The sequence below is a fragment of the Durio zibethinus genome, chromosome 16, assembly GCF_047325235.1.
Source record: "Durio zibethinus cultivar Kanyao isolate XHJ-2024 chromosome 16, ASM4732523v1, whole genome shotgun sequence".
Lineage (NCBI taxonomy): Eukaryota > Viridiplantae > Streptophyta > Magnoliopsida > Malvales > Malvaceae > Durio > Durio zibethinus.
This window is the reverse complement of record NC_143177.1, coordinates 5,694,405-5,766,493: the sequence shown is the minus strand read 5'-3', so window position 1 is coordinate 5,766,493 and position 72,089 is coordinate 5,694,405. Positions and strand designations below refer to the sequence as shown.

General features: G+C 30.2%; 4 protein-coding genes across 7 annotated transcripts; 3 read left to right on the top strand and 1 right to left on the bottom strand.

Annotated features, from left to right (window-relative positions):
• The first annotated feature begins 15,989 nt into the window (after positions 1–15,989).
• On the top strand, positions 15,990–24,268 carry LOC111298482 (mitotic checkpoint serine/threonine-protein kinase BUB1). The gene is made up of 14 exons (XM_022893196.2): positions 15,990–16,098; positions 16,186–16,333; positions 16,815–16,972; positions 17,057–17,147; positions 17,536–17,646; positions 17,741–17,828; positions 18,337–18,440; positions 18,530–18,601; positions 18,693–18,782; positions 18,870–19,027; positions 23,043–23,097; positions 23,183–23,317; positions 23,406–23,524; positions 23,739–24,268. Exons 1-14 carry the CDS (start codon positions 16,031–16,033, stop codon positions 23,926–23,928), a joined length of 1,587 nt encoding a protein of 528 aa, XP_022748931.2. The 5' UTR covers positions 15,990–16,030; the 3' UTR covers positions 23,929–24,268.
• Positions 24,269–26,550: 2,282 nt separating this feature from the next.
• On the top strand, positions 26,551–29,237 carry LOC111291030 (ADP/ATP translocase 3, mitochondrial-like). Of its 3 annotated transcripts, XM_022882593.2 has the most exons (5): positions 26,551–26,621; positions 27,191–27,233; positions 27,335–27,827; positions 28,132–28,503; positions 28,631–29,237. In XM_022882593.2, exons 3-5 carry the CDS (start codon positions 27,357–27,359, stop codon positions 28,928–28,930), a joined length of 1,143 nt encoding a protein of 380 aa, XP_022738328.2. In that variant the 5' UTR covers positions 26,551–26,621; positions 27,191–27,233; positions 27,335–27,356; the 3' UTR covers positions 28,931–29,237. The 3 variants fall into 3 exon arrangements, with proteins under 3 accessions (XP_022738328.2, XP_022738313.2, XP_022738320.2); XM_022882578.2 differs by lacking the exon at positions 27,191–27,233; XM_022882585.2 differs by lacking the exon at positions 27,191–27,233 and having other exon boundaries at positions 26,551–26,663.
• An 826-nt stretch (positions 29,238–30,063) lies between these two features.
• On the top strand, positions 30,064–32,260 carry LOC111298483 (Leucine-rich repeat (LRR) family protein). The gene has a single exon (XM_022893197.2). It carries the CDS (start codon positions 30,831–30,833, stop codon positions 32,076–32,078), a length of 1,248 nt encoding a protein of 415 aa, XP_022748932.1. The 5' UTR covers positions 30,064–30,830; the 3' UTR covers positions 32,079–32,260.
• Positions 32,261–34,117: 1,857 nt separating this feature from the next.
• On the bottom strand, positions 34,118–42,950 carry LOC111291053 (transmembrane E3 ubiquitin-protein ligase FLY1-like). 2 transcript variants are annotated; one of them, XM_089745235.1, is made up of 16 exons: positions 42,681–42,950; positions 42,406–42,556; positions 41,525–41,597; positions 40,753–40,880; positions 40,174–40,289; positions 39,762–39,822; positions 39,097–39,163; positions 38,941–39,018; positions 37,886–38,043; positions 37,741–37,800; positions 37,517–37,610; positions 36,917–37,084; positions 35,862–36,190; positions 35,246–35,362; positions 34,984–35,149; positions 34,118–34,319 (listed from the first exon to the last, which is right to left on the bottom strand). In XM_089745235.1, the coding sequence occupies exons 1-15, from the start codon at positions 42,689–42,691 to the stop codon at positions 35,048–35,050; spliced, it is 1,713 nt and encodes a 570-aa protein (XP_089601361.1). In that variant the 5' UTR covers positions 42,692–42,950; the 3' UTR covers positions 34,118–34,319; positions 34,984–35,047. The 2 variants fall into 2 exon arrangements, with proteins under 2 accessions (XP_089601361.1, XP_089601360.1); XM_089745234.1 differs by having other exon boundaries at positions 42,406–42,723.
• Positions 42,951–72,089: the final 29,139 nt, after the last annotated feature.

The window sequence follows — 72,089 nt, the reverse complement described above, 5'->3', positions numbered from 1 at the left end:
TAAGTAAAACTTGTTAGGAAAGAATTGGAAGTTGAAAAAGAGACAATAAAAAGAAAAAAATTTAAAACTTTGCTAGAATGTGGGATAGTTGAAATATGAATCAGAGATATAAGGAAGCAAATTAGAGAAAGTCATAAAAGAATGGCATTTGGCCAACAATGATTTGAAAGATCTGTACCAAAAAAATAAAAAATTATAAGTCCAATTCAAAATAAAAAAAGTAACCAAGTCTTACCTTAGTTGGTAACGTGAAATGGATGAGCTCCAATAGAAAATGAACCAATTGAAGGGTAAAGCTCAAGAAAAGTAAGAGGAAGCCACCAAAATTTCTCAAGAATGCTAGAATTGGAAAGGGTTATATACTACAGCTTTAGCAAGATTGGCATAATGCCAAAAAAAAAAAAGGAAAGGTTGAAGGCTATGCTTGCAAAAGAGAGAAAAAAAATACCTTGAAGTACTGAACAAAAAAAAATCACTTCACCATGTGATCCAAAGGTTAAACCTACAACTACAAGACCAAAAGAACCATATTTTAGCAATAATAGATGAGTGACAAAAAAGGGAAAAAATTGGATCTTCATATGTGATTTGGAAAGAGATGCTCATATGAGATAGAGAGCAAAAAGCTTAGGAAGATAATAGTATATAGAGCACCTAATTAGTCAAATTTGTAAGGCAGTGAAAAAGCATGGGGATGGTTAAAAAGGTAGATGCGATAAGACAAGAAGTTAATCCTATAGGAGAATATAGACAACGCCTATTGAACTTTCTAGACTAAGTAAAAGACCATTATGAGCAATTCAAATATTTCTATGGATATAATTCTAGGATGATAAATCTCATGTAATAAAAGTTATATGAAATTAATGAAAATTTCTAGTGTTGAAATTTGTCCAAAAACAAATACTTCCTACTTGCATTCATGCATTATATGCATCATTTTCATTTGCATTCAAAAAAATCACAAACAAAAAAAATGAAAGAATAAAATTTCTAATACTATAATTTTTTAAAGTTTATGGTAATAAAGGTTCAAAAATAACTCGCTTATAAAAAATTTTGACTTAATCTACTCATCATTTATACAAAACTAGAACTTAAACAAGAATCATAGAACAAGAATAGACCAATCAATTTGAAAGGATTGAAAAGGCTTAAAAAGAATTAAAAGAAGATTTTAATAAGATAATGGACATGCTTAAGAATCTTGACAAAGAAAATGTGGTGGAAAGAAATCTTAACCTTCAAGAGCACTCGTTAGATATGGTGGATCCTATATACCCTTCAGGGTTTAAGCTACGACCAATCAAACCATCTGAATGAGTCAAAATTTAAATTCTTACTCCCAAAGGATATGCCTATCCTTATCCAGGAATGACATCCACACCTACTCAGAACAATTTCAAAATTTTACTAATCCTATCATGGTAAAAAAACCATATAGGCTAATCTTGATTCTAGATTTGGATGATCCCAAAAGAGAGAAAAGCTAGGGATGAAGACATCTGAGAAAGTAAAAGATACTAGTGCTCAACAAAAAATGAAATTACTAAAATAAAGACTTAAGATCATAGAGGGAATGGATTTTGATGGCTCTATAGATGTAGCCGAGCTTTGTTTAGTCCTAAACATGATCATTTCACCTAAATACAAGGTCTTTAGATTTAAAAAATATGATGGCACAAAGTGGCTAATCTCACCATGTATTGTCAAAAAATGACAGCACATGTTCGTGATAAAAAGCTACTAAAATATATATTTCAGGATAGTCTTATAGGTTTTATAGCTAGATGGTATGTTTAACTAGATAAAACTCATATTCATTCAGAGAAAGATCTCATAAAAGCATTCTTTACATAATACCGACATGTCATAGTCTAGCTCCAGATCACCTATCTTTGCAGAGCATGAAAAAAAAGGTAAAAAAAACTTTTAAAAAATATGCATAGAGATGGAGAGATGTGATCGTATAAGTATAACCTCCTCTTACTGAGAAAAAGATAACTGTCTTGTTTGTAAACACTATAAAAACACCGTACTATGAGAGATTGATAAGCAATGCAACCAAAAACTTTACAGATATGGTGATATCAAGTGAAATTATTAAAAATATCACAAAGAATGGCAATATCGATGCAAAAAAGACAAGCAAAGAAAAAAAGGTGAAGCTCCTAAAATGAAAAAAAAAATGAAGCCTAAGCAGTGAATTATGTGAGGCAACAGTTCAAAAGTTTTACGTCATACCCTGCACCAGTCTACCAAACCTATTACGTTTTCATAAACAATATTACATCCATCCCTTGTCCTTATAAGCCATACTAGCCACTACAACAACTAGTTTATCCACCTTAATTCTAGCCATCTTTTAAGACACTCACCTATTCTCACAACCATCCTACTACACCTATCAGACTAGAATGGAGACTCAATCCAAGTAGTGGTCTGAGAGCTCTAAAAAATACATTAAAAAACTTATTTTTGATCCTATTCCCATGATATACACATATTTACACCCTCGAATTGTTGAGAAACACTTACTAGCCCCTATTATTATTGAACCTTTGAAACCTCTATTTCCCAAATGGTATGACCCTAATGCGCATTGTGATTATCATTATAGAAACTCATGCCATTCTATTAAGAATTATACTGCTCTGAAGCGTAAAGTGTAAAAGTTAATCAATGAAAGGGTGTTAAATATTGATAGTAGCTAACGAGGAACTCTAAATGTTAATGGAAACCTTTTACTGAACCATACTAACCATCAATAAATGCTTTGATTGATAGGTAAGCTAGTTATGTGAAGAGAAAGATAGAATAAGTCAAAACTTCGATGGCTAAGGTGTCTGAAGCTTTAGTCAAAACTGTCAATTGTGTCTTAGAATTACTCTAGAGTGGTTAATTCAATTAAGAAATGCAACTATCACAAAGGTGCTTTAAGGCACTCTATTAAAGGTTACGACTAATTCCATCAAGAGGTACAAAAATTGATGGATATGAGTTAGATAGAGTTTTATGAAGAAAGAAAAGATTTGATGAAAACTGAAGTGTCTACCATTGATTCAAAGAATAAGTTTATACATAGACCGATAACTATTTACTATGATGAAGAGCTGACCTCGAGGCCAAAAAAGCCCATCTTCCAACCAATAGTGGCAATTAAACTTTTTAGCCCTTTTTCACACCAGAATGACAAAGCAATACCATAAAAGTATGATTATGATGTTGTAGTCAATCCAGATATTGTAAACATAATGGGCATGGGGGTATGACCCAAAATAAGAGGTGTTATACTCCAAAAGCTCTAGAGAAAGCTAAAAAAGAGAAAGCAAATGTGAAAAAAAAAAGATGAAAGTCAGAGTAATCCTATTATAGTCCTAGATAAAGAATGTTAGAAGTCAATCTCTAAAAATGAGGCTTGTAAATTTTTAAAGCTAATAAAACATAGCGATTACAGTGTGATAGAACAGTTGAACAAGATACCAGTTAAAATTTTGCTATTATCATTATTGCTTAGCTCAAAATCGCATGGTAATGCTTTGCTGAAAGTGCTAATTCAAGCATATGTGTCCCATAATATCTTTGTCAAATATGTGAAACAGCTTGTTGGTAATTTGACAATTTTAAACTACATCTCTTTCAATTATAAAGAGATTCTTTTTGAGGGTCAAGAAAGTACCAAGGCTCTTCACATTACAGTAAAATACAAAAGTAATATAATGTCTAAAGTTTTAATTGATAATGGTTCACCCATCAACGTTATGCCTATTACTATTTTAGCAAAACTATCTATTAATGGATCTTATATAAAGCCTAGTCATATGGTAGTTCAAGCCTTCGATGGAACCCGAAGAGAGGTGCTTGGAGATATAGAAATACCATTGCAAATTGGCCCGTGCACTTTCAATATGAAATTCCAAGTTATGGATATCTCTTCCTCATACAATTGTTTGTTAGGTAGGTCATACATTCATATGGCAATGCTATTCCATCCTCATTGCATCAGAAAGTCAAATTCAGTGTTGAAAAAAAATGGACATGTGTGACAGGAGAATAAGATTTACTGTTAACTTAATTGATAAATACTCCTTATGTAGAATCAGTAGATAAAGCACTAGAGTGCTTTTATAGATCTTTCAAGATTGCCAATGTAACATATGTGTTAATGGGTCTAAATTATATTCATTGTACCTATCTATAACTATTAAAATGGTCATTAAATAACTTATCAGGATGGGATGGTGACTTGAAGCTGAACTTGAAAAGAATCTGTAAGGAATCATGAAGCCACCGATCATTTATGAAAAGAAAGATAGATTTAACTTAGGTTATTAACCAATAAAAAATGATAGAATAAAAATGGTGAATGAAAAGAAAGAAAAGAGAATGGCTAATCTCGGGGGATTTGAGCTAGAGTCAGAGCTTATGGTCATTTTGTACCTCTATGATTCTTTTTATTTTGGAGGATGTATTTATTCAGATTCACTTGAAGCCCCGAATGCAGAATTTGTTAAATAGTTTTTAGCTAGCCACTCAAGTGGTGAATGATAGAGATAAGAAGAGTCAGGATAAAAAGCTATTCATGCACCTTTGTCCTTCAAATTTTGAGCTAGATAATTGGATAGTCATAGAGTTGCCTATTGTCTTTAAAACTTCTAAAAAGTAATGTATTATAAAACTTTAAATCCCTAATTACTTTCTATGAGCATTAGGAGATCTTTTATGATGTGTTTGTGTTTGTTATTTTAATAAAAGACTTAAAAGATGCATCCGTATTTCTTTTCGTCGCTTTCACATTCATTTCTCTTTCCATTCTATCTTAATCATTTTCTTGCCATTCTATTTTTGTGTGGCAATAGTCTCTTCATCTTACCCTTTATAGGGTTTCAAATAATGAACACAAAGATAATCATGATAATAATCTCAAATTTGATTTTGAAAATACAATTTATGTTGACAAACTTGATAATGAAAAAGATTCAGATAATTACACACTGCCCCCTTATTTGTTAAAATTAATAGAATATGAAGATAAGCCAATTAAATCCCACTAAAAAATTATCGAATTAGTGAATTTGAAAGATGATGAAAACAAAAGAGAGGTTATGTAGATGTGTTCGCGTTGTCTTACCAGGATATGCTAGGACTTAGCACTGATATTGTAGAGCACAAGTTACCCTTAAAACTAGAATGCAAACTAGTATAGCAAAAGCTAAGGCACATAAAGTTGAGATGCTGCTAAAAATTAAAGAGAAAATGAAAAAGTAATTTGACGTTAGATTTTTTAAGGTGGTAAAATATCCTGAATGGGTTGCCAACATAGTACTATTTCTCAAAAAAGATGAAAAAGTGAGAATGTGTGTTAATTATCAAGATCTAAATAAGGCGAGTCCCAATGATAACTTTTTTTTACCTTATATTGATACTCTAATGGATAATACTGCTAGACATTTCATATTTTCCTTTATGGATACTTGTCAGGCTATAATTAGATTAAAATGGCTCATGATGATATGAAAAAGATTGTATTTATGACCATGTAGGGGATATTCTGCTATAAAATTATGCCTTTTGGGTTAAAAAATACTGGTGCTATTTATCAAAGAGCAATAGTAACTCTCTTTCATGACATGATGCATAAAAAAATAAAAGTATATGTAGATGATATGATAGTAAAATCTCATGAAGGAGAGGATCATATAGTCAATTTTAAAAAGCTATTTGATAGGTTAAAAAGATTTCAGCTGAAGTTGAATCCTATCAAATGTATATTTAGTGCCAAATCAAGAAAACTATTACGTTTCATGGTCAATGAAAGAGGAATCGAGGTAGATCTAGATAATATACAAACCATCTAGAACTTATCTTTTCCTCGTACCTTAAAAAAATGTGAGGCTTTTTGGAAAGATTGAACTACATTGCTCATTTCATCTTTCAACTCACCTATAAGTGCGATCCTATTTTCAAGCTTCTTAAAAAATATGATCCAGGAGAATATAATGATGAATGTTAAGAACCTTTTGATAAGGTCAAAGAATACTTATCAAATTCACCTATTTTGGTGCTACTAGTTCCTAAAAAGCCTTTGATTTTGTACTTAACAGTAAATGAAAAATTAATAAGATATGTGTTGGGGCAAAGAGATGAAACTAACAAAAAAGAACAAGCAATTTACTACTTGAGCAAGAAGTTCACTAATTATGAGTCCAAATATTCACCATTAGAAAAGATATGTTATACATTGGCCTAAACAGCTCACAAGCTCAAACAATACATGCTTTATCACACTACTTGGCTCATAGCAAAGTTGGATCCTATTAAGTATATCTTCAAAAAGTCCTCATTGATAGGAAAAATAGTACGGTAACAAGTTATTCTATTAGAATATAATATTGTTTATGTGACTCAAAAGGCTATAAAGGGAAGTGCAGTAGCCGAGTTCCTTGCGAATCGCACTACCAAAAATTATGAACCAATGAACTTGGATTTTCCTGATGAAGATGTGATGGCCATTAAAAAAATAAACCTGTTGAACAATCTTGGAGAATGTATTTTGATGGAACCGTTAATGCTTTAGGTTATGGTATTTGGGCAAGTTTAATATCTCTCAACGGGCATTATTATTCTATCATGACCAGGTTGAATTCTAATTGTACAAATAATATGGTTGAATATAAAGCTTGTGTTATAGGTCTGTAAGTAGTAATTGAAATGAAGATTAAAGTGCTTGATGTATTTAGAGATTCAGCTTTAGTTATCTATCAATTACAAACTAAATGGGAAATAAAAGATTTCAAGTCGATTCAGTACCATAAATACATTTTTGAGTTGGTCAAACATTTTGAAGAAGTTTAGTTTGAGATCTGCCTAAAAAGAAGAACTAAATTACTGATGCACTGGCTACTCTAGCTACAATGATCAAAATAGATGCAAATACCAAGATTCAACCCATCAAGTTGAATGTGAAAGATGTACCAACACATTGCTCAATTGTCAAAGAAGAAATTGATGGAAAACCATGGTATCATAACCTTATGTAATACATCAAAAATTAATAATACTTGAAACATGCAATAGAAAAATGATAAAAAGATTATTAGAAAGTTAGTTATATATTTCTTCCTAGATAGAGATGTCTTCTATAAAAAAGGTCAAGATCAAGTACTCTTAAGATGTGTGAATGCAGTTGAAGCAAAGAAGATTATTGAAGAAATGCGTGAAGGGTTTTGTAAGGAAAATATGAATGGTCATATGATGGTTAGATAAATTATGAGGACCAGTTATTATTGGTTGACAATGGAAAGTGATTGTATTGATTATGGTAGAAGTGCCATAAGTGTTAGACTATGCTGACAAGATCCACACTCTTTTATTAACATTACACGTTTTGGCTCTTCCATGACCATTTTCTATGTGGGGCATAGATACCATTGGTCTCATCACTCCAAAAGCTTCGAATGGGCATAGATCTATCTTTGTGATGATTAATTATTTCATGAAATGGATAGAAGCTGCATTATATGCTAGTGTGACTTGATCTATGGTATACAAGTTCATGAAAAAAGAGATAATATATAGATATTGGCTTTCAAATATGATTATTTCTAATAATATGAAAAAGTTAAATAACAAAATGATGAATGAAGTGTGCACTCAGTTCAAGATCCATCATCATAATTCAACACCATATCGTTTGAAGATGAATGGGGCAATGGAGGCTGCAAACAAGAATATCAAAAAAATCTTGGAAAAAATTATCGATACTTACAAAGATTGGCATGAAAAATTACTTTTTGCCTTGTATGCTTATAAAATATCAATCCAAACATCTATTAAGGCTACCTCATTCTTTTTAGTTTATGGAATAGAAGCTATGCTACCAATCAAAATAAAAATTTTCTTATTGAGCGTTTTGATAGAGGTAGGTTAGATGAAGCAGAATAGGTTCAAAATCACTATGAGCAATTGAACTTTATTGAAGAGAAAAGACTTATAGTGTTTTGTTATGGTCAATTATATAAAAAGAGGATGATAAGAGCATATGATAAGAAAATCCGCCCTCGTCGCTTTAGGAAAAGAGACTTAGTGCTGAAAAAGAACCTTCCAATTCAACATGACAATCAAGAAAAATTGACACCAAATTGGAAGGGCTTGTATGTGGTGAAAAAGGTCTTTTTTTTCAGTGGGCCATTGATTTTAACAAAAATGGACAAAGGTGATTTACCTATTCTGATAAATTCAGATGTTTTAAAGAAACATTTTGCTTGAAAAAAATAAAAAAAGAACAAAAAAAGAAAAAAGGAAAAGTGAGAAAAAGAATGACCTATTTAAGCTGAAAACTTGAAAAAAAATGGCTTGAATGTGAAAGAGAAGCATCATCCAGGGAAAACCTTACAACATAAAAGCAAGTGTAGTTTGACAAACTCTAAAGAATCGAGGAAGTCATCTGATTCAATTTTAGAAAAAGAATCCAGGAATATTTTGTTCATGACTATCTTGTGATCATTATTTGGGTAACTTTGTTTCGACCCAAGTACTTTTATGGTCATGCACATATTATTAGTATAATGAAATATGCTTTCTTTTTTTTTGGAAATAATGTCTATCCATTCTTTTACTTCATTTGATATCTTTGTTCATCTTACAAATGATTGAGAGAAATATGTGATTACATTTTGTTTGTCTTGACCTTAAAATGAAAAAAAAGGGGGGGAAAATCTCAGTATTACTTTTTAAAAATTGACAAAGACAGATGGAATGAGACGAGAAAAACATGTTATATACTTTTGAAAAAGAAAAAAATATTATTGATAAAGAATACAATAGTCAGACGTTAAAAACATATTGGTCATATAGCGATTGCTAAGAATTTTGATAAAAAAAGCAAAAAAGCAAGAAATTTCGAGAATGTTTTTACCATAATTAGAAATAAACAATTTTGATTGCATCACATACATTGCATCTAGAGCATTCACAATATACATCTATGAACGGTTATAACAAGGACAAAGATTTTTCACTCTCTGTTGAAAAAATAAAATTTTGGTCTTCAGATAAGGATAATGATAAAAGAAAAAAAAAAAGAGAGAAATTTGCTTTCTAAAGATGACATCTTGATTTTGAGGAAAGAAAATTTTTAAAGTTGTTGAGCATATACTTAGAGGAGTCTTCTTTTTTTAAAAGAAAAATTTTTTAAGTTATTAAGCCTCTACCTACAAGAGCCTTTTTCCAACCTTCAAATTAGTCTAAATAAAAAAAAAATCTCTATTTGGATTTCGGATAAAATTGTTATTTTTGTCTTTACCATATTCTTGATCTTTAGCAATGCGCAAAAAAAGATAGCTATAGACATTAAATTTGTCCAGGTTTTTAATCGAGTCCCAGTTTAATATTTGCCAAATATCATATTCTCAGGTTGAGATTAGATTTCAATTCAATCAGGCCAAAGCCCGATTTTGATCAAGCTCTAAGCCCAATTTCCTTCTTTAAGCCCAAAACCTATTTATCTTTTATTTTATTTATTTATTTATTTCTTTTACATTAATATTATTTAGTAATTAAAAAAAGAGACAAACAAAAAGACACAAACAGAAGAAGAAATAAGAAACAGGGGTTTGTGCCATTGTGCACGGCATTACTAGCCACCCATGCCCTATGCCTTAGCCATCATGCCCTAAAACTCCTATTCAAAGACCATGCCTTGCAAAGCCCTGTGCAACCCTCCTATTCAACAGCCAAACTCATGCTCTGGAGACCACTCACCCCTACTAGGCCCTGTACCATCTACCCAACAAAAGGCCAAAGTCAGACAAAGTAGAAAAAACAAAAGGGCAGAGGAAGGCTGGCACCTTAAGTGCCGTACACAGCATCCCCCCTCTGGCAGGCCCTGTGCCACCTACCTAAGCACAGGGCCATAGCTAGAGCTCTATAAATAAAGCTCTATGGTTGACCCCAAAGGAGATGAGAAGGAAACCCTGTAAAAAAATCATAAAATCTAAATTAAAAAAAGAGTATTTTGTAAAAAAAATCAGAAACATAGTCTTCCCCAAAGGGAAGGAACCTAGTGCTAAAGCCCCCTACAAAAAAAAGAAAAAAAATCAATTTAACTTTTATAAAAAAAAATTAAAAGAAAGGTTTGACCAAACCTTTAAGGTTCAATCTAAGGCATTTTTGTGGGATTTGGGTGAAATTAAGCCCAGATACGTGTTTAAGGAGTCAAAGAAAATTTTTTCCTGAGTTTTGAGATTTTTTGTCGATCAACACGGGGGTCAGAGCTCGTTGATGACAAAAAACACAGCGGTTGTCATGACGAATAGACACTAACCCCTGATTTGTCTTAAAAAAAAGAGAGGAAGAGAGGTTTTTTGTTTAGAGGAGATGGAAGAAATTAGCTGAAAAAGATTTTGGGCTTTTATATAAGCTGCCAAAAGCCAAAATGATGCCGTTTCAATAAGGACCAAAACGATGTCATTTTGAGACCCAAGGATCTGTGTATTAGCCTACAACCTAACTCAAGGTTTGGGCACTCAACCCGACGACTCGGCATCCCTCTAACCTCTAACTGGTCCAATTGAACTAGCTCAAACTAGACCAGATTGATGTCAAATCGTCGAACCAAACAGACCAACCCAGGCCAATATTGATCAAACCGTTGACTAGTCCGATTCAAGTAAAAAAATCTTTTTTTAAATTTTTTAATAGTTTTTATATTATTTTATTAATATTTATGCATATTAGAATGTTTATATTTATTAGAATAAATTTTTGTTGAAATCATAAAAATAAATGATGAAATATATAATTAAAATTTTTGATAATTTTGTTAATTTTAAAATAAATCTTAATAAATAAAAATAATAATAAAAAATGTAAAAAAAATTTTTATCCGACAATGGGATTTAAAGATACTCCAAGTGGTGATATCGACGAAATCCCTAAGTGAGAATTTTTTTTTTTAAATACTACCAATTATTTGAGTATTTATGAAAAATTTTCAATACAATAAAAAAAATTTTTGTTATAAAATAGTAAATAAAAATAAACTATTAGTAAAAAATAAAGTGATAACAAATAAGGAAAAAATTTTTTATCGGAGGATAGGATTATAAAAGTATTCCCAGTAGTAATGCTTTATAAAATCTCTAGGTGAGAAGATTTTTTTTAAATATTACAAGAATATTAGAATATTTATAAAAATCTTCAATACGATAAAATTTTCTCTTTTCTTCAATAAAACAATAATATTAATAATTCAATAAAAAATATCAATAGAATTTATAAAAAATATATAAAAAATGTACATCAACATATTATCATTCACATTGCATGCATAACATAATTTTTACAAAAAGTAAATTCAAGCCTCTGAGGATAAGATTCTAAGGTATTCTAAGAAGTGATGCCTAAGAAATTTCTAGGTGAAAAAGAGTTCTTCTAATGTTACTAATGTATTGGAACATTTTTAAAAATTATTTCAATAAAAGGGTTTTAATTTATTTTTCTTGAATTAAATTTGAACAATGAAAATGAAATAATAAAAATATTAAAAAAAGAAAAAAAACCAAAATTTCAATAACAAAGGAAGTCAAGGAAATTTTTTTTTCAAATATCGAAACTAAGACTGTTTTTGTCAAAATCCATGGATTACACATAATTAATTGATACCATTTCTAAACAGGTGCTGTAGGAGTGTTAATCCTTCATAACACGTATCCGACTCCTAGACCTAAACTGTTTCTCAGATTATCTTTTTAATAAACTTCAATTAATTTTAAGATTTTATTAAAAGGATAAATCTTAATAGGTGGTCAAAAGATTGGTGGTGACTCTATTTTGTATTTTCATTTTCAAATTCGTCGAACGGCTCTAAAACTGTTATGACAGTTAGTACGATTTAATTTCTTAATTTTAATGATTTTTTTTATAATAAAAGATGGTCTATTTAATTTGGTAATAAATATTGATGCTTTTTCTTCTCAATTAGGTTCATTATTTACAATATTGTAATTTATTAAATTTTGATTGTGTCTTTTATTTTGTTTGTTGCAAGTTTATGACTTTGTATATAATGAACCTAATGTTATGGCTATGAGGGAATTGGAAATGAATTTTGAAAAAGATTTTGGAAGGTTTGTGACTAACTTGCTCAATTTCATTTTTTCTTCCTCTTTTCCTTCTTGATGGTGAATAAGTTATACTTTTTTCCTTATTAACTTCATTATCAAGATCTTTATTGGTTTTTCAATTTTTTGGTTTTTTTCCCTTTTTTCTGAGGTTTGTTTATTTTTATTTTGGATGATGGGGGATTTTGTTTTATACCTTCCATATTGAAAACTATCACATGCTTTAAAACTTTATAATAAAAAGTCATTAACCCAATTCTTTCCCTTTTCCATCTCCATGATCATTTTTTTCATTTTTTTATTATTATTGATAATATATGAACAACTAAAAACAAAACAAGTTTATATTTGATACACTGTCAGTGTATAAATTTTATACACTGTCAATAAATTAGATGATATAACTCATTAATGGGATGAAATGCCTCATTAATGAGTAAGTTATTTTATTTTTTGTACATTTATTTTAAGAGTTGATATTTACTCATTAATGAGTTGCCATTATATAATTCACTGACAGTGTATAGAATTTATACATTGACGATGTATCAAATATAAACTTTTTTAGTTACATTTGTTAGGACAAATACATTTAGAGTATATTTATTCATGCTTGCAATTGATTAGCACTTTCTAATGTACCTACCAAAAATTTAAGTTAGTTGTCAATGCTATTGTAAGAAAATACATGATTTGACATATTGTTATTTATCCCGGGTAAAAAGTTATGGTTAAGTCATTTTTATGGATGTAGAGAGGTAAGAATTTTGTTTTGTCCATTTGATTTATTTTGTAATTTTATAAAAATTTGGAATGACTCGGATCATATTTTATCTATTATATTGTTCATTTGTATTGTTTTGACTTTTAATGTTCATTATATGTTTATTCTTAACTAGGTTTATGTTTGTGATTCAAGGCATCATCACGCTTACCAATACATCTAGCACAACAATAAATTGATGGTAAATGGTGCTCAATTTACATTTATTGACCAACATGTCTGATTTGGGATAGTACTAAACATTTACCTTTTAACTATGTTCAAGAAAAATGGTTAATTTTGTTTGCATGATAATGACTTTAGGTTCCTACAAAAATGGTAAAAAAATTATAATAGCTTATCTTCCTTTATCCAAGTTTCAGTATCTCAAAATTGTAATTAAATTCTATGCAATGTGAAATAATTTGTGTTATTTACTTAGATGAAATGCACTTTTGATTTCTTAACAAATTATATATAACAATCAAACTATTATTGGTACCTTTTCTTGAATTCATAATTTTGTATCTATTCAATTTGCGAAAAAAAATGGCATGAAAAATATTGTCTTAGATGTTCTACTCATAAATTTTCAAACGAGTTCAGGCACATATATATGCAAGCACCAAAATGGTCACCGCAAGTAGAACTATACTAATACCTTCAATTATGGTTGCAATGATTTTTGCTTTTTTTAGTTTTTTATAATTTTATTATTAAGGTATGAGTGTTGAAACAACATTTCCCCCATAAACTAAAGCAACAATTCTTTTTATTTTTATTTAGAAAGTTTTCCTCAAATTTAAATTGGAAATGTTAATAAAATTTAGACCAAAAGAGAAAAATGGAATTAATTTATTAAGAAAGAGATTTCAAGAATCTAGGGCAAGAATAAGATCCCAAGACATTATTACAAATATTTTTATATTAAATGGCAATATTGTAACATAAATTATGTGATTTACATATAATGTATGTAGTTATTTTTGAAATTGTTTGTGTTAGTGGTGAATTAGAAACTGTTTGAGTGGAAACTTCAAGGTTTGTTATTTTTGAAACTTTATTTATTCATATATCAAAAAAGATGAGGTTTTAGTTTGAGTCCATTACTTCAGCAAATTGTAAAAATTATGTTAGAACGTTAGGCATTGTTGCTATTGCATTTGATTTGTCTGTTAATGTTGTTAATGCAATGGCTTTTTCATCTAAGTTTGGCTGTGTGGGGTCCAACTATTTGATGATAATCATTTTTCACCTTTTTTATTGATAAATAAATAGTGATGAATTTTTTTTTTGTTTTATTAGTGACTTTTATTCTTCATTCATAAAGGTAACATATCAGCAAAATAATTAATCTCTAATGCAACAATATCAACCTAAATCAATTCTTAATAACAACCAAAAGCCACAAGAAACACCGTTATCTTAAACCACCAAACAAACTACAAATGAACTTTTTCTAGAAGAACCCTTTTCGAAAAAAAAAACTCAAGTGCCAAGTATTACTCTTATTAATACATGATTTATTTGCTATTGTTCTTATTAGTTATACTCTATAGAATATGCAATGTGTTAAATTATCTTGACTTGTAAATTGTGTGTGTGTGTGTGTGTGTTTTTTTTTTTTAATTTGAAAAAAAAATTTTCATCGCAAAAGTAAGTTTCCAAAAAGCACTTGTTTATTGTCTTCCAAAGAGAAAATCAATAAGCTGATTAAAAATTGAATATTGCTTTAATTGTTTGATTTACTACAATAGATATTATGTTTATTTTACTTTATTTTTGCAAGTTTTGAAACTTTGCTATGTGCTTTAGGATTAAATTGCATAATTGTACTAGCCTTTATTTTTTTTAATCTCATATTTAATTTGTTGGATGAAACCTTTATGATTTTTAGTACTTAACGTCACAAATTCAGATTACTAGAAATATATTTCCTTTCTATTGAATTTGTTGTGTTTCTTTGTTTAACCTTATACTTTAGTATTAGTTATGTCATATAGAATCTAAGTAGTCAAGTGTTTGTTGAATCCAAATTAATTAACTAATCTTAGGATATGCTTGATACACAAAATTATGATAAGATAATTTATTTATTGGTCAAAATTATTTTTGCTCAAAATTTATATAATTTAAATTATTGAAATAATTTTTAAGGTTATGATAAGATATGTAAGTTTAATCCTATGAATTAAAAATAATTCTCTCCACATTGGGAGGATTGAATCATCATATACCAAAATGATGATTAATCATCCTTGTAATTCTATTCCTTTAGATACAAATCAAATATAATATAAAATAATTAGTATCATATCTTATTCATCATTCAATGCACCAAACATAATTTTAATATCTTATATTGATATCTTTAATACTCAATACAATTGTATACTTCTTTTTTTTTTTCATTAATTGAAATGAATAATTATTAATTTGAAAACTCATTTCATGCAATGAAAAAGATATAATAAATCAGTAAAGTATATATTAGAAGCAACACTAACACTCTCCTTCTAACCAACTAGAATATTTTGACAATGACATTATGAAAGAGATCAGACATATTCCAACTAATAATGTTAGATGTTACCATTGTAAAGCTCTTGAACTTTTTTGTATGATCCATATGTAATAGCATGTGCAGAGTTATCACTTTTTTTATATTATATGTAGAGACTTGTATCTAATATATTAAATATTATTCGTTTTGATTCAAAAATTTTAATATTTTATTTCATAAAAAACGTATTATAAGTTTAGATTTATATTTCTACATATATAATAGTATGTGCAAAATTATTGCTATTCTTATATTATAAAAGTCTTAACTATTTTTGAAAATATTTTTCACTTTTTTTACAATAAAAACTTCGCAACATATACAAAATTTTTATTTAATTAAAAAAATAAAATAATCTCTAAAATTATACCAACTTAAATTAAAATACTCGACACAAAATGCGCGTTAACTCACTAACTTCATTTAATTTTAACGTGGATCAAATAATATTTTTTAAAAATAATTCTTCAAAAAAAAATGGGGCCCACTGGCGCTGAATTTGAAAAGCAAAGATTTCCCTCTCATTTTAATCCTCCGTCGTTTCCATACTGAGAAAGAAGTGGAGAAAAAAAAAAAAAATCTATGGATGTTACTCTGACAGAGTCGAACGATTCCTCCTCTGCTCACGACCCTCTCTTCCCATGGCTCCTGTATTCTTCTCTCCTTCGTTTTCTTAAAGTTCTATAAATTGTTTGCTATGAATTACTTTTTTCTTTCCTAACTTATTGCAAATCCAGGTCGATCAAGAAGGCATTAGACGAATGGTACTCAGGGAACCGCACTGATGCAGATCTCGATAAGCTTTTATCAGATTGTATCTCCACTTTCAAGCACATTGCCCAGTACCGAAACGACCTTAGATTTCTCAAGATTTGGTTCATTTATGTAATTATATATCTACTTGCTCTTGCGGTTTGCTTTTGCTTTTGGAAATTTTAAAATGTAGCTTGGATTGGGGTTTTTTGCGGGATGTTGCTATAATTGATTGAGGTTGGTGGTCAACTATATGAAGGGATTGATTTGATTTTTCACGTTTTGTATACTTTTAAATGATTGAGCTTATATGCCTTTATAGAGAGAGAGAGAGAGAGAGAGAGAGAGAGAGAGAGAGAGAGAGAGAGAGAGAAATGGAATTTTCCTCAATTTATGGAATAATGTTTGCAGTGGGTATTATTCAGCTAACTTAAGTGGGTTAACTGAGTTATTGCTCTTGCATTTGAACATTTCTTGAATTTTGCTCTTACATTTAAGAGTTTTTACGCACTTACAAGTAATGCTTCAAATTTTCAGTGGATTTGGTACCTTGGATGGAGAATTTCATCGGGGGTTTAAATGTTGCATTAACTCCATTTTGTGGTTTTTTCAGTTGGAAGGCAGTAAAGATTTCGAAAGCATTTTTAGAGAAATGGAGGAGAATGAGATATGTATTGGACATTCTCTACTTTATGAATGGTATGCATATTTCCTTGAAGCCAAGGGGAAGTGGAAGGAAGCACACATGGTTTACCAGATTGGCATTTCAAGGTTTTTTTTTTTTTTTTTTTTAAGTTTTTGCTTATTGGGATTCATCTTTTATGTTTTGATACTTTTATTATGTTTGGAGAATAGGAAAGCTGAGCCGCTTGAGAAGCTGAAGGGGGCACAATCCTTATTTGTTAAAAGAATGTCTGAAAGGCTTAACACTTCCTCATTTGGGAAGGTAATTGAAGCTTAACCAGCAAAAGAAAATCATGAGGTTTCTAAACATTTTCCCTGAATATATATTCCAAGCACATTGGATATGATTGTGAATGCATGCGTGCATATAAAGTGGGGTGCACAAGTTGAAATCTCTTTGTTAATTTCTAAACATCTTAAATATCATGATGAGATTTTATTATGCCTCACCTCGTGAACTTTTGTGTAAATATCAGGCTAATGCCAAAGAATGTTCCCCATATGTACGGGAATTTGAAGTTTCGTGGATTCAAATTTTGGTGTTCAGTCTTTTGACTCTTTTCTAAATGAATGCCTAAGGCCTCAGCATCAGCTATTTCTTTTTTACCATTTTTACAAATGCCTAACTTGTTAACATACATGCTCAGCAGATTGACAGAGGCGAACAAGATGAGTTTGGCAAAAAATTTATTAATCCATGGTCCACCTTCACCATGGAAGAGCTTTCAAAGAAGATACATCCTCAAATTACAAACTATGATGTGAGACATTTTGCTTATATTGTTATGCATGTTTCTCCACTTTTCAGTCTTATTCCTGGTTAGTCTTATTATAGTCTTTTGACATTTATTTCAGGGATACCACCTGAGTAAGAAAGTTTACTCTGGAAAAGTGGCCTTATCTTTGTTGAAGAAATCGTCAAGGAATAAAATTATTGAGATTGGTAATTTTTGTGATTCTGCAATATGATTCTAGCCCGATGCTTTGAAACCATTGTGTGATTATGTGAGAGTTTTCTAGCCAAATTTTAGAAATATACCAGATCTACTTTAATAATTCGAGAGATTTAAAGGCAAGGATGAGGTTCAGAAGTAAACTATGAGATCAAAATTTGCTGCCAGCAATAATATGTGGCTTTGCTTAACACCTTCATGAAGTAACTACATTTGCAGGCAACTTATTTCCCCTTTTCTTTGGTTCACCAATTTTATGGATTAGTCTTTAGCCTATTCATTCTACAGTGTGCTTGATTTTTGAGTTCAATGGAGATACTGATGCTTTCTCTTTTCTTAATTGACAACACTCTTTACAATATTTCATGAGTTGAGAGAGCCAAGAATTGTATTAAGAAGCTACCATTCTTTTTCCTATGAATCCCAAAGTTTTTAGAGACGTACAAATTCATTATAGGGAACTAAACTTGTTTCTTTTATTGCATTTATTTTCAAAAGGAGGAAAGAAGTATCAGATCAAGGGGTGTGCTGGTCAGGGTGGGTTTGCTCAAGTATTTAAAGCATGCATTGATAGCAATCCTCATGATGTTGTTGCATTAAAGGTTACTGTTATCCTTCATCTCCTCCTTTTGATAAAGATCACTGTATCACGTATTGGACTCTGTCCTAACATTACAAAATCCTTTTGCAGATACAAAAGCCTGCTTTCCCTTGGGAATTCTACATGTACCGTCAACTTGATGAACGCATCTCAGACAGACAGGTATTAATATTTCTAGGTTCTTATAATTTTACATCATTATCAGTGTATTCTGGTCCAATGAGCTTTTGTTATTTTTTTTTCTTTGTATCAGAGATCAAGCTTCGGTTTTGCTCATAAAATGCATATCTATTCCGACTGTAGCATACTCATATGTGACTATCTATCTCATGGGACACTTCAGGTAGGTTTATCCCCCTTCCACAGCTCCAACCAAATATAAGTGAAGGGAAAAAGTGCCTTCTGTAATATTTGCTCTTGCTTTGTGCAGGATGCCATTAATTCTTATGTGGTTACTGGCAAGGCCATGGAAGAGGTATTGTGTATTTTTTACACTACAGAGATGCTTTACATGTTGGAAACTTTGCATGGTGTTGGCATCATTCATGGTGATTTCAAGCCTGATAATCTTCTCATTCGCTATTCGAAGTAAGTGTCTTTTATTTCACCACTATAGATCATAGACTGTATGTTTCGTATGACTTTCATATAACTGTAGCATGGTACTTAATATGTTAATTACCAAACATGAAAAAGAAATATAATAATGAATTTCATAGAAGGAGCACTAATGACCCTAATATAGGAATGGCAACAGGTCTGATACTTGCTATTTTTGAGGCATCCTTATCTAATCCTATTAATTTTCATGACATCTAAATCCATTAATTATCCGATTAAATTTGACTATCACTATTCGAACCCTAATCGAATTAAATAAGCAATACACATTAAATATCTGAATCCATTAAAATACCCTATAATTATTATTATTTTTTAATAAAAAATTTATTATTGTATTTTATTTCACACAATAATTAAACTTTTAAGTAATGATATTAGGATATTTTTGAAGCACATTATTACTTATTATGAAAAAATTAAAAAATAAAATTGTGTGGAAAATTAAGAATAAAACTGAATGTATATTAAAAAATTGCTCATAAAGAATTATTCAAGCATCTTAGGTTTGTATATAACTAACTAGTGAGTAAACTAAGAAATTAAATCTTCCTAAAAAACTGATCCTATAATTAATGGATTATTTATCCTAATTTTTTTTCCTTAATTCTAGGGATACAAATATAAATATATAGATTACAAGATTACAATCAGCTGTAAATAAGTGTTTACCCACACTCTCCCTCAAGCTAGAAAATAAGTGCTTTTTATTCCCAGCTTGAAAATAATTTTTTGAAATGTTGCACTGCTGAGACCTTTAGTCAACACATCTGCAAGTTGACCCTTGGTTGATATATACGATGGACAAATCAACTTACTATCTAGTTTCTCTTTTATGAAATGCCGGTCTACTTCAATGTGTTTTGTTCTATCGTGTTGCACAGGATTGTGTGCAATGCTTATTGTAGACTTGTTATCATAGTAGAGTCTCATCGGTCCATCTCACTTGATCTTTAAGTCTTCTAGGATAATCTTTAACCATAGTAGTTTACAAATTCCTTGAGCCACTGCTCTGAATTTTGCTATAGCACTTAATCTTGCCATCACATTCTGGTTTTAACTCCTCTAAGTCACAAAATTACCACCTAGAAAAGTGTAGTTGCTTGAGATAGATATTTTATCAGTTATTGAACCTGCATAATCAATATCTGTATATGCCTCTAGAACCAACCTTGAATTTCTTTTAAATAAGATACATTTCCCAAGATTGGCCTTCAAATAGTACAATACATGATAGATAGCCTGTAGGTGCACTTTTTTAGGACTATGCATAAATTGACTTATCACACTCATAACATATGCTATATCAGGTCTAGTATGTGAGAGATAAATATGTCTTTCAATTAATCTTTGGTACATCTCTCTATCTACAACAACATCTTCATTAGCTTCTCCAAGTTTATGATTAGGATCTATAGGGGTATCTGTAGGTTTACATGTGAGCTTCCTAGTTTCTTTAAGAAGATCTATCACATATTTTTGTTGTGAGATGAAAATACCATGCCATGAGTGAGCTACTTCAATTCTTAGGAAGTACTTCAATCTGCCTAGTTTTTATCTCAAATTCTCTAACCAAATACTGTTTTAGAAATTCTCTCTTTTTTTCATCATCTCCAGTTACAATTATATCATCAACATACACTAATAGAACTGTGACTCTCCTTGAATCAGAATGCTTGATAAACAATGTGTGATCTTCTTGACTCTGCTTATATCTCATTGCTAGCATCACTTTGGCAAATCTCCTGAACCAAGCCTTAGGAGACTGTTTAAGGCCATATAAAGACTTTTTAAGCTTGCATACTTTTTTTGCTTCTAGATGACCTCCAAATCCCGGTGAAACTTTCATATATATTTTTTCATCCAAATCACCATGTAGAAAGCATTCTTTACATCAAATTGTTGAAGTTGCCATTTGTAATTTGCAGCCAATGATAACAAAATCCTAACTGTATTCATCTTGGCAATTGGAGCAAAAGTTTCCTGATAATCCACTTCATAAGTTTCCTAATAATTCACTCCAAATGGATTCTGGATCATGTTTTGGAAGCTTAAAAACACACTATTCACATCTGATTTTCATTTAAGTAAAAATATCCAAGAGACCCTGGTACAATCATCTATGAAAGAAACAAACCACCTTGCAGTTGAAATATTAGGAATTGTAGGGGTACCTCATATGTCACTATAAATAAAGTAAAAAGGAGTATAACTTCTTTTATTGCTAACTGGAAAAGATACACATCTATGCTTTGCAAGTTCACAAACATCACAATGAAAATTTTTGGCATTTAATCCTTTGAACAAAGAAGGAAACATGTTTTTCAAAGTTCCAAAAGAAGGATGTCTAAGACGAAAATGATAAAGCTAGATTTTATTTTTATTGGGAGATTTTTTAGAAAGAAATGATAAAGGTAAACTATTCTTGATATTACTTCTGTTGTTTGATGTCTCAAGATAGTATAGTCAATCCTTCTCCTTAGCAAGTCTAATCTTTTTCCCCGAACTCTAATCCTGAAATTCACAATAAGAGAGATAAAAAGTCACTTTGCAGTTCATAGCTCTAGTAAGTTTTTGTATAGATATCAAATTAGTAGACAATCTAGGAACATGAAGAATATTTTTAAAAACAAATGAGGGATTAATTTGAATATTTCCTAATCTTGCTGCTATAGTAAATGAATCATTTGCAACAATAATTTTTTTATTATTAGGACACAGGTATATGTACTAAACTTTTGGGAAGAATGTATCATATGGTTTGTGGCTTCTGAGTCAATGACCCACGAACTCGTAATAGATTTAACCGAGATATTTAATCAATGAGAACTAGAAGATTTACTTGAATTAGAGATCTTACCCAAGGAACATACCTTAGTAGGCTTTTCTTGGGTTTTCAATAGGCTTTTTAGCTTCTCAATCTTTTATTTGTCCAACTCTCCTTGTTTTTGAGACATTTGTAGTACTTTGGTGATTTTTCCTTTTGACACTTCCTTAAATTGGGTGGTAGTGATATCTTTCTTTGAACTGAAAGAAGTAAGGTTAAAAATTTTGCTTCCCAAGAAGAGTCTAAAGCTCTAATACCATGTGAAAAAACTAAAAAATAAAATTGTGAAAAACTAAGAATAAAACTGAATGTATATTAAAAAATTGCTCATAAAGAATTATACAAGCATTTTAGGTTTATATACAACTAACTAGTGGATAAATTATGAAACTAAATCTTCTTAAAAAACTGATTGTATAATTGAGGGATTGTTTATCCTAATTTTTTGTCCTTAATTCTAAGGATACAAATATAAATATATAGATTACAAGATTACAATTAGCTGTATATAAGTGTTTTTCAACACTTATTGTAAGATTGATCCCCTTGGTAATGCTCTTAAGAATAAGGATTGCTTAAAAACTTAAAACAGGTTTGGGTATTAGAAACCTAAGGCGTGCTACCTGATTCCAACATGGATAATAAACTTACTATTCGAATCCAATACTTGTCTGTTTGTAGGTATTCAAATCCGACATAATCGAATTGGATAGTGTTGGGTACCCAATTGTTTACTATCCATTGCCATCCTTACCCTAATGACAATGTAGGAACTGTTATGCTTCTACCTTTTTAGTTGTAATTCAACCACAATAAACACTACACTCCTGATAATTAAATTGGAATGACATTGCACTTGTATTTATTAAGAAGCATTAAGTAGGACTAGCATCACATGTAGGTGGACCAGCGCACAAATGTATAAGCCATCTGTAACTGTTCACAAAAGTCATGAAGATATTTATGCGATACTCCTGCACTCCTGCTTTTCACCTTTCAAATAATTCAAAAACTTGGCATAAAGTCTGAATGCTTACTTGAGAATCATTGTTAACATAGTTGTATTATAATATGAATTACATTTGATCAGTCTTTTTATGCAAGTGTGATTTTTGGAGTTTGGCACGTAATACATAGATTTCTGACATTTTGCAGGGATGACCTCTCGGAAGAAGGGTTTAAAGATCGAACTGGCCATTGGAGTGATCAGGTTAACAATAATTGCATAGAGAATTAGAATTTTTATGGTTGACAATTGACAATTAGAATTCGTACTTATGAGTTTTATTTAGCAGGGTCTTTGCCTTGTTGACTGGGGTAGGGGGATAGATATGCATCTATTTCCAGACAACACAGAATTTACAGGTGATTGTCGAACTTCCGGGTTTCGTTGTATTGAAATGCGAGAGAAAAAGCCATGGACTTTCCAGGCAAGTCTCTGTTTCTTGAACCATTGCAAATTGGTGTCTTTAATTTCATCGGATGATTCCTTTACCCTGATGTCTCATTTCTCACTAGGTGGACACATATGGCCTATGTGTTGTTGTCCATATGATGCTGCATAATGCTTACATGGAGATTGAAAAAAAAGCCTCAGACAATGGCTACATTTATCTGCCAAAATCATCTTTTAAACGGTATTATTCTTTTATTAATGCATATTCATAGATAATTTTTTAGTTCTTCAGTTCAGGTGTCAATTTCTTAATTAACTTCTTTTGATCCATCGGCAAGTGTAATTTAAAATATAAAAAATTCACACATAACTGGAGCCATATTTCCTTCTATCCCTTTTCTTGGTTGGCAGTGCCAGTGCCTTAACTCCCACAATGTCTGCACCATTGCTTTCAGATATTGGAATGTTGACCTATGGAAGAATCTCTTTACAAAGCTGCTTAATGTTAGCCCAGGCATCAATGATAGAGAGTTGTTGCATAGCTTGAGGAAGTCATTCCTGGACTACATGCATGATAACCCACTGCTTGTAAAGAAACTAAAGGAATTGCTTGTGAAACAACGGGCTACCTTGTGTTCTGCTTAATGAACCTTTGGTCATCAGCATTCCAGAAGATATTTCGCAACATTCTTGTAAATTTTTAGTGGATAACAAGTTGGAAGTTGCTATCTAAAACTGATTTAAACGGAGAAATCTCTTGACTTCTTCGTAATAGATCATATGTACAGCCAGCCATAAATTCTAGCATCAGTTTGTTGTTATTTTGCTGTATTTTGCTAGTATACAGGTACAATTTTACAGCCTGGTGGGTAGTCCATTGTAAAAGAACTTTCCGGGGTCTTTCAGAAGAATTGATTCAATGATGTATGAATAGCTACTAATGTTTTTCAGGATTATGGCAGTCAGCAATAGATCTGGTAACTTCAAATATGATACAGTGATATGAATTTATAAATATGAAAATAGATATGAAAAAAATAGTGTGTTTTAAAAAATATATTTTATATTTATTTATATCGATATAAATTTTGGTGTGACATAATTTGTATTTTATTGACATGTTTAAATATTTGTAAGAGATAAAAAACATATTTAAATAAAATGTGTTATACGTTTAACATATGATACGATATAAAAAACACGTTTAATTTAATTTTGTCATATGAGTATATGTTTAATATATTTTTTAATATTTATTTTAATTTAATATAAATAAATAAAGATTGTTTTAATTTTTAATTTTTTAATTATGATACTTAATTAATTTTTTAATACCATATAAAGATTATTTTAAATATTTAATTATAATACTCATTTAATGATTATTATAAAATTATATTTTATATTAATAATATAAAGAAAATATAAATATTAATACTAGTCTTATACATTATTACTTTATGAGTTTATATTTGATATACTATTAATGTATAAAATTTATATATTGTTAGTGAATGAGAATTCATTAATGAATAAATATCAATTTTTAAAATAAAATGACATAAATTAAAATAATTTACTCATTATTGAAGTATTATTTTTAGATTCAACTCATTAATAAGTTGTTATTATCTGATTTATTGATAATATTAATAGTGTATCAAATATAAATTTTTATTTTATTCTTTAATCTTTAGTAATTTATTATTTTGAATTTGATATTAAAAACTATTATAGTGATGTAATATATATTAAAATTTAAATATATATTAAATACATATTAAATAGGCATCAAAATTTTTTGTTCTTTTTAATATACAAGTAATATGTCAAGTTTATTAAATTATAAATGATAGATAATTTATAATTATTTATTATTTTAGCTGATTTTTGTATATATTTTATGTTTTTTATGTTTATTCGTGTATATTCATATTAGTCGTGTCTATTTATATATATTTATATTATTCGTATCGTGTTTAAAAAGATTAATTATACACGTATTAATCGTATTGTATTACATATAACAAATATAATAAACATATTATATTCTTACTTAAAATTTAAACATATTTTATAATTCATATTGTATTTATATTTTAATAATTTATATCATTTTATGTATCAAATATAATACAAGACACAATATAAAAATAATAATTATCATGCCTAGACAATAATTAAATCCAAAATATGGATAAGCTGGGAGTTCCTTGCAATTGCATCATTCATTCAAATAAACCAAACTACTTTCTTATTGCAAAAAAAAAAAAAAAGAAAAAGAAATGCCTTGAATGACTTACAAGCAGATATTTGGCACTTGTTTAGGGATGGTAACGGGTGATCCGTTCTGATATGGTTTGATATATTTTTGAAATCAGAGGTTTGTTGAGTTTTTTTTTTTTTTTTTTTTTCTAAAGCTAGATTTTAGATGGTACTGCTTTGACTTGATCTAGATATATATAAAAATATTTTTTATTTTAAATATATATATTTTATTAATAAAATTATTATTTAATATTTTAATTTAAATTATTAACTTAATTAAAAGTATTATATTTATATATAATTAAAATATAATTTATATTAAAAAAATAATATTTTATAAATATTAAATTAAATTAAAATTATTAAATTAATTTTAAATCGATTTTGATTTATAAATATATGAATAGAATAAAATTTAATATGAAAATAATATTTTAATATCAAATCAAATCTATTTGAATATATATATATATATATATTTATTAAATGATCAGAACAAAATTAACAAGTGAAAATTCATCATGAACCGTTGCCTTCCTTGGGCTTGCTTGTGTAGTTTCTTTTTATTTGACCTACAACATTTAATCAAAGATTAATGTTAGGAACGATTTAAAATATTTAATGTGATATTTATATTTTAAATATTTTAAATATAATAATTAAATTATAAATATGTTAATTAATATATTATTTATTTTAAATGTGATTTAATTTTAAATAATAATACATAATAAATAAATAATTTTTTAAAAATTATATTAATTAATAAATTTATAATTTAAATATCCACTAAATTTTTTTTAAAATTTTAGACATTTTACAGCGAGAAGACCATTTATAAAATTAACCTTTCCATCTAAACAAATTTTGAACGAGACCACTCCTTCCTTGGTCCTTGCTCATTAGGACAAGGGCAATTCAAAGAGCAAAGCAAGGTCAAATCCGTCATTATAGAGAAGAACCAAACATTAAACCGAAGTCAAGGTTTACCCGGACATTACATAGGCTCGTCTCTTTATTTCTCGTCGCAGTAAGGAAGTGGTATTAGAGCTTCCTTGCCTTCCTCTCAGGTTACTTTCTCATTTTTAGATGCACATCCCTTGTAATTTCTTGTATGATCTCTGTTCTTGTTTCCATTCCCTATGCCTTTTGATTTTGCTCCTCTGCTGTTTGGTTGCTTAGAAATTGAGTGAAAAAATCACTCGAAATGAACTCTTGAACTTGTTTTAGCTTCTAATTTATTGTTTTAGTTTATTTGATTTAGGATCGATGTTTAAATTCGTTTTTTTTGTGTTTTTTTTTTTTTTTTTTTTTTTTTTTTTTTTTTTTATCGTTGGCCGCCAAAAACTGGGTGTTACTGCGAATAAGAATTAGATATGATGTTTAAGTTTAAGTAATAATGTTTAGAATTGCTTTATCTATTTGTCGAAGTGCGTTTTGCTCTGTACAAATATGCGGATTTTTTTTTAAAGAAATGTCTTTAGCATATTGTTTGTCTTGCTTATTTTTTAGGATGATCGATTATTGATATAGTTTGGGGTTTTTCCCTTCTCCTCAAGTTGTATTGGTAAAGACTGAGATTTGTTAAAAGAGGAAAAAATATACCATATAAAATCATTTCTTCATTTCAACTTTTCAGGCCATTAATTTCAAATTATTGCATGCCTGTCCTTCCTTTCAAGGTTTGAATGTGTATCTCATATTTAGAATTAGAGCCCATTCTGGCATCCTTTTTATTCTTGTCGATGTTTTTTTCCCATAAGGTGCTTATATTAACTTACAGGTCATCGTCTTGAGTTGTAAACATGGCAGATGGATCACAGTGTCCGTCAGTATTTCAAAAAATACATGGGCAGTCCTACTTCATATCCAGGCTTTCTCCTAACTTGCATGCTCGGAATTATAATGTGACTGGTGAATTTGCCAATGGAGGAATTCATGTTGCTTTACAGCCATCACATCAAGCCACTGGGTTGGCACACTTGTCCCCTGTTTCTACCATATTTGTACAAGCTCCATCAGAGAAAGGCGTTTCTGGTTTTATGGTGGATTTTCTCATGGGAGGAGTTTCTGCAGCTGTTTCAAAGACAGCGGCTGCTCCGATTGAGCGGGTTAAACTTTTAATACAGAATCAGGATGAAATGATCAAAGCTGGGCGATTGTCTGAACCATACAAGGGAATTACTGACTGCTTTGCCAGGACTATTAAAGATGAAGGTGTCCTTTCTCTTTGGAGAGGCAACACTGCTAATGTTCTCAGATACTTCCCCACCCAGGTTGATTTTCTCACTAGATTTTTAAATGCTTTCTCTTTCTTTTCTGCCTTCCCTTTTAAGTTGTGTTTGTTTATTGAGTTTGTCTGTTATATTGCTGTGACATCTGCTGTTGCTTCATACGTGTTCTTGTTAGAGAAGCAGATAAAAAACCTCAAAAAATGAGGCTTTTGATGTACATTTAAAATGCATGATCTACTATTGACTATGTTAGTTTGGTCAAAGAACTTGCTTATGTTTCATTTTGTTCTCCTTCTCTCTCGGTCTATTTTTTCTACTTAAAGCTTAACTCTTATACATTTTCCAGGCTCTGAACTTTGCCTTCAAGGATTACTTCAAGAGGATGTTCAACTTCAAGAAGGACAGAGATGGCTACTGGAAATGGTTTGCAGGGAATTTGGCATCTGGTGGTGCTGCTGGGGCTTCATCTCTTCTGTTTGTTTACTCTCTGGATTATGCGCGGACACGTTTGGCTAATGATAATAAGGCTGCTAAAAAGGGTGGTCAGAGGCAGTTTAATGGTTTAATTGATGTCTACAAGAAGACCATCCAATCTGATGGCCTTGCTGGTCTTTACCGTGGATTCAATATCTCATGTGTTGGAATTATTGTCTACCGTGGACTCTACTTTGGAATGTATGATTCTCTGAAACCTGTTATTTTGGTTGGTGGATTGCAGGTATGTGAGCTATAATGGATCCTGGTTTCTGCCCTTCAAAACTATGTCTAATCTGTAACATTACCCAGAGTTTTATTGTTGATGTGAACATAGAACCTGATTCTCTCTGTTTATTTGGTATTTACAGGATAGTTTCTTGGCAAGTTTCTTACTGGGTTGGGGTATCACAATAGGTGCTGGACTGGCATCTTATCCAATTGATACAGTACGCAGAAGAATGATGATGACCTCTGGAGAAGCAGTCAAATATAAGAGCTCATTGGATGCATTTTCTCAGATAATCAAGAATGAAGGTGCAAAATCACTGTTCAAGGGTGCTGGTGCAAACATTCTACGCGCTGTTGCAGGTGCTGGTGTGCTTGCTGGCTATGACAAGATGCAAGTCATTTTCCTTGGCAAGAAATATGGATCTGGTGGTGGTGGCTAATGTTATGACATTACTGTGGAAGGTGATACTGGTATCTTGAAGAATGATTTAGGATCCCTAGTTCAATAATGTGGATGGATACATAGTGATTTAATACGAAAGGGTAATTAATGACGAAAAAGTTACTTGAATTGAATGTTACATGTGTTTAGTTCCAAGACTATGTAGGTTTTGGTTCTTTTTGGTGAGAATAATTGAACAATGCTCTGCTTTCAAATACTTGCTTGGTCTGTGATTTTCTTGTACTTTCTTCCCGTGATGTAATAGTGCCAGTGTTTTGCTTTTACCTGTTCGGTAACTGCTCCCAGATTTCATTGTGTTTTTACCTATTCCAGGCGCAAGTTGTCAATTATTGGAATTCTCCTCATGTTAACGGTAATATAATAGAAGGAAATGCTGCTTATGATGCTTAATCAAGATAGGGCTCCTTTTCTGATGTTTGGTCAAAGATTTTTGAGTCAGATTTCTATTTCTTTGGTTAGGAATTAAAGTAGACTTGTGGTGGATGAGGTTGCGAAAACAGAATATGGTTTCCTTTTCCTTCTCTTCTTGATTGAAGGAAACCAGAGTTTATAGATTATATAGTTAGGCATTTTGATCATTTAATGTGAACCCTTAAGACCCGATTAGTTACTTGAAACAGAGCACAAAACCTGTCAATTACTTGGAGACTGATGACACTAATAAAAGGAGTTTAGCAATGCTTAATTTAAAAAAAAAAATATAAGGGTATTACGAATAACCTTTTATTATAATAATATATTTAATACAGTACTTAAATTATAAATTTATTAATTAATATGATATTTATATTTAATGTGATTAAATTTAAATAATGATACGTGATAAATAAATAAATATTTTAATAAATTTATAATTTAAATATCACATTAAAATTTTTTAAAATTAAAGTATTACATTATAAATTTTTAAAACTTAAATGTCAAATTCACATATCAAGGACTATTCATAGTTAATTCACAATATTAACCTTTAAGGAATCAATAGTGCCACCATTATTTTTTGGAAAATAAATGAAAAAGAAGGTGGATCATCTGCCATTTTCTGCCTACTAAGTATTTTGTATGGATATGGATATCAACAGTTGTAAAAAGGCAACGACAAATCAATAATCTCACTTCCTTGTTTTTTCCATGAGGACTTGTTTGGTTGTCACCTACGTATAAGATTAGAAGTATCAAACGATTCTTTGATTGTTGGCATGATAGTGAAAACCTGAAGGGCTGAACCTACTCCAATCCACCATCCCAGCTCTTTCATCCAGCCGAAAAACTGCCACAAAAACCATCTTTGATTGTCTATACGTCCTTAGGCAAGCCAAACCACTTTCAGACGTAGTCTGATATAACTTGTGAAGGAAAACATGTTTTAATTATCCCTTCAGTTCCAAGGAATCTTTCCCTTTTTTCTCCGGTAGTCTGAAGCTGTCTTTCTCCTGCTCCACTTCAAACAACTGCGAAAACTACATGGAAGGAGATAAGTCCTTATCCTGCGCGTCCTCTTCCCTTTCCAATTCCCACAGTGCCAAAGTCTACGACCAAAATTCAGCTGTATATCTATCAGAATCAATGTTTTGGTCAGGCATTGCTACCAGTCTTAATTGGCCGACAAAACCAACATTTCCTCGACTTACCCAATTGAAGCATGAAAAATCTCTGATGCAAAATAGTATAATTTCTTTTAACACCAAATGTAATGGTTAACTGTCACTATAACGAGGGTTGCTTTGGATCTCATCGTCTAGAAAAGAAATCAATGTTTCCGTTGGACATGAACAGCATGATTAAATAGAAGACTGAAGCATTTCGCTCGAAAATGAAAGAGTTCTCTACATAAAATCAAGCCAAGTCTGATCAACAATGCATCCACCAAAACAATAATGGCTTCAACTTTGTGTTCTTCATTCATTTCCAGTGCCTTGATAATCTTGCTAGTCCACCTATCTTCCTCCTCCAACAATCTGGCAGCAAAACACACCTATTCCGCCTCTCATCACCACCGCCACCACAACCGTTCCCCGTTTCCAAACCCGAAACTTCAGAAAGCTTATATTGCCCTTCAGGCTTGGAAACGAGTCATCTACTCAGACCCCCGCAACTTCACCTCTAACTGGGTTGGTCCTGAGGTTTGCAACTATACAGGCGTTTTTTGTGCGCCTCCCCCTTATGACAAGAAAATCATAGTAGTTGCTGGAATTGATCTTAACGGTGCTGATATAGCCGGTTTTCTCCCTGATGAGTTGGGCCTTCTCTCAGACCTTGCACTCATCCATCTCAATAGCAATCGCTTCTGTGGCATCCTGCCACAAACTTTATCCAATCTGTCACTTCTCTTTGAGCTTGATCTTAGTAACAATAGGTTTGTAGGGCCTTTTCCATACGTTGTTCTCTCTCTTCCATCTTTACAATTTCTTGACCTTCGATATAATGAGTTTGAAGGGCCATTGCCTCCTCAACTTTTCACTAAAAGTCTCGATGCCATATTTGTTAATAACAACCGATTCTCTAATGTGATACCATCCAATTTCGTTGGAAGTTCAGCTTCTGTTGTGGTATTTGCCAACAACAATTTTGGAGGCTGCCTGTCACCAAATATTTCCAACTTTGCCAACACTTTGGAGGAGCTGCTATTAACCAACACTAGCTTGTCAGGGTGTTTGCCACCAGAAGTAGGTTACCTTTACAAACTAAAGGTGTTGGATGTGAGCAATAATAATTTTGTTGGTCCAATACCTTACAGCATTGCAGGGTTAGCTCATTTGGAGCAACTAAACTTGGCACATAACATGATGAGCGGGATTGTACCCATGGGAGTTTGTATTCTACCGAAGCTGGAAAATTTTACATTCTCTTATAACTTTTTCTGTGAGGAGGAAGGGATTTGCCAGAACTTGACATCGCATGGTATAGTTTTTGATGATCGCCGTAACTGTTTGCCAGAGAAGCCAAACCAGAGAAGTCAGAAAGAATGCCAAGCTGCGCTTGAACATCCAGTTGACTGCTTTCACTACCACTGTGGTGGTGGGAGTAGCGGTGGCGTTCTTGGCAGTTCAACTGCAATTCCCTCGGCCATGATGCCCGCTGCTGCACCACTTTTATCACCTTCTATGGCTCCTGGCTACGTGTAAATAGACATCTAAGGTGGTTAACAATAGTAAAAGCGAGAATAAGTTATTAAGATATTGTAAGTCCTTTTGAGATATTGTAAATACCTTTATGTTTCTAAACTTCAAAAATAAATTTAATGAACTCTCCTATTAGGTTTGTTTTAATTTGTTAATGGTTAATAATATTCTTGGTATTATATAAAGTTGATGAAATTATGAATCCAAAAATTAGCTCAAATGATTTATATAGTAATTTTTATGAGTTACTATCTAGTAAGTTTAGAATTTAAATCTAAATATTAGCAACCATTTCTTCTATCCCTAAGCTATAGCCTCTTTTATAAAAGAGTTAAATATAAAATGATTCTTAAACTATATATTTTTTTATCAATTTGATACTTAAAGAATTAAAATTATTAGTTTGATACTCCAACTTTTATTTTGTTATTCATTCTGGTATCTGAGTTTAATATCATTAATCAATTTGTTGCAATGACATTAATATCTAATAAAATGTTAATGTGTCAAAAAATTCAGTTAGTGTCATATCATCAATGCTATGTCAATACTAAAAAAAAAATTTTAAAAATTCTAAAAAATTAAAAAGAATTTTATAAAATTTTATAAAAATTCAAGAAAATTTTAAAAGTTATACAAAAATTCAAAAAATTCAAAAAATTCAAATAAATTCTAAAAAATTGTAAAAATTTTTAAAAAATCATAAAAATTCTAAATGAATTTTAAAAAATTCACAAAAACTTAAAAATATTTAAAATAAAAAAAATCTATTTTTTTTAAAATGTTAAAAATTTTGAAAAATAGTAAAAATTTTTCAAAAAAATTCTGAAATTTTTTCTTCTTTTAATCTTACAATTTTAATTTTTTATATAATTTACAAAGTTTGCAATTTTTTTGGATTTTTATTAAAATTTTAAGTTTTTTTATTTTTATTTTCAGAATTTTTAATAAAATTTTTAAGAATGTTTTAGAATTTTGAAATTATTTAATTTTTTAAAAAACTGAAAAAATATTTTGAATTTTTTTAAAAAAATTATATTTTTAAAAAAATTTTATATCTTTAAAATTTAAAAATTTTTCAAAAAATTTTTAGATTTTTAGATTTTTTATTTTTAAATTTTTTGTGATTTATTTAAATTTTAAGAAAATTTAATTTTCATTAAAAGTTTCATTTTTTATTAAATTTTTAGAATTTTTCAAAAATTTTTTGAATGTTTTAGAATTTATTAAAATTTTTTATAATATTTAAAAAAAATTTAAATTTTTTATTATATTTAAAAAAATTAAATTTTTTTTATAATGTTGAAAAAATAATTTAGAATTGTTTAAGAATTGTTTAAATTTTTAACTAGTTTTTTAATAAGCTTTTTTAAAATTTTTAGAAATTTTAAAATATTTTAAGAGTTTTTATATTTAAATTTTTTTTTTTGAAAATTTCATTTTATACTAACGTAAAATTGATTATTTGACATTGATTGAAAATTTTGACATATGTTAACATATTATTGGATGTTAATCTCCTGTCAACATTTCATACTAACACCACTAACAATGTTAGTTTAAGATACTAACGTAATAACGGATAAAAAATTGAGATATCAAACTGAAAATTTTATTTTTTTAGATATTAAATTGACAAAATATATAATTAATGAATCATTTTTATATTTAACCCTTTATAAAAACATATTTAATCATCTTGTCAGTTTCTGTTTTTTTTTTTTTTTTAATATGAAAAATGAGAATGCAAATCTTGAATCTTTTCCTACGGAGTCAAATAGAAAAGCCTTAATTTCAATTGAAGGCATAGTTATAGCATGGCAATTTAAGGTTAACTTTCCGATCAACCAATTTGCAAATATTCACCAATTGGAAGTGTACGAGCTATCTAGTTTTCAATAATGCATAATTTAAAAGAAAAAGACATATACACGCCTTAATTCATCATTTGGTTGCTCGTAGGTTTACTTATTTGTTGCTGGCTGGCGTGACATGGAGTCTGGTATTGCTTGGTTCTGCTAATACAGATAACGCTCGAGAACGAAAACAATTTGCACTTTCTTTTTTGATTTCTTTTTTGCTATGGCATTTAGTACTTGTTATGAAATATCAAATTTATACAATTATACAATGAATACAAGAATGTTGCCTTCAAACTGTTGTTTTTAACTCGCTGATGCTGTACCTCAGTTATCTCTGAAAATGGAACCAGGCAACAAGTCTGTACTGGAATCTTTTCTCCACCTGAAACAAAACATATAAGTGACTCAGGTTGTAACATTTTAGGGTTAAAGAAAGTAGCACTTCACTGATTTTCTTCTTTGTCTTTCTTCTCCTTCCCTTTTATCTCTCTCTCCCTCTACCCAGAAACATCAGAAACCTCCTACTCCACTTCAAGTTTGATCTTGGTGGCTGCAAACAGAATCTTAGAGGCAAAGGAGGGTTTTGGTGGTTGAAGGAAAATTAGGGTGTGGAGGAGATAGGTTGCCACCGGTTGCTTCAGTGGTGGCTGGAGTTGGATAAGTCTCTTTAAGGTTTGTAGGATGTTGTTTAGGAAACCGAGGAAGAAGAAATTAGCAAAAAAATGAGAAGAGATGAGATGCCGAAATTGTCTTCCCTACTAAAAATCTGCAAGACAATTTCCTCAAAAATGGGAACTATTTGCCTTTGACTGGGAAATCATTTTTGGTTGGCTTAATCAGTTTTTGATATCCAAAATACAGGAAAAAGGGAAAATCACTTCCGGAAAATATTTTCAATTGAAACAAACGGACCCCAAATTATAAATTCCTCACAGGAAGAAACATGACTCCTCTTCTGACAAGTCATTTTCAAGCATTTAAAATTTTGTTAATGTGGTTGGAAACGAAAATAATGTCAAACTTCAAGATTGGCATTGGGTCATTACCGCAATGAATAAGTTGGAACTCATCAATGGATCCTATGTTGCAAAGATAAGTGGAAAATTTTCTTCAAGCTGGTGGTAATGAACGCCGGCAAGTTGGGCATTCCATCTTTATGTCCATCCACCTTTGCAAACAACCAGAATGAAAGAAATGATCGCATGGTGTTACCTGTTAGAGATATGCAAATTTATTCAAGTTCACAGTTGAATAAGATGATGCTAAAGAGCCATCAAATAAGGATAAAACTAAATCACAACAGTGTACCATGCAATCACTTGAATGCTGTGTGAGATCAATGGCAGTCATACAAATGACACAGTCTGTGGCATAATTTGTATGTGGATCAAATCTTCTGTAGTAGCTATATTTCTCAGGTAGGATCTGCAAACCGCAAAATCAAAGTGAAATCTCCATATGAGGTTTTTGGAAACTTCAGGTAAATCCAAAGACATATTGGACATAATAAATATTTAAAATTCCCAGCAGAACAAGCACATTTCACCATGAAACAAGGCTGCTGTTAAACAAACGAAATAGGATTCACTAAATTGCAAAGGGTTGGAAAGGAACAATCCAGCAGTCATAAATTAAGATTTCCCCAGTTAACAATTAAGAAAAAGACCTCCTATGGGAACAAGGGGGAGAGAGATAAATGAATTTGTTAACCACAAAAAGACTTTCGTAATAGTAGGTCCTAATTAACTAAACAACTCCTGGCTTATGAAATTTCCTAAAGGTGCTTTACGTCAAGTTGTATTAGAGACAAACATATAAGCACTTGATTATGTGCATATGTCAGGGTTAGTAAGCTACCAAAAAGAGGGGAAAAATGAAAACAAAAAAGGTTATACATGAAGAGAATAACAAAAATACATCTGACCTGATGAGGAATGAAACATCGAGATCCAAGATAGTGCTGAAGAAGAAGAATAGATGCTTGAAGTCCAATGAATACACCCAAACAGATACACCAGCTCTTGTCAGGCTCAATGCGCATGAAGTTGTGTGGGCATCCAAATACATATAATGGGATTGCTAGCCGTGTAATAGTCATGCCTAAGATGTAATGAGGATGCAAAGGTTTTCTTGAATCACAAACAACATTGGTGATTATTTGAGGCATCCAAAAGGAGTACAAAAGGAGAAGCATGGGCTGCAAAAAATTATGAAACTCATACATGACCAAAATGCCTCCTAAAAGGATCCCATCTGCAAATATTTGCATTAGTTAGATCAGGTTAACCCAACAACTTGACATAAGCTTCATAATCTAAGTAATTGAATCCAAAAGAAATCAATTGGATATATTGTCATTGGAAAAGTAAGAAGCACATTGAGTGGCTAACATTGAAAACTACTTAGAAGTAATATGGGAAGCAATACTTGTACTCCCTTGATCATCTCTCACAGCATTTCTCCAGCATGCATCACTTCTAAATGCTATAATCTCTTTTTACCATGTGACACCCAAAATCCACTTTAGCCTTCCTAGCATCATTTCTTATTTCAGATTTTTATGCCTCCGACAATCCCTTTTTAGTTACTCTGAAAAACTGACAGCTTTCCAAATATTGGGTAAAACGTGTCACTTTTATTCTTGCCACTAACTCAAGGTTTCTCTCTTTCTCTCTGTCTGTACCTTTCACTTTTGGATGGCAATGAAGTTCTTGCTACTATACTGGTAAAGAGGATCTAATTTGTTTACACTGCTATTAGCTTTTAGATGAAACCATCTTTTGGCTTTTGCAGCAACTAAGCCTCCTATCAATTTATGATCTTACCAGCTGTCTTTAGATACAAAACTAATGAATGTAGACGGTGGGTTAAGTTTATGCAGGAGGAAGTGACTAATTATTTGTCTTCGTATCACTGTCATTGAATTGGCATATATATGAAACTTCTATCCACAAACATAAAGACTTTTCTGGCACTTACAGAAACGGCCATATAGAACTGATAGCTCACGCCTCATTGTCTCCCAGCCTTCACCATTATTCAAAGGCCTGCTTGCCTTCCATATTGCTAGAAGGTACCTCATCTCAAAAATGGAGAAAACTACAAACTTGAAGAATGCCGCAGTTGCAAAAGCATTAAATAAGGATTCTGTACATAGAAAAGCAACATGAACTTAGCAGTGATAGATGATTAAAAGGAGTTTAATCAAAGGAGAGATCCACTCTTGTGCATTAAGCCATTAACCTACTATCTGGTTGCAGAGTAAATATTCGATGTCCACTTTCAAATGAAACCATTCTCATTTGATACAGAATAAGACTTCCTCACAAGTACAAAGAATAATCTTTGAAACTCCTAGCAATCATTGTCACACTAAGGGCAATGTAAAGATAATCCATCAAGTTCTAGTTTTCCATGACATTATGGTTGCAAATAACAACTACTTGGGGGATTGAAAATGATTGAAAAAGAAAAGGTGACAGAGACCTTAAGTCTCACAATTTTATATCAATGCAAAAATACGGCAGATGACTGAAACAATATTAGCATTTCTTTGGGAGTGTTAACCGATAAACTAACCAACCAATATCCCTGCAGTGAGATGCAGGAGGCAAAGATAAGCATCCATGATAGCCTGTTGGCCAATCATTAAAATTGAAACTTTCGCAGCTCCCTGATAGATAAGAGTAAAAAATACTTCTATTAATCACAAAGCAAGTTACTGATTAATGCTATATCAAGAAAACATACACGCAAAATATTATTGTCACCTTGTCCTTTACAACATAAACTTTAATTCTTACCGATTGTGTGTTGCTGTGTTCCATCTGTCGAATTAACAAAAGGACTTGAAGGAAAGATACCTGATGTAAAAAAATTTAAGGAATCCAGCCAAAACAGGCCAGAGACATTGCATTGAAGCTGAAAGGAACAATGTATAAAGGATACAAAGGTGACCATTAAGGTGTAGTTGACTGCTTTGTTGTAATAGACTTCAATGTTGACAGAAGTCGCATTAAATAGTATAGGTGAGAAACAATCTCCATCATCATCCACTAAGGTACTTTCCATCAATCCTTCCATGTGATAACGGTCATGATCTCCATCTATAAAAAGTTCAAACTTCTGAATTCCAATACTTAAATTGTCATAATACTATCTGTTCCTAGTAGATATTTCTGATCAAAATAAAAATCTTGCAGTTGTGAGAGGTGACCCATACTAAACTTGCCAACCTAACATGGCCTTTCAGCTGCAAGTACTATCTGGTAAGTAGCTTCCAGTTAATGCCACATTCCAATGACATTTTAGAGATATATATTGTTCAAAAGGAAGACAACACTCCTTTATAAATAAAAGATCATTTGTCCTAAACTGATGGAGCTTTCTTAAATCTTAAGACTAGTATTTGTACCCACACTCCATCCAGGTAGGTAAGAGAGCCCAATTATTTGAAATGCCAATTTAGAGATCTATGACAATATTTCTTAAATTAAGTCTCTGACAATATTTCTTCAGCAATTGCTTAAATTACGGGACTATGTTAAAAAAAATCTTCCCAAACATATGTTTTCGAAAAAGGCTAAGGGTCAAAAATGCCCTCAAACAGAAATTCAATAATAACAATCCAAGGCCTTATCGCTTTATTCCAATTAATTAAGACCTCAAAAATCTATTTTCATTAATTGGGCTTTATTAGATGAAAATTGCTTTAACCATCTACATCAATTTCCATCTAGTCAAGGGCTCAATTGGGTTGAAAATATGTTTAAGGGTTCAATTGGATGAAAATAGATGGTTAAGGGCTCAATTGATCCGAAAAAAAAAATTCAAGGCTTGATTGATTGCAATAAAATGTTAGGAGCTTAAATGATTATTGAATTTTTGTTCGAGGGCTTTTTTGACCCTTTTGCCTTCAAAAAACTAATCAGAGAAGGAAGTAACAATATAAGAAGGGGATGAGGGTTAATGAATGAACTATGAAATTGAGATAACTCAAGTACCATTTTGGGTGGATGAGATGCACGAAATTTGGGCTGCAATTTCTATATTGCAATGTTTCTCCATCTCATAAATTGGTGCTGCAATAAGAGAAAATAACACTCATTATAATGCAAACTTAACTTGAACTTAAACCAAGGGAACTAGTTTAAACTTACAACTTTTTCGTCTCCATATTTTGTCTCGTGGAGATTCTTGGAACACCTGAGATGAGAAAACTCCAAGCTGTTCGAAGATATTACAAGTTAGTAACCACAACCACCATAAATAAACATATATATATATATATATATATAAATAAATAAAAAGACACCTAAAACTGTATCTGCAAAGCACATCCCTAATTCAAACATTAATTAAAAAAGCAACTCTCTGGAATAGTCATCCAGAGCCTGCTACAGCATTCACAGCTATAAATGAGAGCCCATAACTCACAAATACAGATTCAAATATCTTGCAACACCAAACCAAACTCAGGTAGAAGTAAAACTTGAAAGGAAATTATCTTCTTTTAACTAGGAATCAACTTGGTTTAAGTTAAAAAAGCCAGTTCCAAAATCGAATACACAGGCTTAACAGACCCAATCAGAGAACGAAATTATGTAAATAAACTAAGCAGTTGACTAGTTTATCCTGTTGACCTGACATTATAGATAACAACATTACTCAAAGGAAAAAAAAAAAAAACTTTTGGAGACAAAAGCAAGAAACTTGCAGCATGATACATGATATTCTAAATAAGAAGCCAATCTCAAAGTCTAATATGTTGTAGAATCAACATTAAATGCTACTAAAACACAAATGAGTAGACACGAATCATTACCAAATGATACGGGTTAGACAAAATATAATCTTCTTCCTGACTCAACTCTCTCTCCTTTCCACTGAAATAGTGCACCAATAGATATATGTAAGAGTTGAAACGCAATAAGCAAACCAGATTAAAAAAATATGGCATCATAAAAGAACACAGAAATGTAAGTGAGAAAGTTAACAACTATATCACAATAGCCCTTCATCCCGGTGGTAACTGGTTGGATTTGAGTCCAGACACCAGTCTCCCAAAAGTTTCCTCGAGTCAAATATAATCATTAAAAATTAGGTAACAGCAGTTTGAAATAGTTTTATCTGCACTGCTTGTTGCAGCCACTCAACCAGTATGCATTTCTTGGTCAAGCAATACCCAATCAAGCTGAAAGATCTTTTAATGAACAAAGAATATAATCCAGATTTACCTGTTAGCTATCATTCGAAGCTGTTTAAAAGGCCATATATATACACCCTCTACTCTTACTTGAGCACCACCGACATTGTGTCCGTTATCAAACACATCATGGAAAATAATTACACCCTGTGGTCACCACCATGAATGAGAAACAAAAGTTGGACAATAATTCAAGATGGTAACATGCAGCATAAAGCAGTTAGAAGCTATACTTTTTTATGAAGAGAGGAGTTCTTACTACATAGGAACAGAATAAATATGATCAGGCAAACAAATACAGAGGATGGAAGAAAATCAAACTACATAAAAAGTCATTCTATCGTGAGAAGTTTCTCATAGAATTTCCCATCACTAACATAGCTCAGCCTAACTATGGAAAACATAGTTCTTTTTTTTTTCTTTTCTGAGAACTATAGAAAAGTTTCACCAAATCGAGGAGAAGTTTCTTTCCTTTTGTTTTTAGTACATCTGGAAACATAGTTCAATTGCTCTAACAAGTTCACAAAACACTTTAGCAAAAATTTGAGAAAGGTATATTTATTGATCATGGAGAGTGAATTCCCTTCATACGATCCAAAACCCCCCTTACTTGAACATAATGTACACCAGTTATTTTTGTTGGCATGCTAACTAATTCAAGGACTGAATCACCAGCCGATTTCCTGAAATCAGGAAATTTGGAAGAGCTATTCATAGACTCCAAAAATTTCCAAGTACCTGAAATTTCCAAGGATACATTGGTCAAATTAACAAATAATTGTAAACCCAAATAAACGTGCTTAAAAACTGAAAGATTGAATTCAATCCATTCCATTGCAAGTACTAGTAAATCCAAAATCTCCAAAAAGTATTTGTTGAAGCCAGCCAATTCATTAGTTTCCTTAATAAGGTTTTATTTTTATATCAGAACCTGTTCTTAGGTTAAACGACTTCTGATCCATGTGTCATCCCAAATACCACTGGTCTTTACATCCAAAATAATTTGATATGAAGAAAGCATCGGTAACTTAGAAGAGGCCTAAACAATTTTTTGTAAATATAATTGCTATTCTATTTTGGTTTGATTGTTCAAGGATTGTGGGCATCGAGCCTTTGGCAAAAGATATTTACCCATATTTTCCAGGAAATTTATCATCTAATCAAGAATAACCAAGTGAGAAATAGTAGGTGTAGGCAAATAAGGAGAAGATATTAGCAAAACAAGATAAAGCTATAAGATAAATGATAAAAATCAACCATACAACCAAATGCTACTTGGTATATGTAACAAGATCCAGAAAAATAATGCACTTGGTAGTAGCAACTTCAGTAATGCATTAACAATAATATGTAGATGATTAAATTTGCGAACATTTACTTACCTCGATAAGTGCCTGTTATGTTCCATGCATGAAATGGACCTAATTCACTTTCATCTTTTCTAACAAATAGCCACTGCAAGAAGCATTAAAAAATCAAGAAATTTATAGCACCCAAAAACTCCAACTTGAATTCTTCCAATATTTATAGCACCCAAAATGAAGAGCATAAGGGGTGAAAAATACATAGAAATGCAAATAACAGCATAAGACCCAATCCAGCTTTTCTTAATAGTTTGCTCCACAATCAACAAAAGAAATCTTTGTCAAACAATTAGCTGATATGGTCAAAGTGAACTAATCTAAGAAAAAAATTGGGCTTTACATAAGGGTGATGCCATTTTTGAAAACATAAAACAATCATTCTTTCCAAATTCCCAATGAAAGGTTCTTTATTTATCTATTTTATTTTATTTAGGTCGATTTTCTAAGCATAAAATGAAGGATTAACTAATTCATGGCAGTTAAGGAAACTTTGAGCTATCTCTATTTAGATCTCCATTTTGAATATCTACCTATCAACATGATCTAATTTTCAGTCTCGACCACATATGCTCCCTTTTTATGAAGTTTATCAGGGCAAGATTGCTCTATTGCACCATCAAACTTGACATTGCCCACTTCCATTTTGCAGCATTCATTATACATCAGCAAAAATTTAACTAGTGAAAATCTATCAAATTGCAACGACTAAAGCACTAAAACTCGGGAAAAAAAAATCTGAACTTGACAAAATCAGAAAAATTGTAAAAACCAACTACAACTTTTACATCCAACGTCAAAACTATACCCTAAATGTTCATCTTTACATAACCAAAAGCATCAAATTCAACAACAGTTAAGCTCAATAAGGAAAAGGATATATAAAATTAAGAAGTAACAACCTCATCGCCCCATGATCGAGCCCTCTCTCTGATCGGTCTCAGTCCAGTCACTGGCTTCAACAGAACAAAGCCAAACCATAATCCAAAAACAACCCGACACACGAACCCTAATCTCCTCCTCTTTGAAATCCACAGAGAACCCAAATATTCCCTGGTGACCATATCAAAATCCCAACATCCCATTTCACAAATAGTACGAAATTAAAAAAGAAAAAGGAAAGACTTTAACTCCTGTTCCCTGATTTAGAAGATAGATATAAGAAAATGATACAAACCCACCGCCCATTAGAGGGAAAGAGAAAGAGAGATTGCTTCAAGTAGAGTCAAACATATGGGAACTAACAATGAAAACAACAAAGGGATCAAATAGTAGAAAATGAGAGCTCAACAAACTAATTTTCTTTCTCTATCTCTTCTGTAGGAAAGATTCAATTCTTATTTTGGTGTAATATAACAAAAAAAAAAAAAAGAAAAAAAAAACAAATTGAAACCCAAAAGGAGCCTTCGCCAGAAGGTTTTGGCCCAGACAGATCCGACACACTTGTAGTTGTTGACAAGTCTGCTGAGTTTTAGTAAATGGAGGTCAGAGGAAGAGAGAGGGCAGAGTCTCTGACATCTGGATTTTGTTGGTTACGATACGCGCTGCTTAGGGAAGTTGCCATCACGTACCAATTAAGGAGAGAGTCAACTGAGGTATGGTCTTTAATTTAATTTTTATTGTGTTAATATAATATTTTTTTGGAAAAAAAAAAAAGAATGATTTTAAGGTTGTTCGTTAGTGCAATTAAAATATTTGAAACGTACCAAAAATTAAACACTACTTAAACATTTTATACAAATTATTTATCTGCCAAACCTTATAATTTTATGAATTTTTTTTATTTCTACATTTCCGTGAAACCGCCTTTTCTAACGTGAGATTTGTGTTGTCCAAAAAGTTTTGAATCTTTTTTTCTACTAAAATTTTACATTCTTTTGAAAAAAAATTCAATACTTGATATTTACTAATTTGCCATCTCGAGCTTCGTCGTGGGCTTACAAATTTTTATTTTGCAAGTAATTAAACCACGTAATTTTTTTATTAATTAATAAAAAATAATAAACAAAACATAAACAAAAAGAAAAAAAATAAAAGATTCAAATAAACAAAAATGAAAAAAAAAGAAAATTTAGAAATATCTTATACAATGTAAAATACAAATTAAAAGTATAAATTTTATAAGTTATATAATCTATTTTGTAAAGTGAAGTTCTTACTATTACAACCACTTAAATGCTTTTAGAGAATATTTGATATGAGATAATTCTTTTAAAAATCATATTGGTTTATATTCAGTAATTACATCACTTTATTTAGTAATTTAATAATAATTTAAAAATTTTATATGATAATGATCTTAAATCACTGGAGTGATAAAATCATTATTTTAAAAAATAATCTAATTCCTAACGTAAAGAATGGAAAGTAATTTTTAATATTATTTTTTGACTAATTTATCCTTATAAAAAAGCATAATTAAAATTACCCAGGAAGCCAGCTACTAAAAATTTTAAAAACTAGTCTTTTAATCATTCATTCTAAAAAAGGTTTTATGTTATAAATGTATATTGACTAGAAAAAAGAGAACAAATTTATTTAATATTTTTTTAGAAAACTTTTTTATTGAAATTAATTTATACTTTGTAGTTTTATATAAAATAATGTTTAACTATTTTATGAATGTTGAATTAATAAGTACTAAATATTTTACTTTTTTTACAAGATTATTTTGAATATTTTGTATTATATGATTTATTTTTTACATAATATCAAACACAATGATTTGAAAACACTATTGATTATTAATATTGTACTAAACATAGTAATCTAAGATTATTAGTGATTAAATCACCTTAGTGATTTTATCACTATGGTAATTAGATCATGGTGGTGATTTTAAAAATGATACCAAACGCTACCTTATATTGGAGTTTGCATATATATTCCAAAGCATATTTAGAACAAATGCAGTAATAGAAGCATTGATGTTTGCATATAATTTGGGTCTCACAATGATTACCATTGAAAAAGAGGTTACACATTGATTATCATTGAAAGGGATACGCTTTGTGTTATTAAAAGACTACAATCCAAGGAACTAAACTTGTCTCCAATAAAAGTTATCATAGATGAAACTAAAGTAAAATGTAAGTGTTTTCAAACTTGTACTTTCTATATACTGTAAGGGGTGGGAATATAGCAGCACATAGGTTGACAAAAAAACCTCTTTGTATTCAAGATGATAAATTCTGGATTGAAGAATGTCCAAACATAATCATTCATGTAGACATCTCATTTTGTCTGGGGAATTTTTTGGTAATAAAATGAGCTTCATTCGTGAATTGGGCCTTAATACGAAATTTTAGACCCAAAAGATTAAAAGCTCAAAAAGGTATTGATTTTAATTTTTATATTAGATTTTAATTTAATTTTATTATTTTTTAATTTTCTAATAATTTTGATTTTAATTGTAATTTTTATTTTGGTCAAAAGTTAAGGTCAATGAAGTAAAAAAAACAAAAAACAAAAAAAAAAAAATTCTTTCCACTAATTAACCTAGGATTTCATTTAATTCTAAGATTTTGCCTCATATTTGATTGATTTTCTTTTGGGATGATTTAGATCCTAGTATTCGTGAAAAAAAGGAAAATCGTAGGAAAATAAATGGCAGAAGATCAAATCGTGCAAATCCTAGATTCAATAGGATTTCCTAGTTTTCAAACCAAAAGGGATTAAGTCCTTATATAAAGACCCAATCTGTGAATCACAGGGGAAAAGCAAGGAGAAAAAATGGCAAGCAAAGTAAATAAAAACATTCATAATTAAAGCAATCTAAATTTTGTGAGCTTTTGGTTTTGTTGGGAATCATGCTTAGGTTTTGGAGTTTTTGTTTATGGGATTTTTAGTTTGATTTTGTTTTGTTATTTAGGGTTTTGGAATCTAATTTTGGGTTTGGTCCTGGATTTATGAAAATTTGGTATTCTAGAAATAGATTCAAATTTTTGTGTTTGGGTTTTGTTCTTAGTCTTTGGTTTTTAGAAGGTTGGTTTTAGATTGCTAGAATCTTTTTGAAGATTTGTGATCTAGTTTATGGTATTGTTCAAATTTTTAGAATCTGGGGACATTTGGGAAAAATAATGATTTTTTTGGGTTTGATTTGAATTTTGGGTTTTAGTTTGAGTTTTCTAGTGGGATTTTTATTTTTCCAACAAGTCTACGGTGGTTGAAGGTAAAAGGTAATGGATGAAATTTGGATTTTTAAGAGTTTTATGCGATTGTTTGCAATTTTTCGACGATCGCTTGAATTTTTCAGCACTGGATATGGGTTTTGGCCCTTTTTTGGATAAAGGTTGAGTTTTTTGTAGAGCCTTCTAGAGAGAACGTAGAGAAATTGAGGCTAGTCAGAGAAGAAGCAAGATAGGTATAAAGAAATAGGAGAATTTTTGCCTTTTATACGAATGCAAAATGGTGTCGTTTTGAGAAGAGCCAACCTGCATCCCAACATGAGTGGATCTGCGCATTAACTCGACCAAGGATCCGACCCACGCACATATTTTTCCTTTTTTTTCTTTTTATTTTTTATTTCGATTTTAATTTATTGTTTTTATTAATTTCTATTTTGTTTGTTTTGTTTGTTATTATTTTTTTAATTTTTTGTTTTATTAATTGGGATTAAAAAGAACAAAGAAAAAAACTTTGATAGGAATATTTATGATTGCATATTTTTTATTTTTTATTGATTGGTTTTGCATGAAATTGCATATTTGCACGAATTTTTTTATTAATAATTGCATGATTAATATATATGTTTGCATGGTGATTATTAATTTAATTGCAACTTTATTTGCATGATTTATATTATTATTTGTATCATTATATACTTAATTGCATGTTTAATTGCATGGTTTATATATTACTATTTATATATTTAATTCCATATTTCATATTGTTAATTGCATGATTATATATTTAATTGCATGTTTATTTGCATGATTGTTAATTTATTTATTTGTATGATTATATGATTATTAATATATTTATTTGCATGGTTATTTATTTATTTATTATTATTATTGCATGATTTTATATTTATTGCATGTTATGATATAATATGTTATTGCATGATTGATATTATATTTGAATGATATTTAATTGCATGCATGCATAATTGCATTATTATATTTAATTACATTATTACTAATATATTTGTGTGATTATATTTGATTTCATTTTTGTATGGTTATTAATATATTTGCATGGTATTTTATATCATTGCATGATAATTAATATATTTGTATGACATTCTTGCATGAATATTTTAGCAAGATCTAGGCATGATATTATTACATGATATTTGGTATGATTTATAATATATTTGCATGATAATTTTAGTATGGTATGATTTAATATTTATTGCATGATTGCATGATTGCTTGATATTTTGATAGAATTTTTGTATCATGATGTTTTGTAAATGAATAAAATGAATGGAATTGATTTATTTGCGTGATAAAAATATTTTTGATAAGGCTTAGGTAAGATAATACATAATTAACTTAGTACTAATGTTTGGCATAAAGAGGTGCTAATACATTTCTTGCATGTAACTGACTTTCGAACCTTAGTTCTGATGATGTAGACCAGAACCTATTCCTTTTAGGGATCTTTAGTTTACACTTAGAACAACCTTAAAGAGGATAGATTCACATAGGTGGCTAATCACACCTAGCTAAAAAATATTGGTGGCGACTCCATGATTTTTGTGTAATGGGTAAGTTTCCCAACCTAAACATTATGACAATTTGGTGACTCCGCTGGAGATTATAAAGAGTCAAGCATTTAGTTATTTATATGTTATCTTAAGCCTTGCTTTGATAGTTTTTATTATGTAATTATTTATGATTTTCATGTGGACTAACCTATTTGTGTGTGATTTCTTATTTATTTATTTTGTAAATATTATTTTTTATTCACCTTTATCTATTTGATTACTCGACATGTACCTTTACACACACCACACTTGCATTCATGTATAAGGTCTATACTTGGCGTTTATCTTTTATTAGGAGGGAGCAAGTACCAACACTCTCGTGAGGTAATAACCTCCATGTGAGCTAGCGAAAACTTCCACTCAAATTGAATTCTTTCTGTTTGAATCTATAATCGTGGGCAAGGACTATGGTGCTTTACTAGTCTATAATGAATGATGATGTAGGGAACAGTTTAGGAGCCTTTAGATTATCAAGCCTTTGAACCCAGCATGTATATGAACCCTAAGGATTCAAACGTAGGTTAGAGCCTTGTCCTCTTTTTTATTAAAAAAAACCTAAATAGGACACATAATGGGACAATTACTATTCTTGTAAATTTATTCCTTGCATATATATATTTATATATATTTTGCATATTAACCTTTTATATTATTCTTGTATATATTATGTTATTCCTTGTATATGTTAACTAACCTTTTTTTTTTTTACTTTATTTTGCATGCATGCATCATTAGATTCACATAAGGAGTGATTGCCACAAAACAATCTTAACAAAAAAAATCTTAATTACATCCATGAAGAGCTAATCAAAGTTTCTTATGTGTTTGAGAAAAAAGTTCAAGGAAGCTCAGCTTAAAGGAGGTGATTGTTTGCCAGCCAATTATGTAACTACTCTACTTGTCAAAATCCATCTTAATCTCAAATGAAATGATCTTAGCAATTTGGTTAGTATTTGGAACCAATTGAGTGTCACTACCAAGGAGACTTTCAAAAAAAAGTTTAGGGACCTCACATTACTTTTTTCAATCACTGTTGATGATCAGCTTATTAGGGCCATGGTTCAATTTTGGGACCCTTCATATCACTGCTTTGTGTTCAATGAGGTTGACATGGTGCCAACTATTGAAGAATATTTAATTCTCCTTCACTTGGATCTCTCTAATCCTAATAAGGTATATTGACAAAATAAAAAGATTGGTTATCGAAAAAAGCTTACTCAAATGATGGCCATAGATGTCCAAACTGTTGATAATTGGATAAAAGGAAAAGGTGAAAGTGTTGGTATTCATTGGTCTTTTGTTCGTGACTTTATATATAAATATTTTGGCACTAAAAGAGGAATGGATTTGATGGTATTAGCTTTATATGGGATGATGGTATTTTTAAAAGTAATGGGTGATGTTGTAGTGGTGAATTTATTTGATCAACTTGATTACCAAATCAATTCTATTGCTACATTTTTTGCTGAGACTATTAGATCTTTAAATCATTATCGCCGAAATTGAAATGGCTATTTTATTGGATGTGCTCAATTATTAATCATTTGGATGAAAAGTCATATCGAAAATAATAGTGGTAAATTTTGTAAGCCCTGTTTCACTACAATCACTCCCATCAAGGAATTCTATGAGAATGAATGGCCTACACAAAAATTCAAGGAAGCATGGATCTTATTTTTGTGCAAGCTCACTAGCTAAGATGTGATATGGAGGGCTCTTTGGATGCCTTATAGACCAGTATTATATGGTTGTGAAGATAAGCTTTGGGTTTCTCTTTTAGGCTTTTGGGGTGTAGTGAGTTAAAAAAACCCATCATAGTATAAAGATAATATGGTTATGAACAGTTTATCCTAGCCACTTTTGGACTTAGCAAAATGGAGTTCTCATATGTTGAAATTGATGCCTCCATGAAGATAGCCAAAACCCTGCAAACTTAGAATTTGCCTCAAAAGGAAGATAAAAGGAGATGCTCAAATAAAATTACCTTTGAATACATTGTGTGGCACATTAGGCAAGGTCAAGACAATACATTCCCTAAAGAAATAATTCGAAATGACCCAATAAAATCACCCCTCTTGATCCTTTATTGGTAATGGAAAATGTTAAAAAAAAGCTCCAAGCTATAAAAGATGAATTGGAGCTTGAAAACAAAAGGCTAGAAAAGGAGTTAAAGAAAAGAATGGATAAAAAGGTTCTAGCACTTAAATAAGAAAGGGATGAATGAAAGTCTTTTTTCTAATCTCAACATCACACAGTCATCTATCAATCGTGAGTTAGCCCAACTTTTGAAGCAAAATGGATAATTGCAAGTGCAAGAAAAAGAAAAAGCATTCACCGAAGCACAAAAACACATCTAAATGCTTAGTGGAGTAGTGGTCAAAATTGAAATAAAAATGGGTGTTGTTAGTGAAAAATATGAGCAAACAAAAGAGGCATATGTGAAAAAGCATAATCAGTTGGAGTGCCAGCTTAATCAAATCACTATGGCTACTTACAAAGCTAAGGACATGATAGAAAAAGTTGAAGAATAGAAGATAAAGGTGCCACCAATGAAAGCACATGGCCAAGGGCTACTAGCTTTCCTTAATGAAATGTAAGGCCAATATTAATAAATTAGGTATTTCTTTTCATAATAAATTTTAGACTTTTCATGGATGTAATATTGGATTTGGTTAGAAGTAACTTTCAATTCAATAAATATTTTCTTTGTTAACAATTGGTATGTGGTAAATCCTCCTTATTACATTTAAGCATTCATACATAAATATCTTTCCAAAGTGTATGGTAATAATTTATCTTAATTTTTTTAAAACTGAGATAAATCAAGGTTCAAGGATAGCTCAATCTTCAAACAATTCGAGCCATTATAACACTAGTTATCAGGCAATGATCATGGAAGAAAAAAAATAATCTTTGCCTCCAGAAGCTAGAAAAGTAACAAAAAAATTGAAAGGACAATTGAAAACTATTATTGAATTGTTGAAAAATATGAGCAAGGGAAGGAAAATGAAAGATATGGTGATACAAAATGAGGTTGATCCATCATATCCCCTAGTTTTAGCTTATGTTTAGTATAGACATCTCAAGGGGCCCACACCAAATGCCATTCATTGCAAACTATCCCTATGTGCAAACTAACATGCCAACAACTATTGTTCCTGCTCCCTTTACCCCTGCTCTTGACATCAAGATACCTTATCCTACACAAGATCCAAATCTTGATGATCCCAAAAAGTAAGAAAAGTTAAAAATTAGACCTGTTGAAATTAAAAGAAACTTTGAAACCTAAAAGGTGGATATTATTGAAAAAAGTCTTAGAGCTATTGAGGGGATAGATTTTTATGGGTCAATGAATGTTACTGGACTCTGCCTAGTCCCTGATGTAGTGATTCCATCAAAATTTAAAGTACTTAGATTTGAAAAGTATGATGGGACCAAATGCCCTATTACACATTTCAAGATGTATTGTTACAAAATGGCTGCATATACTCATAATGAAAAATTGCTTATCTATGTTTTTCAAGATAGTCTTACTGGTTCAGTAACTAGGTGGTATGTGTAATTGGATAGATCTCACGTTCTTGGATGGAGAGAACTTATAAGGACTTTCGTTGCATAAATAAGCCTATTATAGACATGGCACCAGATTGCAAGTCTCTCCAAAGCATGGAAAAAAAGGCAAGTGAGGGTTTCAAAGAATATGTTCAAAGGTAAAAAAATATAGCTATCTCAGTTCAACCCCTATTGACTGAAAAAAAAACCATAGTTTTATTCATCAATACTCTCAAGGCTTCATACTATGAGAGAATGATTGGCAACCCCACTAAGAATTTTGTTGATATAGTAATCTTTGGGAAAATCATTGAAAATGCTATCAGGAATGGGAAGCTAGAAAAAGGTGAAATGTTTAGTGCAAAGAAAAGAGTTACACCAAAAAAGAAAGAGGTTGATACCCAAGTTGTACTTTATGAAGGGCCACAATTCAAAGGATACCCCCAATATCCTCTATACCCTATGTACCAAGACCCTTACCATTCCACCCACAATATTTCATCAAACACTTATCCTTACCACCCTACACCACCTACTTATCAACCTAGTTTCCAACCTATAAACTTTATGCATTACCCTGCCCTTTTTCCCACCACCCAACCAAATGCAAAAGCTAGTTATTCAAGGGTGCCTCAAGTTATCTAAGAAAGAACTTGGATTGATCCTATCCTTATGACCTATATTGAACTATTTCCTCAGTTAGTAAAAAGTTACCTTATAATACTTCTCTATGTGGCATCATTGAAGTGCCCTATCCTAAATGGTATAATGCTACTTCCAAATGTAATTATCACGCTAGAAACATGGGTCATTCAACTAAAAATTACCCTACTTTGAAACACAAGGTGCACCATCTCATTGACCAGGGTGTGTTAAACTTTGATACCTTTAAGGACCAAATATTAGTGGGAATCCTTTACCAACTCATGTTGGAAACATTAATACTATAAATAGTGATAAAATTTGCCACGTTAAAGGAAGTGTCGATGATGTCAAAACTCTATTAGAATAAGTTTTTGAAGCTCTAGTTAAGGTAGACGTGATTTGTCTATTACCTTTAAGTTATAAAAATTGTTATGACAAGATGGATTTGAATCAATCTTGCAAATATCATAAAAGGGCTTTGAGGCATTTTATCTAGTAGTATGATGCTTTTCACCAAAAACTACAAAAGATAATGGATGCCTTTCAAATTGAGTTTTATGAGAAAGTTGAAGAAGATATGGTGAATGTAGTAGGAGAAGAAGGACCTTACAAGGCTTGGGTTAAACTTTTCACAATTTACTACAAGATGATTTAAAATCAAGAGAAATTTATTCCAAAGTCAATTTTGACAATCAAGGTCCCAAGTCTTTTTCAATATCAAAGTAACAAAATAGTGCCATGGAAATACAATTGCTAGGTGGTAACTCAAGGATTGGATGATAATTAAACTGCAACTGACTTTGTAAATATAACTAGAGTAAAAGGCATGATTAAAAGTAGATGATGTTATTCACTTAAAATGGTGGATAAGTCTAGAAGAGAGAAAGCCAATAAGGGTGAAAAAAGTGACCAAAATAATCCTATTAAAATTTCTAATAGGGGGTACCAAAAACCAGTCATTGAGAAAGAGGCATGCAAATTCTTGAAATTAATCAAGCATAGTGAATATAATATGGTGGAACAATTGAATATAAGGATTTCTCTTTTTTCATTGCTTTTTTTTTTTAGAATCTTATAGGAATGCTTTGTTAAAAGTTTTAAACCAAGCTTATGTCTCTCATAACATATCTGTGGAGGAAATTGGCAACATTGCTGAAAATTTGGTAGTCTCGAATTGCATAGCCCTCAATGATGATGAAATACCCCTTAAAGGACAATGAAGCCAAAAGGTTCTTCACATCACTGTAAAATGCAAGAGTCAAGCGATTACCAAAATCTTGATTCATAATGGCTCTTTGATAAATGCCATACCTAGAAGTACTTTGGCTAAGCTCTTAATCGACACATCCTATATTAAGGTTAGCCATATAGTAATAAGGGTTTTTGATGGTTTATGAAGAGAAGTGTTGAGAGGCATTAAGATACCTTTAATATCAAATTCTAAGTGATGGACATCTCTCCAGCATATAGCTGCCTATTAGGAAGATCATGGATTCACCTGACAGATGCCGTTCCTTTCTCTTTACACTAAAAAGTTAAATTCATAATTGATGGATATTTGGTATGTATTTTTAAGGAAAAAGATTTGTTAGTAACATAATCCATAACCACTCCATATATAGAAGTAGCCGATGAAGCATTGGAATGCTCATTTAGATCCTTTGAAATAATCATGAAACATATGTGAGGGAAAGATCTAAACTTTATACCTCTTAACTATTTGTAAGCACTAGCATGATGATCAAACAAGTGATTGAAAAGGGTTGGTGTCTTGGGAAAGAATTAGGGAAGAATCTACTAGGGATAAAATGACCTTTATTAATACTAGATAATAAAGATAGAAGTGGTCTAAGATATAAGCCAACAAGAATAGACAAGATAAAAATAACAAATACTAAAAATAAGAAGAGAATAGCTTATCTTAATAGATGTGAACCTGAAGATAAAAAGTTAATCATTTTTTACCTTTATGATACCTTTCATTCTGGAGGATGCATGTATCTTGAGTCCTTTAAGTTGTCGATGGGGTTATGGCATGAAATCTGGGAAAGATATTTTTTGAGCTTTCTATTATGATAGTGAATGATAAAGCTGTTGAAGATCAAGAAAAGAAGCGATTTGTGTATCTTAACTTGTTAGGCAATAATGTGAAAGCTAAAACATAATAACGTTATTTGCCATCCTTAAACCTTTAAAAAAAATAATGTAGTGAGTTAAACTCTTACTGTTTAAGCTCGAGCATTAGGGATATCTTTTATGTATGGGCTAATTTACTCATTATTATTTTAATAAAATGATTTTCATAATGCATTATCATTACATTTCCTCTTTCAATCTTTTGCACAAACACTTGCCCACATCTTTTCATTACACCTATTTTTTAGTTTTTCAAATAATGAATGTAAAGACAGTCATGACAATGATTCAAGATTTGACTTTGAAAATTCTATTCATATTAATGAACTTGATAAAGAAGAAGCTTTATATAACTATACTTTACCTCTTGAATTAATAAGACTAATTGAACAAAAGAATAAACTAATTAAACCACATTAAGAAGCTTTAGAAATGGTTAATTTGTGAGAAGAAAAAAATAATAAAGAAGTCAAAATTGACATAACCCTGTCACCAAGCGATAAGAAAAGGCTAATGGATCTACTTCATGAATACGTAGATGTGTTTGCATGGTCCTATGAAGATATGCCAAGGCTTAGCACTGATATAATAGAACATAAACTACCCCTGAAGTCTGAATGCAAGCCAGTTTAATAAAAGCTAAGACACATGAAACTTGAAATGTTGTTAAAAATAAAAAAAGAGGTTAAAAAGTAAAATGATGCTAGTTTTTTTTAAGTAGCTAAATATCCTGAATGGGTGGCTAACATAGTCTTAGTCTCTAAAAAAGATGGCAAGGTCAAAATATATGCGAACTATCAAGATCTAAATAGAGCAAGCCTCAAAAATAATTTTTCTCTGCCTTATATTGATACATTTGTGAATAACACTGCTAAGCACTTTATGTTTTCATTCATGGATGGTTTTTAATGTTGTAACCAAATTAAAATGGCACCTAAGGATATGGAAAAAACCACATTCATAATAATGTAGGGAACTTTCTACTACAAAGTAATGCTCTTTAGATTAAAGAATGCTAAAGCCATATATCAAAGGAAATGGTAACTCTCTTTTATAACATGATGCATAAAAAGATTAAAGTATGTGTCTTTGATATGACTGCCAAATTTATGAAGGAAAGGATCATGTTACCAATCTTAGAAAATTGTTTGAAAGATTAAAAAAGTTTCAACTCAAGCTCAATCTAGCCAAATACACATTTGGGGCAAAATTTAAAAAATTATTAGGATTCATAGTCAGTGAAAAAGGGATAGAGTGGATCTAAATAAAATATAAGCTAATTAGAATCTATATTCTAATTGAACACAAAAGGAAGTAAGAAGCTTTTTTAGGAGATTAAACTCCATTGCTCATTTTATCTCTCAAGTTACCTTAAAATGTGATCTCATTTTCAAATTGCTTTATAAAAACAATCCAAATGAGTGAAATGATGAATGTCAAATGGCTTTCGAAAGAGTCAAAGTACTAGCATTAGTAGCACCAGTCCTTGGAAAACCCTTGATATTGTATCTAACAGTGAATGAAAACTACATGGAAAGTGTATTGGGGCAACATGATGAATCATGCAAGAAGGAACAAGCTATCTACTATTTAAGCAAGAAATTCATTGATTATGAGTCAAGATACTCACCCTTGAAGAAAATGTGTTGCACACTAGCTTGAAATACTCAAAAACTCAATCAGTAAATGTTATACTATACAACTTGGCTTCTTGCAAAATTGGATCCTCTTAAGTATATTTTTAAAAGGCCTTTGCTGTCTAAAAAATTAGCTAGATGTTAAGTTGTGCTCTCAGAATATGCAATTGTTTATGTGACTCAAAAGTCAATCAAAAAAAGTGTAATGGAGAAGTTTTTGGTGGATCGAGCTTTTGATGATTATGAACCGATGAAACTTGATTTCTCGAATGAAAATTTGATGGCTGTTGAAAAAGAGGTATCTATAAAAAAAATGAAAGATGTTCTTTGATAGGGCTTTGAATGTTTTTAGACATAGGATTGGAAAAATTTTGATGTCTCTAGATGACCATTATTACCCAATCACTGCTAGACTGAATTTCAGTTGTACTAATAATGTAGCTAAATATAAAGTATGTGCAATGGGCTTACAGGTTGTAATTGAAAAAAAAATAGTCTTAGAAATATATAGGGATTCAGCCTTGGTGATTTATCAATTGCATGAAAAATAAAAAAAATAGATGCCAAGTTAGTTTATTACCAAAAATACATCATAAATTGATTAAGCAATTTGAGAATATTTTATTTGAGCACTTGTCTAAGAAAAAAATCAAATTGTTGATGTTTTAGCTATTCAGGCTGCTATGATGAAAGTAAATGAGAATTCTAAAATCCAACCCATCAAGCTGGAAGTGAAAGATTTATCGGCATATTGTTCAAGCATTTAAGAAAAAGTTGATGGGCAACCTTGGTATCATGACATCATGCAATATTTGAAATGTCAAGAGTATCTGAAGCATGCAATGAAAAATGATAAAAGAATAATTTGAAGAATGGAAATGGGATTCTTTTTGGATGGAAAAGTACTTTACAAAATAAATTGAGACCAAGTGCTTTTAAAATGTGTGAATGCCATTAAAGTTAAAAGGATACTTGAAGAAGTACAAGACGGAGTTTATAGGGTCTATGTTAATAGTCATATGATGGCCAAACAAATAATAAGGGTAAGGTATTATACTATTAATGAAGAATGATTGCATCAATTAGGTAGGAAAATACTGTAAATGTCAGATTTATACAGACAAGATTAATGCTCCACTAACAAACCTACATGTTTTGGCACTACCATGACCATTCTAATGTCAGACATGGATGTGATTGGACCTATTACTTCAAAAGCTTCAAATGGGTATAGATTTATTTTTGTGATAATAGACTATTTCACAAAATAGGTAAAAATAGCCTCATATACAAGTGTCATAAGGGTAGTGGTATGCAAGTTCTTGAAGAAAGAGATAATATGTCGATATAAACTTCCAGAAAAGATTATCTCTAACAATGCCAAGAATTTGAATAGCAAGATGATGAAGGAGGTGTATGTTTAATTCAAAATTAAGCATCACAATTTCAAACATTATCGATCAAAGATGAATGAGGGCCATAGAGGCTGTTAATAAAAACATCAAAAGAATCTTAGACAAGATGATTGATACTTACAAGGATTGGCATGATAAGTTATCTTTTACTTTACATACTTATAGGACCTCAGTGTGAACATCCATTAAAGCTACTCCATTCTCATGAGTTTATGGTATAGAAGTAGCATTACCGATTGAATTAGACATTCTTTCCTTAAGAGTTTTATTAAAGATAGAATTAGAAAAAATAGAATGGATTAGGAAAGGCTATGAGCAACTATACCTTATTACGGAGAAAAGAATGATAGCCTTATGCCATGGTCAATTGTATTAGAAAAAGATGATGTGAACACATGACAAAAGAGTTAGCCATCGACAATTTTGAGAAGGGGAATTAGTTTTGAAAAAGATCCTCCTAAACTAGCCTGATAATCGAAAAAAATGGACTCCAAATTAGGAGGGGCCACATGTGGTAAAGAAAGCTTTTTTTGGTGGTGCATTAATTCTAACTGAAATGGATAAGGATAAATTGACAAACCCAACCAATTCTGATGCTGTGAATAAATATTTTGCTTAAAAAATAAAAAATTAAACAAAAAAAGACTCAAGATGAAAACCCAACAAGGGCAATTTGAGTCTAAGGAGGGCCTTTAAGTTGAAAACTTGAAAATGTGACTTAGATGTAAGGATAGAACAACATCATGAAAGTTTTAACCATACAGAGGCAAAGTTGGTTTGATAAAACTCTTCATGATCAAGAATGTTGACAAAATAGGTTTGGGAGAAGAATTTTGGATTATTTGTTCAAGATTGTTGGAACATTCATTATTTAGATATTTTATTACCCATTTGATTATTAATTAACCATTGTTCTTTTTTTTTTGGGACATTTTGATACCTCTTCAATTATTGGTTGATTATTGTCTTTAGTCTACCAAATCCATGTCCCTTAATAAAAATGCTTTTAACCTTTCACATTGCCTTATTTATCTTCATTTTGATTGAAGACATACATGATTGCATTTTTTTTGTTGTGATATTGTAATAATGATAAGTAAATGAAAAAATGCATAAAAGATCTCCACATTGCTTAAAAAGAGGGAAAAGAGTAGTGAGGATAATAAGAAGACCTGAAAGAATGTTAATCCCCAGTAATTCAAAATGAAACATTTGAGATCCCTGTTTATATTTGGATGATAAAGTGGATGAGATTACTTAATAGTGTATAATGTCCATGAAGATCCTGCATGATAACTTACCTTTGAATTGGGATGATAAATTGTATAAGATTACTTAATAATGCATGATGTCAATAAGGATCATGTATGATAACTTGTGTTGATAAGAAATCTTTGAATTTGGATAATGAAATGGATGAGATTACTTGACAGGGCATGATAGCTCATGTTGAAAGCCACAAGTGTTGAAGATTAAAGAAAGTAAAAAGATAAATTAAGAGCTTTTAAAACCCTCTAATTTACCACAATTGAGAAGATAAATGAATTACTTGACATGTATTACATTTTTTTATATGCATTACATGTGTCACATTGAGTGCATTGCATTCATTCTATGCATAATGCATGTTTGAAAAAGATAAGATAATTAAAGATTGAATCATGAAATTGAAGTAAATCTTGAAAGATCTTTTCATTCACTATCTGCATTCATTGTATACATTTGAAAATTAGAAAGGGAAGTAAATGTTGAAATATTTTGAAAGAGACATTGGAAAGTAATCAATGATGATTTAGATGAGATGCAAAGACTTAATTTAAGGTAGGATTTTTTTAAAATTTCAATACCTTTATTAAGGGAGAGCTTTTTTTAAGGTAAAAATGATTTTTTTTTTTAATTTTTCCATAGTTTCAAAGCCTCAATTGTGTGTGTGCATTTTTTTTTTCTAAATGTTTTCAAAGCCTCAATTATGGGGGAGTATTTTATTTTATTTTTTAAAAAGTTCCAAACCTTTGTCAAAGATGAGCTTTTGCAATTATCTTTTTTGACTTTTTTTAACCCGAACAAAATGGATGTCTTTTGTCTTTTTATAATTCTTGTTTCACAGAAAATGCATAAAGAGGGGTAACTGTAAATACCCCATTTTGTCTAGGAAATTTTTCAATAATAAAATAAGTTTCATTCGCAAATTGGGCCTTAATATGAAATTTTGGACCTAAAAGATTAAAAGCTCGAAAAGGTATTGATTTTAATTTTGATCTTAGATTTTTATTTTATTTTATTATTTTTTAATTTTGGATTTTTGTTCCAATAATTTTGATTTTAATTGTAATTTTTGTTTTGGTCAAAAGTCAATGTTAATGAAGAAAAAAAAAAAAGAATTTCTTTCTGTTGATTAGCTTAGGATTTCATTTAATTCTAGGATTGTGCCTTAAATTTGAATGATTCGAATTCTAATCTTCGTGAAAAAGGAAAATTGCAGGAAAATAAAATGGTAAAAGATCAAATCATGCAAATCTTAGATTTAGTAGGATTTCCTAGTTTCCAAACCCAAAGCGATTAAGTCCTTATATAAAAGCCCAATCTGTGAACTATGAGGGAAATACAAAGAGAAAAGATGGCAAGCAGAACAAAAAAAAAAGCATTCGTAATCAAAGCAATCTAAAATTTGTGAGCTTTTGATTTTTTTAGGAGTCATGCTTAGGTTCTGGAGTCTTTGTTTTTGGGATTTTTAGGTTGATTTTGTTTTGCTATTTAGGGTTTTGGAATTTAATTTTGGGTTTGGTCTTCGATTTATGAAATTTTGGTATTCTGAAAATATATTCAAATTTTTGGGTTTCGATTTTGTTCCTAGTTTCTGGTATTTAAAAGATTGGTTTTGATTTGCTAGAATCTTTCTGAAGATTCATGATCTAGTTTCTGGTATTATTCAAATTTTTGGAATCCTAGAATATTTGGGAAAAATAATGATTTTTTTGGGTTTAAATTGAATTCTAGGTTTTAGTTTTAGCTTTTCAATGGGAGTTTGATTTTTTTGACGAGTCTACGGTGATTAGAGGTAGAAGGTGGTAACTAGAATCTGGATTTTTAATAGTTTTTTGGGATTGTTTGCTATTTTTGGCTATCAGTTGAATTTCCCAGCATTGGATTTTGGGTTTTGGCTAGTTTTTGGGTAAAGGTTAGGTTTTTTGGTGGAGCCTTCTAAAGAGAAGGGAAAGAAACTAAGGCTATTGAGAGAAGTAAGGTAGGTATAAGAAACTAGGAGAATTTTTGCCTTTTATACGAAACAAAAACAGTGTCATTTTAAGAAGAGCCAACCAGCATCCCAACCCAAGTGGATTCGCATGCCGAGCTAGCCAAGGATCTGGCTCACGCACAAGTTTTTCCTTTTATTTTTTTTTCATTTTTGATTTTAATTTATTTTAATTTTTTGATTTTATTATTTTTTGTTCTGTTCATTTTATTTATTTTTAATTTTTAATTTTTTTAATTTTATTAATTAGGATTAAAAAGAAAAAAGAAAAAAACTCTAATAGGAATATTTATGATTGTATATTTTTTATTTTTTATTGATTGGTTTTGCATGAAATTGTATATTTCATGATTATTTTTTATTAAAAATTGCATGATTAATATATATGTTTGCATGATAATTATTAATTTAATTACAAGTTTATTTGTGTGATTTATATTATTATTTGTATCATTATATATTTAATTGCATGTCTATTTGCATAATTTATATATTACTATTTATATATTTAATTCCATATTTTATATTGTTAATTGCATGATTATATATTTAATTGCATGTGTATTTGCATGATTATTAATATATTTATTTGTATGATTGTATGATTATTAATATATTTATTTGCATGGTTATTTATTTATTATTGTTATTGCATGATTTTATATTTATTACATGACATGATATTATATGTTATTGCATGATTAATATTATATTTGAATGATATGTGTGCATAATTGTATGATTAGATTTAATTACATAATTACTAATATATTTGTGTGATTATATTTGATTTCATATTTGTATGGCTATTAATACATTTGCATGGTATTTTATATTATTGCATGATAATTAATATATTTGCATGATATTATATATTTATATGATTGTTATTATTGCATGATAATTAATATATTTGCATGACATTCTTGCATAAATATTTTAGTATGATCTAGGCACGATATTATTACATGATATTTAGTATGATTTATAATATATTTACATGATAATTTTAGCATGGTATGATTTAATATTTATTGCATGATCGTTTGATATTTTGATAGAATTTTTGTATCATCATGTTTTGTAAATAAATAAAATGATTGGAATTGATTTATTTATATGATAAAAATATCTTTGATAAGGCTTAAGTAAGATAATACATAATTAACTTGGTATCAATTTTGGGTGTAAAAAGGTAATAATACCTTCTCTTCATGTAACTAACACCCGAACCTTAGTTTTGACGATGTAGACCAGAACCTATTCTTTTTAGGGACCCTTAGATTACATTTAGGACAACTTTAAAAAGGATAAATTTACATAGGTGGTCAATCACACCTAGCTAAAAAAGATTGATAGCAAATTCATGATTTTTGTCTCTAATGGGTAAGTTTCTCATCTTAAACATTATCATTCAAGCAGACTATAATTTTGATAATCAATGAAATTTCATTTCCTTTAAAAAGAAAACAAAGGATTGGTACTTAAAGTAACATATGAGTGGTTTTTTGAGGCTAGCTTTCTCGTCTGCTACTATCTCTTATCTGTTTCTTTTTCTATGCTTTTCCTTTTTCCTTTTTAGCCTTAAAAAACTTAATTAAAAATCAAATATTAAAAATAATTATTCAATAACACAATTAGAAAAAATATCCATCTTTTAGTTCGGCTATGTACTCATCAAGATTAAACAATATCTTTCAAATAAAACTTTATTATCTTCAACCATAAAATCATTGTAAAAAAAACATATTTTATATTATAATAAGTTGATATTTGATTTAAATCAAATGAATGAATATATTCTTGCATTTAAGTAGTGACATTGGATAAAACCAAAGTATTAACTTAATACTTCTTAGCTATCAATAACATCATTATGTAGGGTTCCAAGTAATAACTTTGCAAGCATATTTTACCATTTCATAAGTTTCAATAGCATAAACATGATTCACACTAGCCTAATTGAGAGAAGAGAAGGATTGGAGCATCAATCTACAAATCATAGGAAAAATAATAACATATATGCATAGTCAAAAGAGACTAAAAGCTTAAAATACCTATGTAGTAAATCACGACAAAAGATCACTTCCAGCACCAACATCAACCACCAAATGACTTGTAAAATTTGCATGGTTCTTAATTACAACAGCAGCATAATAAGTTCCTATAGAAAAAGTAGTTAATCAATGATCAACATCTAAGATATATGACCTGTAGTTAAAGTTACTTGTCTGGTAACTTTTTTTATATGTTAATCATACATAATGGTATGCTATCTTATAGTAATGGGCCTTGTTAGCATTATCTACAAAAATTCAAACTGAATGTGTGACACAAAATCAAGGGAAACAATGAAACACAACTATGTGATTCAACATGTCTTCACATAATCCTGTAACATATTTTGCTAATGTAACAATTGTCCATAATAATGGAAATATATTTTAGCAGAAGATGGCTCGATTTTGTTATCAAACTTGCTTTTAAAAATATAAACGACTCCATTTGCAAATATATGTTTCTAAATGAGAAGTGAAAAAATATAGATCAATCAAAAGCTTATATAGTAATCAATTTTTCAACATGATCATAAGTAGATTTCAAAAGTAGCACATAGAATAACATTTTCCTTCTGCTATTGCTCAAATGCAAAATGGAAGTCCATACTCTCCTCTTTATTTCTAAAGTGAATCATGACTCCCTATGAATATGATTTATGATTCAAAAGGATTACTGTAAAAAATGTAACTTTTGACAGTGTTTGAAACCATAAAGTAATATCATTCTAATCAACAACAACGATTATGCAAAATTTAAAAAAAAAAAAATTTGGTAGGGATATACACTCTGAATTACAAAAATCCAAATAATAAATAGAAAGAAGTAGCAAAGTGTAACTATTAATAAGAATTTTTCATGAACATAAAAAGGGTATTACATGTATCTAAACTAGAAAAATAGTAGAAAAAGTTTAAGAAAATAAGAGAATTTAATACATAAGCATTCATTCTATTATAACATTTTCATATATACTAGACAAAAGTTGAAATGATGTTAATACCTCTTTGTTGATATCAGAACTTTCAAAAACCCAAAGCGATTGAATAGGTCCCAACTTGAAAAGCTAAAAAAAATAAAAAAAACAAACCTTAACCATGTTACACTCTTCGTAGCTATCCGTAACTAAAAGATTTCACTCTAAAAGTTTCAATAATCCAATCTGATTTCACTTCACTACGTTTCATGAATAACTAAATTATAGGAAAAAGTAGCAATTCTGAAACAAATCCAAAGAAAAAAAGGAAATGCAAACCTTGTACACCTCTTCAATGTAAAAAAAAATACCTCTTTAATGCCAAAAGAAAATATGTAGTCCTTCACTAACCTAAAAGAAAATTTTTTTATTAAAAGAGAAAAGCAAAAATCTACCGAATATCCCTCCCACTTTTACCTTTGAATTGCATTCCTATTTGCTTAAAAACTAAGCAACACTCTCTTTTCTTACTAAAAAGTTCCAAGATTGACATTGAAGCCATAATAAATTCTAAAATTTAGAGAAACTGAAGTTTTACAACTTCACCACCAACATTTAACCAAGCAATCACTAAAGTAAAAGAAGTAGACAACAAAAAAGATAGTTCAAAAATTGTAGCCAAAGTGAACTCAAAATGTTTGTGTTTTAGCATAACAGACTTAAAAAATTTACATTTTACAAAAAAAATTAAAGTAATTAAAAGAAATAGGTAGTTTCAAAACAGCTTTATGGATAGGTACAAGAACATAGGGCAAACTAGGAAACCCACAATTGAAAACGACCAAAATGACATCGAGGAAGAAGAGACCAAGCGAGGTAGAGCCATGGTGGGTGTGATTGAATGGAGACCAAAAGAATAAAAATGTGATTTTGGCTTTGAGATCTTTGATCTTTTATTTCAACTCTTCCTCATTCTCACTTGTTTCATCATAACGTTCTTTGCACATGCCGACATCACGTGTTTTGTACTCTTTCTTGCACAATATTCACCTCATGGTCTCGATGTCAGTCTTGCTCTCTATTTCGAATACAGATTGAGTCACCTGGTGGCACATCATCGGAGACCATGGACATGAGCTGCTCATCATCCAAGTGATTAAACATGTTGGCATCCAATCATTTTTTTTCCTTATAGATTCCTAACCCTTTTCTTTCTCCCTAATTTTTCTTCTTCCAAGCCCTTTGTGTTGTTCTTTTTTCTTTTCTTAAAAAATATTTGAAAGCTTCATCTCTCAAATAACTAAAACAAATGAAAAATATTTCTACCCCTAAATGTACCTTTTCAATTCTTTTAAATACATAGAATAACTATCCCTCAAAGTAGTACTTGAAAGGCTAGAGGGATAGTTTTAATTGTTAGTATAGATAATTCTCAAAGTGTGAAATAATGATCACCAGACATGAAAAAGAATTGTTAACTCCAAATGAGCTAGACATTTTCAATGAATTTTTAATTTATATATATTAAAAAAATGTTCATGCATTATCCTAGGTAAAAAATTTTTCTTTTAATATTTCTATTTATCATTTTTTAAAAAAATTTATCTCATTAAAAAAATAAAAGAGATGAAAGATAAAAAAAACAAATGGGAATGACACATGTATACCTTAATTGACCTCATTTTTCATTAAATTTATCCAATAAAAAATAAATACTAAAAATGAAAAAAAAATGAGAAATGAGAAAAAAAGCTCACAAAAGGTGTCACATTGACACTTCATATTGATCTTAAAATATTAATTTATTAAATTAAGTTAAAAATAACTTTATTAATATAGTACATATAAATGTATAAATTAAATAAATAATAAAATATATATACTTTTATATATACTTAGAAATGGGTAAGAACAAAGCACTATAAATATTCTTTTTATCTTAACTTGTTTTTCTTTAAAAAGCTTGACTAGTCTTAAGGTATATTATTTGAAGATAAAATGACCAAATACCTCACCGACTTGTTTAAAGGTAAATTGTTATAAATATTTATAAATATTTAAAAAGGAAAAAAAGTAAATGAAAAATGATAAAAAATAAAAAAAAAAGATTGAAATGAATAAAATAACTTGACACATGACATACATTTGATATCAAGTTAACAAGACAAAAAATTTTAAAATCTTAAAAAATATTTATTAGATATATAAAAATGGAAAAAAAGCAAATATGTAGTAGACCTTTAATAGCAAATGGATCCCATGAAAAGTAAGTTTAAAATATTAAAAAAATGGTAAAAAGGAAATAAAAAAAAAACTTAACATAAAGTAAGTCTCACATTTAAAAAATCAATAAAAAATATTTACTAAATATAAAAAATTAGCAAAAAAAGAAAAAAAGTAAAAAAAAAAGGAAAAAAAGTGTGACATTTGGCATAAATGTTGGTCATGTACTTTTCATTTGTACATGATTAAAACTTTGATAAAAAATGAGAAAAAAGGTAAAAAAATAAAAAAGCAAAAGCATAAAAGAAAAAAAAGAAAAAAAGAAAAAAAGCAAAAAAAAAAAAGATTGACACTTGATATAAATCTTAATAATATACTATTCATACATACATGATCAAAATTTATATATAAAATTTTGTCTTTAATTATTTCACAGTTATATATCTTAAAAGAAATAGAAATGAAAGAGAGGATAAAATAAGTATGTTGATATTGAAACAATTAGTACGGTACTAACAACTAATTAGAATTCAAAAAATAAAAAAAAATATTTCTTTTTAAAAGAAAAATAATGTATGTAGGCATCCTATTTAGTCCAGGCCTAAATCGGTTATGTTCGTACCTTTTAAAGCTCAATTGTTGAATTTTGGATTTTTATCTTTATTTTTACTTTATTTATTTGTTATCTAATTTATCCTAGTTTATCTTTAGTTATTTTGTTTTTATCCTTAATTAGTTGATTGTTTTAAAAAAATAAAAAAAACCAAAAAAATTAAATTTTAAAAATTTGGCTGAAGTTCTCTCTCGTTGATAATCTTCATCAGAAGTAATTTGGGATTAGTTTTAGGGATAATCTTTAGTTTTTTTTAAAAAAAAAAAACAAATCTAATCCTAAATGAGTTGGAACTCTCTTAATTTTCTCTATAAAAAGACTTACATTTAACAATAAAACATAGATAGACGAGACATATAAAAGTGGAAAAACAATAAGTAGTAAGGGAAATTTTTGTTTTATGATAGATTTTCTTTTTAAGTAGTTTATTGGAGCTTAGATTTGATTGGAGAGGGTGTTCAAAGGATTGGAGTTTAAGGAAAAGAAAGAGAATTAATATCTAATGCTTTTTGGTTTGGATAATTTTTTTGGAAAATTCCAGTTTTTCGATGAATGTTCATAACAATTTTAAAGTTTCTGACGAATTTTTTGGTGAAAAACCTAGATTTCGGCAAGTTTTTTAATGAAAAACCCAGATTTTAACAAGAATCTTAGAATTTGATGGATTTGTCACCAAAACTTAAAAATTTTGCTGATCGAAATCTGTGAAAAGTAAATAGAAGGAAAAGCATTTGGAATGAGAGAGTAGGAAAAGAGAGACAAAAGAAACCTAGAAAAAAAGTAAGTTTTTAGGCTTTTATACTTGTTTAAAATGGGGTCGTTTCAGGCATTATAAAACTAGAAGATCCGTGTGACTTGATAACCCAGGGTTCTATTGAAGTTAAAGCTAAGTTGTCCATATAGCCAAGCCACCAAGTCTTAAGTTGACTTTTATGCCTGTAGTGGAGTTGTTCTCTAGTTGCCAAGCTGAGTTGAGACTTTTTTTTTTGTATTCTTTATTATTATATCTATTTATTTAATTATCATTTTTAGTGAGTTATTTTTTTTTAATTTCAAAATTTTGAGAAAAAAGTTGATGTATCAAATTTTCCTTAAAGAAAAATAATTTCAAATTTTTGAGGAAAAATTTGACATATCAAATTTTCCTTAAAATAAAAATTATTTCAAAATTAAAGGAAAAAGTTAAAATATCAAAATTTTCATAAAATAAAAATAATTTCAAAATTTGAGGAAAAAGTTGAAATATCAATTTTTCCTTAAAAATAAGATAATTTCAAAATTAAAAAAAAAGTTGAAATATTAAAATTTCCTTTAAACGAAAATAATTTCAAAATTTTGAGAAAAAAATTTTCCTTAAAACTAAAATAATTTCAAAATTTTAAGAAAAAAGTTGAAATATCAAATTTTCCTTGAAATTAAGTTTTTTTGAAATTTCATGGAAAATAAAGCTAAGTTTTAAACTCTTCGATAACAAACCTCTTTAAAAAAAAAAACAATTGTTTTCTTATATAATCCTGAAGTGAGAGAATTTTTTTTAATTTCTGTCAAAATATTGGAGTCAGTTAAGATTAACTCCCAATACATGTATTTTTTTTCAAGTTTAATGGATAACACGAAAAAATCGATAATATCCTTTGATGGACGCTATGAAGGTGTTATAACCTTTTTCATAGTAATTGTACTCTTGAACCTAACTTGGTTTCATAGATTAGAATTTTCTACTTCAAAAAACCTAAGCTAAGCTTAGGATCTCTTTAAAAGATGATAAACTTGATTAAGTGGCCAATCGCACCTAAACAAAAAAAAAATTTAGTAGCAACTCCATGTCTTGCGGTCAAGTTTGTGGACTTGTACATTATGATAGTTTTCGGACTCCACTAGAGAGTATCGATAGTCAAGCCAGCAATATGTTTCATGTTATCCAAACCTTACAAAATCTGATAGGTGGTTTTAATATTTTTCATTAATTTATTTTACCTATTTATTATTTTTTTCTTTATATCATCCATATACATTTCCATAACATGAGCCTATACCTTGGCTTTATCCCTTTATGAGAGATTAGAGTATCTACGCTTTCGTGAGATTTTAACGCTTCCATAATAGCTTGAGAAATAATCCACTCAAATTGAACTTTTTTCACTTATAGCCTATAATGGACAAGGATTGGAATGCCTTATTAGCCTATCATGGACAAAGATGTGATGAATAATTTGAGAACATTTTGATTGTTAACCCAAACCTCTTCTCTTATTATATATGGTACTCTAATTTATGTTTTTCATTTTTTTCCTATTTAATGCACTAACTATTTTTTCCTTTTATCTTTTCCATTTTGCATGGTTTATACTCATACCATAAAGTTGCTTAAGAAATATTTGCCTTAAAGATAGCTTTTTACAAAGAGTTTTCATGGAATCTATAGAATGGCAAGTTTGCTCTTCATTTATACTAGCTTCCTGCAATTCCCCAAATGAAGTAAAAAATTAGTTTAAAAGGATCCAACGAAAAGAATGAGATTGTCTATCAATAGATCATGCTTCTACCCTATCTAAAGAGATATGTCTCTACCTTAAACATAATAATTTTAAAGACTTGGCTAATATATGTAAGAGGATGAGTCCATTGAGATTAGAAGATTTTTGCTAGAGGCATGACACATAGCACATCTTATTTTAATTGGAGTTGATAATCAACTAATTAGAGTAACAATTCAATTTTGGGATCTGTCATACAATTGTTTATTTTTAATGAAGTAAACCTTATGCCAATCATTAAAGAATACTTGACTTTGCTGGGTCTACATCTTAAGGCTTTTGATAAAATACATGTCAAGAAACATAAGTTAAGATTTTGTGAGAAGTTGCTGAGTCTCATGAGCATTGACAAGAAGATTGTAGATTCATAAACTAAGTGAAAACAAAAACATATTTACCTACCTTGGAAATTCTTTCATGATTTCCTTGTGCAACACCCTAATATGGAATGGTTTACCTTATCTATATATGGAATGGTAGGTTTTTGAAGGTTTTGGATTACATTGAGATAGTGGTGGTTGACTTTTTTGAAAATGTGGAAAATGGTTGCAATTCTTCACTGCCAATATTAGCAGAAACTATTAGATTGTTGAGTTATTGTTGCAAGAATAGAGGTCACTTATAGGGTGTGTGTTGCTATTGTATCTTTCGATGAAAAGCCATTTCAAATGTAATAAAATCACATTATGGAAGCTTTACTTCCATAATTGAGCTTCGATTAAAGAATTTTATGAAAATGAATTGCCAGAGTAAAAATTAAGAAAGAATGGGTGACTATCCTATAAAGGTTGCCAAACACCCGAGTAAAATGGTTAGTCACATGGATTAATTAAGAGCTTATGTTATATCAGTGTGGAGAGGAGACTATGGTTCCATTTCTAATCCTATAAGGAGCAATGAGTTATGCAGTACTCTTGGTGAAAAGATAGTTTGGAACAAAATAGCTCATTTCTATGACATATAAACTTCGCTAGTCAGATTTTCCTTACAACAAACCAAAGGTGTTTCAAAAAGTGAGTGATGTGATTAAAGCTGGGAAAAATCTTCAAAAGGTGAGCCTTAGACCTTTCATTGATAAGTTCACTCATGGATATTTGGTTTGAAGAGCAAAGCGAGGAAAAAATTTATATTCATCCTTGAAGATATTCCACAACCGATGAATGAAAAACTTAAAGAAATATCATCAAAACTGGAGCTTGCGAAAAAGGAATTTGAGGTAAAAAAAGATAAGATGACATAAGAGATTCAAAAGCTTCTAGAAAAAAAAAGATCAAAGGAAGGATAGAGCTAAAAAATAAAAAGTCAAGGTTTACAAGATCACTAGGGAGTGCAACATAGTTGTTAAGGACTTGATTGAACTACACTAAGAATGTAAAAGGTTATCTATTGCCAAAGAGATAACAATTGTTAAGTTAACTAGCGCAAACAAATGATTGAAGGGGGAATATGCTGAGTTGGAGAAAGAAAGCACCTAGATCCAAATAAAAAATAATATGTTGAATAGTCACATTAATAAATAGAGGCAAAGATTAAATGAACTAGAAAACTATATTGCTACACTGGTTAGAGAGCATAAGGAATTGTTGTACCAAATTGAAGGCTGTTAGGCCTTGAAAGATTCAAAATGTAAACAAAAGATGAACTTACTTGATGAGAGTTACAAGCCATGGAGGGAATAGACTTTTATAGTTCTATAGATGTTACTAGCTCTGTTTGGTCCTAAATGCTTTGATTTCTCTAAAATTTAAGGTTTTAGAGTTTGAAAAGTATAATGGTACTAAGTGTTCAATCACACACGTCACTATGTACTTTAAAAAAATCATCGTTTACACTAATAATGAAAAGTTGTAAATACATGTGTTCTAAGATAGCATCATTGATTCAGTTGTGAGGTGGTATGTTTAGTTAGATAAACCTTGCATTCATTATTGAAAAGAGCTTGCCTGAGCATTCATTAATCAGTACCATTACATTATGAATTTGGCTCATGACCACTTTTTTTTTGTAAAGTATAAAGAAGAATGCTACAAAGTCATTCAAAAAGTATACCTAAAGGTGGAAAGACGTGGCTACTCAAGTCCAATTACCTTTAACTAAGAAAAAAACCAAAATGCTATTTGGAAACACTTTGAAGTAACCCTATTATGAGAAAATAGTAGGATATGCAGCAAAAAATTTTGCTAATATGGTGATCTCATGTGAGATTATTGAAAAGCCTATAAAAAATTATTGCTTGAAGGAGTATAACCACCATCATTAAGAGAATGTTCAAGACAAAATAAAACAAAGCTCAAGTTGTGAGTTTTAAAGGACAATAGTTTAGAAATTATTCCCCTGATCCACCATTAATTTATCTTACTTATTACTTTTTTGTTAATAACACCACATCAATCCCATACCAACTTGTTCCCCAATCATTTTACCCATCTGTTTATCAACCAACCTTTAGACCACCAACTAAAATGTATAGTCCTAACATCTCACCCACTGTAAGACCTTCATCACGCCTAACTAACCTAACAAATGGTCAATGAAGGCTAAGAAATAACCATGAAAAGCCCACATTTGACCCCATCCTTATAACCTATATTGAGTTATTCCAAAATATTGTAAAGAATCATTTACTTGCTCTAGTATATCTAGAATCGCTCAAGCCTCCTTATCCCAAGTGGTATGATCCCATTACTCATTATGATTATCACTTTGGAAACGCTAGTCATTTCACCAAAAATTGCACCTTCCTGAAACATAAGGTGTAAGGTTTAATCAAAACTAGGTTGATAAATTTTGATACAAGTGGAAGGACAACACCTAATGTTAATGGCAGTCTATTGTCTAATCATACCCTGAATGCTTTGAATGAGGGTCAAGAGCGCCATGTAAATGAGAAGGTAAAAGAGATCAAAACTTCTTTTAATTGATTATTTGATGCTTTGCATAAGGTGATATGATACACCTAGTGGACCTATAAACTTATCGTGAAAGATGTGTGCTAAATTAGATATGTAAATATCATAATGGGGTTCCAACCACTCTATCAAAACATGTGAACATTTCTACCAAGATGTGCAGAAGTTGATAGGTTCTTACTAAATTAAGTTTTATAAAGAAACAGAAACTTTGAGAAATACTAAGGTGTCTACCACCATTACACCAACAAAATTGGTGCCAAAACCTATAACAATTTACAACAGTGAGAAGCTAAAATCGATCATAGACAAACTTATTCACAAGCTAATGACTTTCAATGTCCTTAGCCTATTCTTATACGAAAAGAAGAAAGCTATACGATAGAGATATGGCTATAATGCCATAGCTTAGAGGCAAAAAGAGATTGTGTTTAAGATAAATGCCACCAATGTAAATGGTACGGGTGGCCTAACTTAGAGTGAAAAATGTTACACTCTATGGATCTTAGAGAAAATAAAAAAAAAAGCCAAAGTTGGAGAAAAAGAAGAGCAAAATGATCTTGTAGTCATTCTTTAAAAAAATGTTAAAAGATGATGACAAAGAAAGAAATATGTGAGTTCTTTAAGCTAGTGAAACATAGCGAATACTCAATTGTAAAATAGTTGAATAATGTCAGCCTATATCTCGTTGTTGTCACTATTAGTAAATCTAAACTTTATTGTAATGCCTTGCTAAAGGTGTTAAATCAAGCTTATGTGTCATACAATGTATCCATTAAGTATGTGAATCATTTCGCTAGTAACTTGGTATTGCCTCGTTACATAGCTTTTAGTGATGACAAGATTCCCTCAGAAGGAAAATGAAATACCAAGGCTCTGCATATCATTGTCAAATACATATGCCATACCATAGCTAAAGTCCTCATTGATAATGGCTCTGCAATCAATGTCATGCCTATAAAGCATTAGCTAGATTACA

Excerpts from the sequence above, each read along its gene's own strand:
- LOC111298482 (XM_022893196.2), top strand. The coding sequence starts at position 16,031 with ATGGATGTTACTCTGACAGAGTCGAACGATTCCTCCTCTGCTCACGAC. Across the intron at positions 23,098-23,182 it reads CTGGCCATTGGAGTGATCAG|GGTCTTTGCCTTGTTGACTG; the intron begins GTTAACAATAAT and ends TTTATTTAGCAG. Across the intron at positions 23,525-23,738 it reads CCAAAATCATCTTTTAAACG|ATATTGGAATGTTGACCTAT; the intron begins GTATTATTCTTT and ends CATTGCTTTCAG.
- LOC111291030 (XM_022882578.2), top strand. The coding sequence starts at position 27,357 with ATGGCAGATGGATCACAGTGTCCGTCAGTATTTCAAAAAATACATGGG. Across the intron at positions 27,828-28,131 it reads TCAGATACTTCCCCACCCAG|GCTCTGAACTTTGCCTTCAA; the intron begins GTTGATTTTCTC and ends TACATTTTCCAG. Across the intron at positions 28,504-28,630 it reads TTTTGGTTGGTGGATTGCAG|GATAGTTTCTTGGCAAGTTT; the intron begins GTATGTGAGCTA and ends TGGTATTTACAG.
- LOC111291053 (XM_089745234.1), bottom strand. The coding sequence starts at position 42,588 with ATGGGATGTTGGGATTTTGATATGGTCACCAGGGAATATTTGGGTTCT. Across the intron at positions 36,191-36,916 it reads AGTTCTATATGGCCGTTTCT|ATGGGATCCTTTTAGGAGGC; the intron begins GTAAGTGCCAGA and ends AAATATTTGCAG. Across the intron at positions 35,363-35,861 it reads GATGTTTCATTCCTCATCAG|ATCCTACCTGAGAAATATAG; the intron begins GTCAGATGTATT and ends TGCGGTTTGCAG.
- LOC111298483 (XM_022893197.2), top strand. The coding sequence starts at position 30,831 with ATGGCTTCAACTTTGTGTTCTTCATTCATTTCCAGTGCCTTGATAATC.